At 41.2% G+C, this 57,325-nt stretch overlaps 4 protein-coding genes across 9 annotated transcripts; 3 read left to right on the forward strand and 1 right to left on the reverse strand.

The window, feature by feature from the left end:
• Positions 1-274: 274 nt before the first annotated feature.
• Positions 275-12,445, forward strand: ttll9 (tubulin tyrosine ligase-like family, member 9). Of its 2 annotated transcripts, XM_029719460.1 has the most exons (14): positions 279-717; positions 1,086-1,132; positions 1,627-1,719; positions 1,956-2,067; positions 2,793-2,978; positions 3,367-3,435; positions 3,604-3,694; positions 3,819-3,859; positions 4,058-4,145; positions 4,738-4,796; positions 4,934-5,130; positions 9,648-9,761; positions 11,310-11,434; positions 11,626-12,445. In XM_029719460.1, the coding sequence occupies exons 1-14, from the start codon at positions 703-705 to the stop codon at positions 11,694-11,696; spliced, it is 1,308 nt and encodes a 435-aa protein (XP_029575320.1). In that variant the 5' UTR covers positions 279-702; the 3' UTR covers positions 11,697-12,445. The 2 variants fall into 2 exon arrangements, with proteins under 2 accessions (XP_029575321.1, XP_029575320.1); XM_029719461.1 differs by lacking the exon at positions 1,627-1,719 and having other exon boundaries at positions 275-717.
• Positions 12,446-14,519: 2,074 nt separating this feature from the next.
• Positions 14,520-24,167, reverse strand: fam217ba (family with sequence similarity 217 member Ba). 3 transcript variants are annotated; one of them, XM_029719462.1, is made up of 4 exons: positions 21,584-22,150; positions 16,329-16,422; positions 16,153-16,202; positions 14,520-16,076 (listed from the first exon to the last, which is right to left on the reverse strand). In XM_029719462.1, exons 1-4 carry the CDS (start codon positions 21,688-21,690, stop codon positions 14,684-14,686), a joined length of 1,644 nt encoding a protein of 547 aa, XP_029575322.1. In that variant the 5' UTR covers positions 21,691-22,150; the 3' UTR covers positions 14,520-14,683. The 3 variants fall into 3 exon arrangements, with proteins under 3 accessions (XP_029575322.1, XP_029575324.1, XP_029575323.1); XM_029719464.1 differs by lacking the exon at positions 21,584-22,150 and adding an exon at positions 23,824-24,167 and having other exon boundaries at positions 14,520-16,202; XM_029719463.1 differs by lacking the exon at positions 21,584-22,150 and adding an exon at positions 23,768-23,834 and having other exon boundaries at positions 14,520-16,202.
• Positions 22,652-29,648, forward strand: ppp1r3da (protein phosphatase 1, regulatory subunit 3Da). Of its 3 annotated transcripts, XM_029719467.1 has the most exons (3): positions 22,652-22,820; positions 22,918-23,635; positions 27,636-29,648. In XM_029719467.1, the coding sequence occupies exon 3, from the start codon at positions 27,664-27,666 to the stop codon at positions 28,570-28,572; it is 909 nt and encodes a 302-aa protein (XP_029575327.1). In that variant the 5' UTR covers positions 22,652-22,820; positions 22,918-23,635; positions 27,636-27,663; the 3' UTR covers positions 28,573-29,648. The 3 variants fall into 3 exon arrangements, with proteins under 3 accessions (XP_029575327.1, XP_029575326.1, XP_029575325.1); XM_029719466.1 differs by having other exon boundaries at positions 22,652-23,635; XM_029719465.1 differs by lacking the exon at positions 22,918-23,635.
• A 5,570-nt stretch (positions 29,649-35,218) lies between these two features.
• On the forward strand, positions 35,219-45,254 carry pnck (pregnancy up-regulated nonubiquitous CaM kinase). The gene is made up of 13 exons (XM_029719468.1): positions 35,219-35,404; positions 35,721-35,870; positions 36,543-36,629; positions 36,919-37,050; positions 37,135-37,209; positions 37,322-37,460; positions 37,866-37,989; positions 38,092-38,167; positions 38,264-38,376; positions 38,594-38,672; positions 39,763-39,850; positions 41,370-41,472; positions 44,863-45,254. Exons 2-12 carry the CDS (start codon positions 35,776-35,778, stop codon positions 41,469-41,471), a joined length of 1,110 nt encoding a protein of 369 aa, XP_029575328.1. The 5' UTR covers positions 35,219-35,404; positions 35,721-35,775; the 3' UTR covers position 41,472; positions 44,863-45,254.
• Positions 45,255-57,325: the final 12,071 nt, after the last annotated feature.

Consider the following 57,325-nt stretch of genomic DNA (forward strand, 5'->3'; position numbering starts at 1 on the left):
AATAATCAAAACATAATTAAATGCGTATGAGAACCTTAAAAAGTTCGTTTGTTTAGAAGTAATAAAAACGTAAATCTAGGCTTTGTTGAATGGGCGCAGATGATGCTGATGATGATGATGATGATGATGGCTTTCTTATGGTGCGTTCAAGACAACTGAGAACTTGGGGTAAAACGAGGTAAAATGACGTCAGTAATCTTAAAGTCGTAGCTCTAGAAAGAGGCCCAAGTTCCCGAATTGGATTTTCGAGTTAAATGACCGTTGAAAACAAATTTTCCCAGTCGGAGCTTGTTTTTTCCTAGTTCCCAGTTGTCTTGAACGCACTGAAGTTGGAGGTTTCCGAGCTTCCAGTTGGTTTGAAGGCGGCATTAGTAGCGCATCTGTGCTTGACGTCAGTGTGTCTTGTACTGACTGAAAAGGGAGTCTACCAGTGCTGTACGCTTTTTCACTCTTCCTATGATTTGGGAAATATGAAAATAAATGTTCAAAGATTGTGTGTGTGTAATTCATTGGAATTCATGATTATAAATACAGTTCTTTTCATTCTTGAGGTTGCCATGACAACATGTGTTGTCAAACCAGGTAGATACTAGCTAGCTAGCTAGCTACTTCTTTCTAGTATATCTGGTCAAACTACTCGACAGCTAGCTAAACATTTAGCTGACCCCGGTAAACAGATGTGGCGAATGCTACCACGAAAACATGTCAAAGAATAAGGTAGGAAAGCCATTGAAATAAAAATGTATGCATGCTCTGTGTAGCCAACTTTAGCAACGTTAACGTTACTGTTAGAGCATTTTGACCTGTGGTTCTGATACTGGTGAAGCTGAAGTCTGGTTCTTCTAGGCAGCCGACAGTGGGCTCTAGAGCAGATCTAGCACCCATTATCAGCTGCCTAGGCTGGTCTGGTCACGACTTCATTGTGTCCGACTCAGAGGCAGATATATTTAGCTTTGTCTCTGTTGTGAACGTTAGCGAAGATAATCAACTAACGTTAAATGTCTAGCTAGCTAACGTATTAGCCTATCACTTGTTCAGGCAATTGTGAATGGCTAGCTAGCTTAAATCATTCATTGTTTCATCAGACTGCTGGATACAAGGGTCCTTATGGTTATCAAAAAAGAAGAGAGGGGTGAGTTGTTCTGTAAATATGGTTGTTAACCAGCTAACGTTAGCTAGTTAACGTTACTCACTAGCATGATTGGAAACATCTGACAGTACATAGACAATTTGACATTCATTTTGACGCCAGCTAGTTAATTGATGATAGCCACTGTAGGCTAATGCTATTAGCTGTGTGTGTGTGTGTGTTTTGTTTATTTGCATTTTACTAGCTATGTTGTGTGTACACACTTTAAGAAGAAAAGGTTTTACATGGAACCAAAAGAGGGTTCTTCAAAGTTTTCTCCTATGGGGACAGCCGAAGAACCCATTTAGGTTCTAGATATAACTTTTTTTTCTTAGTGTAGACGGACTTACATGATAAGAAGTCAAATGCACATGATTTGTGATATGTGATCACAGTAATGGCAAATGGGATTTTATCTTGTGTGATGTTGGATGGCTGATGTTTGTGACATAGTCTGGCAATGGAAGATACTAACAAACCACTTGCTGACTCCATAGGGATGGAAGAAGTTGTGTGCGTTACAAATGTGGCCTAACAAACACTATTCAGGATGTCTTGCGACAAAGACCAGGCTGGATGGAGGTCAAAGAGTGAGTTGTGTAGGCTAGACCTAATGACGTAGCCACAGTGTGCGTGTGTACGTCCACTACATTGCATTTTGATTAGGCTTTGTAGCATATTGTATCCAGAGTGTGTGTATGAATGTATGTATGTGTGAGTGCGTGTGAGCATTTTAATTAGCATATTGTATCCTGAGTGACTTAGCCTACATTGCAAGACGTCAAATGCCCATGTTTCTTACTTTTTTTAAAATCTGTGAGCACAGTGATGGAGAATGGGATTTTAACTGGTGTGATGTTGGGTGGCTGAGGGAGAATTTCGACCACTCCTACATGGAAGAACACGTGAGGATATGCCATTTCCGCAATCATTATGAGGTCAGTCAGTACCATTACAGATTAGTAAGTAACACTTACTGTGGGGCCCCCCTATCTATGTATTCATAAAGCCTTTACAACACTAGCCTACAAAAGACAATAGGCTATAACAGCCGTCATATGTATGCTTGTTAGATGACAGGCAAATCTGTTGTCATGTGCTTCTATGTCAACTTCTGCACATGACAACAGATTTGCCTGACTATAGCCTAACTAGCCTCATAGAATATTTTGCCGTGTCCATAAGGTTCATGTTTATCAATGCCTATGGGGGACATTATAATGTCTTAGCTGTTATGTAGGCTTTTATGATGCACGAGGATCCCTACAGTAGTGTTACCATGTATTGTAAAAAAAATTTGCTGTTACCATATATGGACAGCAGGTGTCATTGTAACATATTTTCAATGTGGCGCTCTTATTTATAGTCATGTGTATTATAAGGGCAATCTGCAGAAATGGAGATTGGTTGCATTTCTCCAGCACTCTCAAATTCATAGTTAGATAGACTTATGGATGAAAGTACTGGCCATCCATCCTTGAGATCAAAAATATACATTATTAGTTTAAGTAAGATCATAAGGCATTTCTTAAAGAATCAATGTGTATATAGGCTATCATTAATTTAAGAGTCAAAAAATGGATGTACCAATCGCAGATTGCCCCTCATAACATAACACTTATGTTTGTACTGTATCATAATCTTAATTTGCTTTATGATGCAGCTGACGCGCAAGAACCTAATGGTGAAAAACCTGAAGAGGTACCGCAAAACCCTTGAGAGGGAAGCTGGCCGCATTGAAGCATCCAAATGTGACTTTTTCCCCCGAACCTTTGAACTACCCAGCGAATACCACCTCTTTGTGGAAGAGTTCAAACGGAGCCCGGGCAGCACCTGGATCATGAAACCGGTGAGAGGACCTGCAGATTTGTTTTATTGTTTAATCTAGGCCTATCGAACCTTAATTTAATCCATTCCCATCAAAGATACAAAGACATATATTTTCCAAGGGAGATCTGGCAAACAAGGCAGCTCCGGTTTAAAAAAACACAGAACAATCATACAACCAGAACATACCTGTGCACTAAGTCTATAAGTCTACAAATACATTATTTTCAACAGTGAACGTGACAATTCACACAAGCTTAGTTTAGCATTAGGTTGCCATCAGTAGTAAGAAGAGTAGACAAAACAAAACTATTGCTTTTACATTATGCACTAACATAATACATTTGTATCTTTATACTATAGTTATGTTATAGTTTGAAGTTCATCTCCCTCTATCAATCTTTGTTCAGGTTGCAAGATCTCAGGGGAAGGGTATTTTCCTATTTCAAAAACTGAAAGACATCATGGACTGGAAAAAGGTAACACCATGCGGGAATATAATAAATTGAAACATTACATTATATGATTGTTGTGCAATGTAGATGTCTTATATGTTGTTGCCCTTAAACCATGTAAAAGTTATGTTCATGTTTGTAAAAAAAAAAGACAATGACAGACAAACATACTGAATGTTTGCGTTTGTACAGGATGGGAGTCGCTCAGAGGAGCAGAGAGATGAGACTCAAGTGGAGAGCTACGTTGCACAGCGCTACGTGGAAAATCCCTACCTTATCAGTGGTGCATTAAACTTAAGTTTGATAATAGGTCTAAGTTTGGAATAAATTATTACACAATGGATACTTTTGATATTTCTGTATTGCTCTTCTCTAACTTTCTCTTTTTATGACCTTTCCTTACATAGGGAGAAAATTTGACTTGAGGGTTTATGTATTGGTTACATCAGTAAGTTTAGGTCTTCTCAATCACTAAATTAATCAAAATCAATGTAATCAAATCTAAAACTGTTTTGGTAGATCATTGGATTAAAGCACTTCACTCATACGGGCTTGACACACGTCAACTGATGAAGTAAGAAACACATGCTGTAAAATATGTAAATTTAACATTGTTAACTAGAATTAATTTGTGTGTATGTCTTAGTATATCCCACTGAAGGCATGGTTATATCGAGATGGTTTTGCCCGATTCTCCAGCACCCGATTTTCTCTCACCAGCATTGATGACCAGTGTATCCTTCTCCTTACCTCATTACAGCCTTGTATGAGAGCTGAGTTATTGTCTAAAAATAGTTATCTGCACACAGTAGTCGACTGTTCTGCAGCCAAATAATAATTGTCTTTTCCTAAGAAACAAACTCCCAACGGTCGGCTCTATTTCATCTCGACTCAATTCAGGATTAAATCCGGAATCCTAATAATAAATTGTCTTTAACAATTTGAGTCTTTTGAATTGCCTGGAATTTAAATACATTTGACCCAAATTCTGTTCTACTATTTCTCCATCATCTCTTTCTCCAGCGCCAGTCTGTTTGTGCCATCATGCCAACTCCTTGTCACTCATTACCCTGTCATACAGTGCATACCAAAAGTATCCAGACCCCTTGACCTTTTCCACATTTTGTTACGTTACAGTCTTATTCTAAAATGGATTAAATCATGTTTTCCCCTCATCAATCTAAACACAATACCCCATAATGACAAAGCAAAAACGGGTTTTTAAGAAATTGTTTGGCTTGGCAATGACAGCAATGGAGTTGGCAGGAGTACAAACAGATCTGGGACTAGGCAAATAGAACATGTCTCCTTAATGCTTCTCCTAAGATGTCCATCTCACCAATGTGGCAGTGCAAAAAACAGCGCCAGATTATGATCCTGAAAAGGTGTGTAGAATTCCTTCAAAAGTCACAATGTTGGGGGTAATCTAATCCGAATGTTTAGTTAGACCACTGCTAAACACAATTTAAGAATAAATTACTTTGCTATGAATCTCTCTCTATTCTCCCTTCTGTGTGTGTAGGGCTGTAAGTGGCAGATGCAGCAGCTTCGGCGATACCTGACTGCAAGGCATGGCACAGAGACCATAGAGGCTCTGTTTAAGGACGTTGACAACATATTTGTCCGTAGCCTGCAGAGTGTGCAGAAAGTAATCATCAACGACAAACACTGCTTTGAGCTCTATGGCTATGACATCCTACTGGATCAGGACCTCAAACCGTGAGACACACACACACCTCCATCCTCATTCCCCACCAACTGACTGCATTTCTAATGCAAAACATTAACCAGTCTGAGCCCAGTATGTGACCATTGAATTGCTTTATAAATCTGACGTTTATGTAGGAAGGAACCTAATGAAGCTGGTTGAGGGAATGCAAAGCTGTCATCAAGGCAAAGGGTGGCTACTTTGAAGAATCTAAAATATATTATGATTTGTTCAACACTTTTTTGGTTACTACATGATTCCATATGTGTTATTTCATAGTTTAAATGTCTTCACTATTATTCTACAATGTACAAAATAGTAAAAATAAAGAAAAACCTTGAAAGAAAGTGAGAGGGGGATACCTAGTCAGTTGTACAACTAAATGCCTTCAACTGAAATATGTCTTCCGCATTTAACCCAACCCCTCTGAATCAGAGAGGTGCGGTGGGCTGCCTTAATCGACAATCCATGTCTTGAGTAGATGTATCCAAACTTTTGACTGGTACTGTATATATACACAGTATATATATATATATATATATATATATATATAGTGCATTCAGAAAGTTTTCAGACCCCTTAACTTTTTCTACATTTTGTTACGTTACAGCCTTATTCTAAAATTGATTAAACCGTTTTTTTTCTCCTCATCAATCTACACACAAGACCCCATAATGACAAAACAAAAAACATTTATAGATGTATTCAAAATAAAAACAGATACAATATTTACATAAGTATTCAGACCCTTTACTCAGTACTTTGGCAGCGATTATAGCCTCAAGTCTTACATTTACATTTTAGTCATTTAGCAGACGCTCTTATCCAGAGCGACTTACAGTAGTGAATGCATACATTTCATTTAATACATTTTTTTTTCTGTGCTGGCCCCCCGTGGGAATCGAACCCACAACCCTGGCGTTGCAAACACCATGCTCTACCAACTGAGCTACAGGGAAGGCTGGGTATGACGCTATAAGCTTGGCACACGTGTATTTGAGTTTTTCCCATTGTTCTCTGGAGATCCTCAAGCTCTGTCAGGTTGGATGGGGAGCATCGCTGCATAGTTATTTTCAGGTCTCTCCAGAGATGTTTGATCGGGTTCAAGTCCGGGCTCTGGCTGGGCCACTCAAGGACATTGAGACTTGTTCCAAAGCCACTCCTGTGTTGTCTTGGCTGTGTGCTTAGGGTCATTGTCCTGTTGGAAGGTGAACCTTCACCCCAGTCTGAGGTCCTGAGCACTCTGGAGCAGGTTTTCATCAAGGATCTCTCTGTACTTTGCTCCGTTAATCTTTCCCTCGATCCTGACTAGTCTCCCAGTCCCTGCCGCTGAAAAACATCCCCAGAGCATGATGCTGCCACCACCATGCTTTTCCATAGGTACCAGGTTTCCTCCAGACGTGACGCTTGACATTCAGGCCAAAGAGTTCAATCTTTGTTTCATCAGATCAGAGAATCTTGTTTCTCATGGTCTGAGAGTCCTTTAGGTGCCTTTTGACGAACTTCAAGCGGGCTGTCATGTGCCTTTTACTGATGAGTGGCTTTCATTTGGCCATTCTACCATAAAGGCCTGATTGGTGGAGTGCTGAAGAGATGGTTGTCCTTCTGGAAGGTTCTCCCATCTCTACAGAGGAACTCTGGAGATGTGTCACAGTGACCATCGGGTTCTTGGTCACCTCTCTGACCAAGGCCCTTCTCCCCCGATTGCTCAGTTTGGCCGGGCGGCCAGCTCTAGGTCGAGTCTTGGTGGTTCCAAACTTTTTCCGTTTAATAATGATGGAGGCCACTGTGTTCTTGGGGACCTTCAATGCTGCAGATATTTTTTGGTACCCTTCCCCAGATCTGTGCCTCGACGCAATCCTGTCTCGGAGCTCTACGGACAATTCCTTCGACCTCGTGGCTTAGTTTTTGCTCTGACATGAAATTTCAACTGTGGGACCTTAAATAGACAGGTGTGTGCCTTTCCAAATCATGTCCAATCAATTGAATTTACCACAGGTGGACTCCAATCAAGGTGTAGAAACATCTCAAGGATGATCAATGGAAACAGGATGCACATGAGCTCAATTTCGAGTCTCATAGCAAAGGGTCTGAATACATATGTAAATAAGGTGTGTCTGTTTTTTTAATTTTATAAATCTGTTTTCCCTTTGTCATTATAGGATGTTGTGTGTAGATTGATGAGAGAAAACAAATATTTAATACATTTTCAAATACGACTGTAATGTGGAAAAAGTCAAGGGGTGTGAATTATTTCTGAATGCACTATAGATGAGCAAACAAATAGATGAGTGATACCCCCTCCACTTATTTGCCCATCCAGAGAATTAACCAAATATACAGATGGAGATTCAGTGAAACAAAATCACATTGATTTGTTAAGACTCGTCACAGTCTTTTGGTCGGGAGTAGGCCTAGGCTACTAATTGACATAGAGTGAAGTAATCCACTTGTTAATTTTTCAATTTAACCTTTATTTAACTAGGCAAGTCAGTTAAGAACAAATTCTTATTTACAATGACGGCCTACACCGGCCAAACCTGGACGGCGCTGGTCCAATTGTGCACCGCCCTATGGGACTCCCAATCACGGCCGGTTGTGATACAGCCTGGATTCGAACTAGGGTGTCTGTAGTGACGCGTCAAGCACTGAGATGCAGTGCCTTTGACCACTGCGCCACTCGGGAGCCCCAACATGCTGGCAAAATGTTCTATCAGTCAACTAGATAAGATGATCATGAGCAGCACTCACCTCAACTTAGCTAACATTTCCACAGCCTAAATGTAGCCTAAACAATATCCAAATGGAGATATTGGTTGATTTATCAAGACCCCACGCTTGTCTCAAAGCAGCGCAAAACAGTGGTGAAATAGTTCACACGCGGGTAGGCTATTGCTTCAATCAATTGGATGACATTGGGAGTTTTAGCAAGCAACAATTTGATGCCATCAATTGTATTAGCCTACTTTATTCCAATATTTTTTTTTGTTCAGGGATATTTAGTCCCACAGTAATTCTTTATAGCTCCATCCAGTTGTGGTTAAGAAAGCAGTGCATGTGGTGAGCTATGCGAAGAGATGGGTGAGACATGCCTCGCAAAGTTTAGAACTGCCGGCATGATAGTAGTAACGGGCGCTGCCTAGCAACCATCAAGAGTTTAAGAGCGTTGGCAGAAATTTACTGCAATCATGACTAGGTCGGTTGGAGGAAATATAAGTATAGGCTTTGTCACCAGCAATACCTTTCATATATAAAGAAAAGTTGGCGGGATGCTAAAGTTGGCAGGAAAACGTCATGGTTTGAAAGGTGTATAGTATATAAGGTTCAGGGCAGGGTACTGGGCAGAGGCCAGCTAGTGGTAACTGTTTAACAGTCTGATGGCCTGGAGATACAATTGAAGCTGTTTATCAGTCTCTTGGTCCCAGCTTCGATGCACCTATACTGTCTCCACCTTCTACATGGTAGTTGAACAGGCCGTGGCTAAGGATCTTCTTGGCCTACCTGTGACACCGGGTGCTGTAAATGTCCTGGAGGGCAGGCAGTGTGCCCCCGATGATGCGTTGGGCTGACCACACCACCCTCTGGAGAGCCCTGTGGTTGCGGACAGTGCAATTGCCGTACTAGGTGGTGATACAGCCCGACAGGATGCTCTCAATGGTGCATCTGTAGAAGTTTGTGAGGGTCTTAGGGGCCAAGCCAAATTTCTTCAGCCGTCTGAGGTTGAAGAAGCACTGTTGTGCCACACTGTCTGTGTAAAAGGGACCATTTCAGGTCGTCAGTGATGTGCATGCCGAGGAACTTGAAGCTTTTGACCCTCTTCTCTGTGGCCCCATGGATGGGGGCATGCTCTCTCTGCTTTCTCCTGTAGTCCACGATCAGCTCCTTCGTTTTGTTGAGGGAGAGGTTATTTTCCTGGCACCACTCCGCCAGAGCTCCCACGTCCTCCCTGTAGGCCGACTCGTCATTGTTGGTAGTCAGGTCTACCACTGTTGTCGTCAGCAAACTTGATGATTGAGTTGGAGACCTGCATGGCCAAGCAGTCATGGATGAACAGGGAGTACAGGAGGGGGCTGAGCACGCACTTCTGTGCGGAGGTGTTGCCTAACTTGCCTACCTTCACCACTTGGGGTCGACCCATCAGGAAGTCCAGGACCCAGTTGCACAGGGAGGGGTTCAGATCCAGGGCCCTGAGCTTATTGATGTGCTTGGAGGGCACTATGGTGTTGAAGACTGAGCTGTAGTCAATGAACAGCATTCTGACATAGGTATTTAGGGGCAGTCTGCAGTACAATGGCGATTGCGTCATCCGTGGATCAGTTGGTGTGTCCACAATGTAAAGTGGTAGCTAGGTCTGTCACCATTCTTGGATCATCTTAATGTTAGATCATTGCCGTCATCCTTAATCTCTTTTGGGCAGATTCAGAACAGTAAGCGGGCGCAACTCTTCACTTAATCTTTCATTGATGTCAATGGGAGACTGGTGCGAACATTCAAGTCGGATCGCAATTCCTAATTTGTCTCTCCACAGGTGGCTGATAGAGGTAAACGCCTCTCCCTCTCTCACCGCCAGCAGCCAAGAGGACTACGAGATGAAGTGTTGTCTGCTGGAGGACACCTTACACATCGTGGACATGGAGGGCAGGTAGGGAGTGGGGAAAGGATACTCAACCCAGGGCCAACAGGCCTACTGGTTTCCTTCTTTGCTTTTGATTTAGCCACTGATTTAGACCTTGGAAATCAAGATTCTCAGGCCAATCGGTGACATTTGGGTTTTAAAGTAACTCTCCAAGGAAAATATAATTTTTAAAAGCTCATTCTGTGAACTCATAGCCAAATAATGTTGTTGACTCACAAGTCCTTTACTTGTATTTGTGGCCAAAGCATAAATTAGAGAATAACCACTGTAATACCCCTCCTCAAACCTGTATCTGAAACAGACGGTTTCAAAAAGTTGACCTCTCACACTTTGGCCGATATGTCTCATTTGCTGAACTGGCAAATCAACTGTTCAGAAGGGGGGGAGAATCTATTTCACTCATATTGTATAGGTCATATTTCCTAGAAGATCTGGACAGCTAAAATACTGGACAGTTACTGAAAAATCCGCAGACAATATGGCCCCCTAGTGATAGAGCTGAATATCTATGGATTAGGGTAGACGTCATTATGACCCTTTGTGGCAGGGTTGTGGGCAGTTCCATTTCAATTCAGTTAATACAGGAAGTACACAAATTTCGATTGGAATTTCTTTGTTATTGAATTTGAGTTTACCAATTTGAGAAACCAGTAGGCATACATTTGAGTTGTCCCTTTTAAAAGGGAACTACAGGTTCAACTCAGAATGTTTACTCTGTATTAACATTAACTGCGTTACACCTGACATAACCTATAAGCTCCAGTGCAGACTGCAATTGTCACTAGATATTGACCTAGCCTCAAAATATACAGTATCAACATTCTGAGTGACCCGCAGTGTGGTTGCCTTTAGTGATGGAATTGGATCCAAATATTGGCTTGCTCCTTTCCTATCTTCGTTACTTTCCACTGATGAAAAGACTTGATTGGTAGTCTCCCTGTGCAGATGGATTACCTCCCACATGAACAATGTTCCGACATACATGTCTGCACCGATACAAACGTCCAGTTGGTATAGTCGGAAATAGACAGGAAAGCAGGAAATCCAGCGTTCTTACTTCACCGCCTTATCCGATTGTACCCTGGTATAAATATCCCCACCGGACACAAAATTGGTAGCTAGCTAGATGGAGCTGGCAGAGAATATTTTCAATGTGTATTTTCCAAGTTAGTAGTTTACATGAGCCATGACAGCGAATGTTAGTGTTACAAGCTTTCCACCACTGACTGGCTGTGGCTACAATTAGCCTAGCTATCTGCGTTCACGTTGGGCCCACCTCTTTTATGTTTCCGAGGTGATAATATATCAAGGGCACAATTCCCGCCTGCATTTTAAGCTGAGCCTAGCCAAATTTATGATTTGTTGGGAGAGTTGTCTGTCTGAAGAGCACACTCCCTGGAAGATTTTTTTTCTCCCCTTTCGAAGTTGCCAAGAAAATCCCCTATTGTTCCTAGACCTAAGGCAACAGCACTTCCCGAGACTACTTAATAGGAGAAAGTGATTTGGTGTTATTTTTCCTATCATCTATATTCTCTCTTTGGTTGTTCTCTTTAGATTGACTGGCAGAGAGAAGAGGGTTGGTGGCTATGACCTTATGTGGAACGATGGACCCGTCTACAGAGAAGATGTCAACCTAGAGACACTGGGCAGCGCCTGTTTCACTGCAAACACACACCTCGGTAAGTCTGGCTTAAACTGTTACTCAGTCACCACACTTGGGTTCAAGTTCATCTCAAGTCAGTCAAACAAAAAAGCCTCAGAAAATGATTGGCTCTTAACCATGAATTTTTACACTTCAATACATTTGCTTCTCACCTTAGAGAGAGCATAATATCAGATTGTGTTTTGACAACTGTTTTCTCCACAACAGGCTGTGTAAACGACAGAAAGAAGCAACTCCGTCAGCTTCTAAAACCATTTCCAGGCAAGAAGAGGATATGACACACTACCCAAAAATATTTTCCAATTGAAATCAACAAGCCTACATATCACCCCCAGTATACAGTTTCCATCAATATTCCATAAATATGTATTTTCTTACTACCTCACTCATAGATGGTGAGGTCACACTCACTCAATGATATCACTCAATGATTCAGTGCAAAGCATATTTATTTCTATGCCTTACAAACAACTGCATTCAACATTGAGAAAATATGCACCACTTTCTGTGTGCGTGTGAGAATGTTTACGACAACTCTACTCCCTGATCTATGGCTTAGATACTTTACATTAATATTGAATAAATAAAGTGCAATTTAACACAGTACGACTATTACATGTATGTAGCGTTTCAATTAATAAATTCCACATAAAGTACAATACATTGATAGACGTTCTAATGTAAACAAATGGAATAACTGTTAAATAATGGCAAAAAATAAATAAATCCTACCCAATACTGTAAACATAAATGTCAATGACAAATGCGAATCAAAATGTGATTAACACACTATCTATCATAAATAGAACTATGGTATACAAAATTTGGAAAAATACGCATTTACATTCGTAGCAAACATTAGACTGTCTCTCTTGAACAAAAAAAAGAGCTTAGCCCTATGCAAATTATACTTGTAATAGACAATGTCAATTAAAGTCTATCCAAACAAGAGAAAGCCCTTACACAAGTATACCTTGAATAGAGTATATCATTCATATTGAACCAATAAACCATCATTCCAACAATATCACAAAGTGTGTGTCTCTCTGTATTCAACAACTGAACTCTTAGACACAGAAACAAATGAGGCACCAAAGAAAGATACATGATGGTCAAGCAACAAAGAAAAACATATAGTGAGAGAATAAAGGAACAAATACATTCCAACACCAAAAACAGCTCCACTTGACCGATGATGATGGCTATTTTGAGTGAACCTCAGGCTCTGTGGATCAGCCTACTTGCTGACTAAATAATGAATGGTTGACTAATAATAGGCCTACATGTTGTCTACTTTTCAACATCAATAACCTGTACTGACAAAAATGGCTGTACAGTGCAAAGTGCCTTGAGCCAAAGTCTTCAGTTTGCCTAAAAGCCTTAATTGATTACAGTCTGAAATAAACATGTCTGGAAATATTTACTCCACACATTAGATCATGATATCATGGTCCAGGCTTGCGTGTATTGCCCAAACCAAAATTGTTACAGTGCAAGATTGTTACAGTACAACATGTTGGCAATGTTTTTATTCTTTGACTTATTAAAGTATCGCTTAAAATCAAGTCTACATGAAATAGATGAGTATATATTTTTTATTTGACCTTTTGAAAGTTGCAAACAGCTAGCGTAGTGATTTAAACAGCAGTAAAACAGTTACCGAGCCTTCAGAAAGTATTCACACCCCTTGACATTTTCCACATTTTGTTGTGTTAGAGCCTGAATTTAAAATTGATTAAATTGAGATTTTGTATCACTGGCAGAGCCTGTTTCACTGTGGAATTATGTTTTTAGAACATTTTTACAAATTAATTACGGATGAAAAGCTTGAGTTAATAAGTATTCAACCCCTTTGTTATGGCAAGCCTAAATAAGTTCAGGAATTTCAAACAAAAATTCGACCACAATGACAGGGATGTTTTTCAATGCCTCGCTAAGGTCACCAATTGGTAGATACAAATTTTAAAAAGCAGACATTGAATATCCTTTTGAGCATGGTGAAGTTATTAATTACAATTTGGATGGTGTATCAATACAGTGTAGTCACAATGTAGTCACTTCAAAGATACAGGCGTCCTTCCTAACTCAGTTGCCAGAGAGGAAGGGAACCGCTCAGGGATTTCACAATGGGGCCAATGGTGACTTTAAAACAGTTACAGAGTTGAATGGCTGTGATAGGAGAAAACTGAGGATGGATCAACAACATTGTAGTTAATCCACAATACTAACCTAAATGACAGAGTGAAAAGAAGGAAACCTGAACAGAATACAAATATTGCAAAACATGCATCCTGTTTGCAACAAGGCACTAAAGTACTATTGCAAAAAAAAATGTGTCAAAGAAATTAACTTTATATTCTTAATACAAAGCGTTATGTTTGGGGCAAATCCAACACATCACTGAATACCACTCCATATTTTCAAGCATGATGGTGGTGGTTTCATCATGTTATGGGTATGCTTGTCATGGACAAGGACAATGGAGTTCTTTTTAGGATAAAAAGAAACAGAATATAGCTAAGCACAGGCAAAATCCAAAAGGAAAACCTGGTTCAGTCTGCTTTCCAACAGACACCGGGAGACAAATTCTCCTTTCAGCAGGACAATGGCCTAAAAGTTGCTTACCAAGACGACATTGAATGTTCCCAAGTGGCCTAGTTACAGTTTTGACTTATAATCGGCTTGAAAATCTAGGGCAAGACTTAGAAATGGCTGTCTAGCACTGATCAACAACCAACTTCACAGAGATTTAAAAAATAATAATAATAATGTGCAAATATTGTACAATCCAGATGTGCAAAGCTCTTAGAGACTTACCCAGAAAGACTCAACGCTGTAAATCGTTGCCAAAGGTGATTCTAACATGTATTGTTTTTAATTAACTAGGCAAGTCAGTTAAGAACAAATTCTTATTTACAATGACGGGGGACTGCAGTGACGCCCCTTGCACTGAGATGCAGTGCCTTAGACCGCTGCGCCACTTGGGAGCCCCATTGACTCAAGGGTGTGAATACTTACGTAAATGAGATGTTTCTGTATTTAACTTTCAGTACATTTGCAAACATTTCTAAAAACATGTTTCCACTTTGTCATTATGGGGCATTTTATGTAGATGGGTGAGAAAAAATCTATTTAATCCATTTTGAATTCAGGCTGTAACACGACAAAAACTAAAAGGATATGAATACTTTCTGAAGGCACTGTATATTATATAGAACTTTATCAAGCATAACTTTAAGCTCCTGTACTGAGCCAGGAAATGTGCTTACTTTGCAATAAAGTGAACATTCTTTGCTTTTCCATTCGCTTTGGCAGACAACGGTGCCTTGAAGAGAGAGAGTGGCTCTTTTACTGTTCTTTTAACCCCAATTTTAGATGCCTGACTTCCTGTTTCTGTCCTCTGACAGTCTTTCTCGACCCTCTTGATTGTGTTAGCCTCACGTTTACTTCCAGAGTGTGTGTGTTTCTCCACACCCGCCTTAGCCGTACTGGACTCCTTCCTCACCTCGGCTTCCGAATTGGCTCTGGCGCGGCCTTTCTTCACACCGGCCTGACCTTTACCGTTAGTGCCTGGCTCCTGGGCGGGTTTGCGGATGTTGCCAACTGCCTGCATGTGTCTGACGTGACTTCTTCCTGCCGAGGGGCTACCTGGAGTCTGTCCTCCTCCACTGCAGCCTGTAGCCCTACTCTCAGAGGAAGTGACCCGGCTCTCACTGCTGCTCCTCTTCGGGGGAACCCCGGGCCTGGCTCGGTGCTCCAGCAGGGGACTGAGGCGTGAGTGGCGCTGGTAGGCGTAGGAGGAGCAGCTCCCGTTGCACAGAGGGTAGCGGATGTGACAATGGGGGCAGACAGGGAGGCGGGCGAGCTGCTGTGCTGCCAGCGAGGGGGGGTTGTGAGGGGCAAACGGGAAGGCGCGCTGACACTGCCGCAGGCCTTTGGGGGAGCTGAGGCGGCTGGGTGGCGCCGTGTGGGGCCGAGGTGCGTTCGTGGTGGTGGCAGAGGGGAAGCCCAGAGCCCTAGGACGGCCCCCCGCAGGTCGGCAGGTCTCCGCCTGCACAGTCTGGATCTGGAGCCACTCCAACTGCAGCAGCCTCTCCAGGTACTTCTCCAAGGGCCCCACAGGTTTGGGGCGAGGTGCGCCTCGGCCCTCCGTGTGGAGGAACACAGCCAGTTGGCGTAGGCTCCAGGTGTTGAAGGGAGGAGGCAGGAAGTCAGGGTAGTTGTAGCTGACACTGTCGTTGTCGCTTGTGGCCCCGTGTGGTCCTGGGAAGGCTGGGGGGAAGTCGCTGGAGTTGATCACTTCAGCGCGGAGGTTGAGATGGGGTGGGGTGCAGGGGGTACAGGGGGAGGGGAGTACGGGCAATCTCTCTGAGTCTGACAGGTCACTGGCGCTGTCCGAGTCAACTTCCTTCTGCTCAAACTGCCTGAGAGACTCCAGGGTGGGGACTTGAGTGTGTGTGTGAAGCCGCATTGGCCCCTGGCGCAGCCCAGGTATAGGGGAGAGGGGCAGAGAGAGAGCTTTCCGACTTCGGCCCAGTACCCCATGGTTCTGATCTAACTCACCGCAACATAGGGACGTTCGCTGAACCTCTCGCTTCTCCTGCCTCTGTGTGGAGGAGTGTGTGTGTGGTTTAGACTTCAAGCCTCCTTCTTGAGGGCTGTGGAGAGTTAAAGTGTTGTTAAGGATTTGACTGGACTGAGTCATTTTAAGAAAGGGTTTCCCTATAAACTTACCTTGCCAGTTTGCTAGTGTTTCGAGTAGTGCCAGACTTGACTCTGCTTCCCTTTGAGAAAATGTACCATATAAGTTATTTGTCAAACACTAGTCTGGTTATTAATGGTAATTGTGCACATAACAAGACCTCATGATCTGCAAGACCTGCAAGATGAATTCACCACCAGTCACTCACCCTCTGGATTGTCGACACAGTGTCCTTATCCTGACCTGGAAGGGCATTCTTGAGCTGAGCTCCTGCCTTCTTCACCTTGTTAGCTTTCTTTGAACTGTTGAAACAAGAGAGTGGAGTGAGGAGACGGGAGAGAGATTTGTAATGATCTCTTTGCACTATATGCAATTTGGAGTGTTCCTTCATTGTGGGCATTCCTGAATTTGCAGGAACCCCTCTTTATACTTCTTTTGGTCACTTTTGAAGCTACGACTCCGGTATACAGGCGGGAGGCGGTGGCACGCCAGTACAGTTTGTGGCAGTAATGCACCATAACGTTGGATGCCAACCGCCAATAAACCCCACAGAAGATGTGCCTGTCGGGCATTGCTTTCCTCCAATTATGTTAACGATGCCTAGGGCAGGTGTTCGACAAGTGTTAGCGAAGGACACTGGATGCTAGGTAGCTAACTAGGACACCGGCGGTACATAGGAAGCAGGATGCGGGATATGTAGGTAGCTAGCACACTGTTTTCCCGCAGTTCTGTTAACCACGGTGAGGGCAGGTGTTCGGCAGGCGTTAGAAAAGGAGTAAATCCATTTGAATTCAATCACCACCCCTTTTGATTTGAACGAAACCTTCCATACATATTTGTCCATTGTAGAAGTGCTCAGAAAGTGACTTTTTTGGCCTGAATGCTAAAACATTCAAGACATAAAAGGTGCTCTAAGTTTACCTATTTTGCATACCATGTCATCATCACTGATTAAGATAAACAGTTGAGATTGATATAATTTACAAACTTACAAAACAGGGCTGTCAAACTGTTTTATCGTTTTTTTACCTTCATCGTCAATTATCTAAAACTTTTTTTCATATTTGTATATGTTGAAACTTAGACCCTATTTGACTTAATCTGAGGTTTTCGGTTGTGCCTGCCATCGATTAAGGTACAACATGCTCTTGAATACAGGTTGGGTGTCATGTTTTGGCTGATAAATGTAGTAAAATAGAATCAAATTGAAATTCCGACTTTCAAATAGTACAACAAAGATGGTTATAGGCCCACACATAGAAGAATGTTGATTTATGTTGTTTTAAATTATACTCAATCCTCCATTGGAAACTTATTGAAATCATAGAAATATAGATAATAGAAAATACATGACTGCTGGATCCTTGTGGTACTAGTTAGAAGTTACAATTTCAATTCAATTTAAATGGTGTACCAGCTAAATTGCAGTGGTCTGAAAGGAACAGGTCCATTCTATGAATTATATTTATATGATTTAAATGACACCCACCCTGTATTCAAGAGCATGTTGGGTCTCAACCGATTGGGGACACAACAGAAAAATCTAAGACGAAGACTCTAAGCTACAACATATGCGGTTCTGAAAAACTTGGAGTTTACGAGTTTTTAGATAATTGATGTTAAAAGGTTAAGGTCCTTTGATGTAGATTCAGTGTATACAAACAGTGTAATTCCTTGCACTGCTGAATTGCTGATTACCGGCACGGTGTACTTCCTGTGTGTTTTTATACAATGTATTTTACGCACCAGCGCATAATCTGTCTTTTACGCCCCGATCACACCAACAGTGTCTGCATTTTGGTACACCAGAAGTGCATTTATTTCCAATGGAAGGATGTGTTTGCCTTGCAGCGTTACGTTGCAGTGCGTTCTGTGTGGTGTATGCGTCAAACAGTATGCGTAGCTGGCTTGACAGAAATGGTAGCACAAGGTGAATGTTTAACTTTTGTTGCACACATCCACATTATGCTGCATACTATTTTACGCAACAACAGTATCTGTGTGATCAAGGTGTCCCGCACGCAACTCTGACGCTTCGATTGCGCAAAATAGTACACAGCATCATCTGGATATGTATGCAACAAAAGTTCAACATTCACCTTCTGCTACCATATCTGTCAAGCCGTCTACACATACAGTTTGACGCATACGTTCGATAAATCCAACGTATGCACCACACCGAACGCACTGCAACTGCCTCTGCAACGCAATGCTGCAAACGCAACGTTTCATTGGAAATGAATGTAATTCTGGTGTACCAAAATGCAATGATGTTGTCGGTGTGTTCGACGCGTTAATGCTTTGCAGTTGTCATCCTGATCCTGATGTATTATGCTGACTGCTCCCTTATGTACATACATTCTGTTTATAGTTCAATAAAGTTTATTGCGACGTGCTGGCCACCTACTCCTCTTCTTTCTTTTACATTAAAAGCTTCTTGCGCATACCCTGGGATAGGGGGCGCCACAGCGCATTTTGAAAAAAAATAATTCCCATTTTCAACGGCCTACTAATCAAACTCAGAAGCTAGGACATGCATATACTTATTTTATATGGATAGGAAACACCCTAAATTTTCTAAAACTGTTTGAATGGTGTCTGTGAGTATAACAGAACTCGTATGGCAGTCAAAACCCCGAGACCGATTGAACCAGGAAGTGGGAATCTGAATTGTCGACTCGACTTCACAGCCTTACCTATAATTCACAACGTGAAAAAATGATAATTGAGCACTTTCCAGTGCTTCCACTAGATGTCCCCAGTCTTTACAAAGTGTTTTGAGGGTTCTGCGGTAGAAACTCAGTGAAAGAGACGATGTGGCAATTGGTCACAGTAGTAGGGCCATCAGCATTGTGACGTCGGCGGCCGTGTCTGCCCCCACCTTTGGAAACCTTTTGAAACACAATGAAATCGTCCCACTCGAATCTGATTGGCTCTCTTGTTGAAACAGGCCCTGACGATTATTTTATACAACGTTTGACATGTTTGAACGACCCTAACTAATAGCCAACAGTCATTTTGCGTTAGCCAGGTGCCGCGCACGGATCAACATTTGATTACAGCCTTAGGACGCGCTAACAACAGGAAGCTAATGGAACATAAAGCATGGACTTTTTCGACCGAAAATACATTTGTCATGGACCTGGGATATCGGGAAGTGCTTTCTGATGAAGACAACTAAAGGTGAGGGATTATTGGCGATATTATACAAGATCAGATGTGATTTGCAATTGTTCAAAGATGGCGCCGAGCTAGGCTTTGGAGCTCATTTTCTGGGGTATCGCATCCCATTTGATCTCAAAGTGTGATTACCCTGTAAAGTTAATTTAAAATCTGTTATGACAGGTGTTTTCAAGAGATATTCATCTATACATCTTAGATTGACAATATAAAAAAAAAAAATCGTTTTCGAATAGTAATTTATAAAATTGTAGCACTGTTTCCCGGGACGCATTTTATGGGAAAATAGTTAGTCAACGTCAGGTGCCGATGTAAAATGCTGTTTTTATATAGAAATATGACCTTTATTGAACAAAAGATTGCATGCTGTGTGTAACATGATGTCCTAGGTGTGTCATCTGATGAAGTTTGTAAAAGGTTAGTGCTGCATTTAGCTGTTTTTTGGTTATATGTGATGCTTGTGCTTGGTTGGAAAATTCATATGATGCAATTTTTACAACGTACTCCTCTAACATAATCTAATATTGTGCTTTTCCTGTAAAACCTTTTTGAAATCGGACAGCGAGGGTCGATTCAAGAGAGGTGTATCTATAAAACGATATGAGACAGCCCTATATTTGAAAAAAATATATATTGAATTTCGTTATGCTAATGTCGCTAGGAGTTTTCGCTGGAAAATGATCCCGCTAACGGGATGCTATGCGCAAGAGGTTTTAAAAGGTACAACATTTTTTAGAATGTTTATTCAATTTATTTATGAAATTATAACATTTTGACAACCCTGTTTGTAAGCTTTTAAATGATATCAACCATTTACTGTATATTTTCCAGTGATGAAGACATGGATGTCTCTTCGTATGGTGGGGTATGGAAAATGGGTCAACTTCGAGCACCTCTATCTCCTGAATGATTTGGCATTCAGGTCCAAAAAGTAACTTACTGACCATTTCTTCCATGGGCAAACATGTATACAAAGTTTTGTTTAAATCAAAAGCAACGCTGTCAAAAAGTGATTGAATTCATATGGATTTACCCAAAGGACAAGTGGTGCTAGCTAGGACTCCAGCAGTACACAGTAGGCAAGAGGCGGGATAGGTAACTAGCTAGCACAGCAGTATAGTGTACTTCGCCCCCAACCTGTCAGGGCAGTTTTCCCTCAGTTCTGTTAACGACGGCAAGGGCAGGTGTTCGGCAGGCGTTAGCGAAGGACACTGGGTGCTAGCTAGCTAGGACTCCAGTACACATCAAGCGGAAGGCGGGATAGGTAGTTGGCTAGCTAGGACACTGATAAATAGTTTATTTTCCCGCAGTTCTGTTAACGACAGCGAGGGCAGGTGTTCGGCATGCAGGCGCGAAGGACGCTGTATGCTAGCTAGCTAGGACTCTGGCGGTACACAGCAGGCAGGATAGGTAGCTAGCTTGAACACCAGTAGACGGTGTCCTTTGCCCCTGAAAAACTCCAATAATACTTTTATTTCCCATTTGACCCAGATTTTAATAACATAGACAATCAGGGAAATCCAGAATATCAAAAGTGTCACACAAGCATGAAGATGTCTTGCTCTTTGGGAGGGGGCGTGCCTGCAGATGCAGGAATGCCCACATGCAGAAACAATTGTGGGCCGCAATCACACACTATTGGGAAATTGTGAGGAATGCATGAATTATCAACCCAAGAAGTGCTAGCTAGCTCTTTTACTCCTGAGATGCTGACCTGTTGCACCCTCTATACCCCCCCCCCCCCTCCCTATTTGTATGGGCACAAGCACTGTTCATGACACAAGCTGTTCATACACCTCTTGTTGGCATAGAGAACTTTGCAGGTTTAAAGCTTATGTCCTGCAATTCACACATTATAAAGTGCAGATTTACAACAACAAAAAACTTTTAAAGCTAATTTTCTTGCAATTCTATACATTTTACCACGCCTAATGTATATTCATATGAAATTTGAGTGACTCGATCATTACTACAGTTTTGGAAACCACTGCTCTATATAACCACTGTGATTATTATTTGACCCTGCTGGTCGTCTATGAACGTTTGAATATCTTGAAGAACGATCTGGCCTTAATGGCCATGTACCCTTATAATATTAACCCGTACAGCCATAAGAGGAATTGCCACCTCTCAGAGCCTGGTTCCTCTCTAGGTTTCTTCCTAGCCACTGTGCTTCTACATCTGCATTGCTTGATCTTTGGGGTTATAGGATGGGTTTCTGTATAAGCACTTTGTGACAACTACTGATGCAAAAAGGGCTTTATAATACATTTGATTGATTACCTCGTAATCGGTCCGTTGTTTTCAGAATTTTTCGTACGTATCTTCTCTTTGGAAACAACGCGTTTCAATGCCGTGGAGGCAGTGCGTTCCTGCATAATGGGGCCCATGATCCTGGAGCTCAAGGACAGCTGCTTTCAGTCCAATGCAACGGAATAATGTCCTACAGTAGCTATAGATGCCAACCTAAATCCCATATGAGGTACTCTATGTTAAGGGTAAAATCGTCCATATTATCGAAAGTGATGCAGTGCATAATGCGCATATCAGGAGTCTATTCCCGTGCGAAAACAAATACTGTAATAATATTCCAGTTTTCTCAAGGGTTTACTGCCGTGTCGTGTACGGCAGCTAACGTGAGCCCCTGATCAATATAACAACTGTATCCTAAATTCGTTTCCGCTATCACTGTGTCGAATAGGTTTGTTTACTTGCTGCGGTCCCTGTCTGGCACAGTTCGGTAGCCCACTGCTGGGATGCGTTCAGTTCATTAAACGATGTGCTACGTTGCATGACGTACACGTTTCCCCAAAACGGTGCGCACCGTTCTTCAACATTATTTGAAGTGTGTTTGCTCCCGTTTGACAGGTGTGATCAATATGTGTCTGCCCATTTCCAATCGCAAAACTCGTGCAGCACACAATCGTCCCCTATGCCACCATAGCCTATTCACAACATTCAACTGGTCGTTCAGAACAGGACCGTTTCCAACACAACGCTTAGTTCTGCTGAATGCAGCCCTGTCGCGTTAGCAGAGAAGAGCATTATGGGAATTGATGTCATTACAACTGACGCTTTAAGCACACACATGCTGTATTGTTTTCTGTATTTAATCGTTAACCATACAGACGTTTAAATATGTTTCAGGTTCAGTAGGTACATTTATGTTAACTTAAATTCACACTAAGACGCTGACAAATATTACTATCATGAGCTCAACCACTGCATTTCCCGTAAGACAACCTGATAAAATCAGGTCTGTCATTGGCATGGCAAAATGAAAGTATGTGGGCGCATCTTCGATGATCTACACATTGTGAGTTTCGCATCCGGGATAGGCCTACTGTGTGTTGGCTACATGAGTATTTACCCACATGTTGTGCGAATCAGTCCGCGTAATCACACGCACGCGAATGGCCAACTACGAAATATATAGGCTGCTAGTAAATGGAGGATCAGTCTTCGGCTTCAACCTACAAAATTAGGCTACTTGACAATCACTACATACTTCGTACAAATGGTGAGCTGTTGTGATTTGTTCATTCGTTTTTATTGAATAAGCCAACCATTTCAAGGGATCAACATAAGAATATAATATTTATTTCCTGACTCGAAAGGATACGCCATAGACTGTACAAAGATACGCCAAGTCTTCATTTCTGTCTGAAAGTGAAGTCGCACTACAAAGACCGAGGCTGTGTTCGAGAGCAACAAAACCGTGACGTATCATGGGTAGATTGTGACTGACTGACTGATCTACAAATAATAATGAGTCATTATGGTGTAAGGTGATTTGTAGATTATGTTAATAAAGTCTGATTTAACAAACAAATACGATAGCAAAGATTTTTATAACTAAACCAAGACAGACCACAGCCTCTCGTTTCCAATAGAAACAAATGAGTCAGAGTGGGCAGAACAAACAAGGAGGTGGGCGGAGCCAGCGAGATCCTATTTGCCTGTTCTAGCAGACGTCTGCATATTTCCGTTGGGGAACGCACAATCTGTGAAGGGCGCGTGTGCAATAACGCAATTCGCCTTTGCACTGAGCAACGCGGTTTACATTTTGTTTTGCAAATGTTAAAGTCTAAAATACTTAATCCACTCTGTTCAAAACAGATTCTAGTTTTGGGAACAGAAAGCTGTATTGAGATCAAATGTTTCATCGATGAGAAATCCATCTCTTTCCATCTTCTCCCACTGCTGGCTACTCTGCTTCCTCTCACTTCCAAATTTGGTAGTTCGTGGAAATTCCAAGCGGATGCTCCACATGTGTACATCCGGTGAAATGTCTGTCTCGTTGTTCTATCTGTGACAATAGTCCGTTTGAAAAAGGTAAAGGGTACAACATTTCCAAAACATCAGACTCTTCCCATGGTTAACCCAGGGATATTCAGTCTGAAAGAAGTCTGCCTAAAAAATATGCAAGACTCTACAAGCCAGAATGTTGGATAAAATGATATTTACCGTTGTCAGTGCTGTTGGTCGTTTTGACAGTAGGAGAAGGAGAAAGTGTTATTTACCTGACTTTTTGCTGCGGTGGTAGGTTCTGTCACGTGTATTTTCAATCTCCTGATGCAATGCGCGTGATGAACAATATGTAAACAATAGCCTAATGTCACCGAACGTAGTCAACCGAAGCACGTTTCCTTGCAATCAGCTGGAAGTGTTTGTCAAATTTGCCAGCTGATGGCGTGGGACAATGTTCGGTCTGTGGTTTGGTTAGGCTCGGCCATATTGTACAAGTGTTTGTCTCATGCGAAAAAACGATATACATGATAGCATACTGAAGGTTGGGTTGATAAAGCTTCCCTGTGGATATTTTGTCTCGGATTAACCAAGCGGGGAGAGGCTACCCGTTGTCACAGTTCCAAGATCAGTCAGAAGCGTTCAGTTAACTTTACGCCAATGAATCTTAAAACGGAACTTTGATCCGCATTAAGTAGTATTGATATCCTTCGCCACTGTCGTTTTACGACAGATATTTAGAACCATATTTACAACCGGACAACACTGGGCCAATTGTGAGCTGCCCCATGGGACTCCCGGTCATGGCGGGTTGTGACACAGTCTGGGATCGAACTGGGATCTGTAGTGACGCCTTGCCTTAGACCGCTGCCCTACTTGGGAGGCCCCTGTAGTAAGGATTTATGTGTTCTATTTGGTCAATTGATTCGATAGCATGTTTAATCTATGCAACTAAATTCTAGTTTTCTTTTATTCTGTAATAGGGTATATTGTAGCCATCTGTTCAAGCTAATCAAAATTGATTTATGAAACAGTGTGTAAGCTACACAAAATGCTTGCTCGCAATAAAGCTATCCTCATAAACAGTGCAGTGATAGTAAGCTATTTGTATTTAGGCTGTAGCCTACAAATAGCTGTACCATGTAGTCGTAGGCCTATTAGGCTGTAGGCCTACTGCAAATGATTGGTGTTTGTTCCTGAACTGGGCGAATGGCAGAGCTATCCTTCAGCACCACAAGTTGGTTCAACTTCTTTAACGTCATTGCGCGATTCTGGCGCTGTCCTTTCAGGACCTCCAATCGCAAAAAATGACGTCTCAAGATCTGTTGCCTACGCAATAGTCATGCTCATCACTTCTTATTACAAATAGAAAAGTATCTCTTCTCACAATGGTGCTTGTTTAGTAAAGTTAGATCAAAGCTGAATCAATCTCTTGCAAGATCACAATGATTAATTTGCATTTTAATAACAGAACCAAATAAAATAGCATAGTACGTTAGTTACACCAAAAACGCCTAATTTCAAATTATATTTTAGGATGGTTAGCTGAAGTTGACCATACAGTGCATTCGGAAAGTATTCAAACCCCTTGACTTTTTCCACATTTTGTTACGTTACAGCCTAAAATTGATTTTTAAAATGGATTACTTTTATTTTAATCCTCATCAATAATACCCCATAATGACAAAGCAAAAACCGGATCATTTTTATGTGTGCAAATGTATTAAAAATAAATACGTTGTTTACATAGGTATTCAGACCCTTTGCAATGAGACTCGAAATTGAGCTCAGGTGCATCCTGTTTCCATTGATCATCCTTGACATGTTTCAACAACTTGATCGGAGTCCACCTGTTGTAAATTCAATTGGTTGGACATGATTTGGAAAGTCACACACCTGTCTATATAAGGTCCCACAGTTGAAAGTGCATGTCAGAGCAAAAACCAAAGCCATGAGGTCGAAGGAATTGTCCGTAGAGTGCTGAGACAGGATTGTGTCGAGGGAGATGACCAAGAACTCGATGGTCACTCTGAAAGAGCTCCAGAGTTCCTCTGTGGAGATGGGAGAACCTTCCAGAAGGACAACTATCTCTGCAGCACTCCGCCAATCAGGCCTTTATGGTAGAGTGGCCAGACGGAATCCCCTCTTCAGTAAAAGTCACATGATAGCCCACTTGGAGTTTGCCAAAACAAGATTCTTTGTTCTAATGAAACCAAGATTGAACTCTTTGGTCTGAATGCCAAGCGTCACGTCTGGAGGAAACCTGGCACTATCCCTACGGTGAAGCGTGGTGGCAGCATCAGGACCTCAGACTGGGGCGAAGGTTCACCTTCCAACAGGAAGGACTGTTATAACAGACAGAACTGTTCTGAGGAGTATTTCTGGATGTAATAAAGCCCTTTTTATTCTGATTGTTGCATTTTCTATTTGTTGTTCAGTGTAGTTTAGCCGGGGAAAGCGGTCAAAACGAACTCGGGCCTAGTGCGCATTTGTGCCCAACTGGGCGCACTAGTCTAATTCAGGAGACAGATTGTAGTTTTTATGCTCTGATATCAGGAGCTGGCAGTGAAAAGTTTGATTAAACAATTCAGAGACTGAAGCTAATAAATCAGATGAATTACATTTAAGGAGAGCGAATCGATATACAATCACCTAATCAGCTGTAACTGTCAACAGTAAAACAAAACTTAAAACTTTGAGTGAACCCAGAATACAGAAAATGAATGGGGAAGTTGCTTTCCTCCTCCTCACCACTCTATGGCTGCCAGTCCACCCATTATGACATCATTGACTTGACTGGGGAAGTCAATTGTGTTCATTCTATTTCAATGCTGAATCACCCAACCCCCCCACACACACACAGGAATTTTCGGGACTGTATTTATGCTACATAAAGTCACATGTTTTGTAGCCCAGACAAGTCACACCGTGAATTGTTTGTTTTACACTGGCTCTTTTTTGTGCATGTTATACGACATGTATTTGGACAGTGAAGCTAATATTTTGTCTCGATGGGTCGATGCTACCATTTTGGATTTGAGATCAAATTATGAATATGAGGCGGCAGTGCATAATGTCACCTTCTCTTTCAGTGTATTTTCATACATTTGTTTTGCCATTTAGAAATAAAAGCACTTTAGGTTGGCCCATCTAGTCCACCCATTTTAATAGTTAAAGGGATAGTGTGAAATGTTGGCAATTAAGCCCTTTTTCTACTTACCTATAGTCAGATGAACTCATGGATAAGTCTACCATTTTAATGCCTCTGCATGCAGTTTGAGGGAAGTTGAAGGTAGTTTTGCGAGCCATTGCTAACTAGCGTTAGCTCAATGACTGGAAGTCTCTGGAAGCATATAGCCAAAGATGTTTATAACTAACCTTTCTAGAATATAATTGCGTATTTTTGTTAGGGAACACCTACTCTGTGAAGTGTGCGTGTGCAATAACTCAATTCGCCCTTACACTCCTAAACAACATTTTTCAAAACTTTGGCAAAGGGTAAAGTCTAAAAAACGTAGTCCACTCTGTTTATTACAGGTTTTAGTTTTGGAAACAGAACTGTGTTGAGATTAAATGTTTCATCTAGGAGAAAATGTGCAGATGGGCAAATGATAAATCACTATCATGTTTGCAATTTCTTTAGCTAAATGGGTATATATTGCTTTATCATTTTCATGATTGAGTATGCATAATGCCTGCCAATTTGAAAAATAAAAAGCTAGCCAAGTGTGTGGTATTTGTGCCGTGTTCACGTGCTCGTCAGAATAAGAAACTCAGAAATTACCGACTTGATAACTGGTTATACACGTATCGCATTCAACCAGTTAGCAAGTTGGATATTTCCGAGTTTCCTATTTCTGACTAGCACGTCAACGCGGCACCACATTTCCATGGTACTATCCAGTACAACATTGACACATAGAGCCAAAATGTGAAGTTTCACTGTTCAAAAGCATGTGGTGAAGAATGTAGATAACACAGGATACATTTTTATTTATTAAATGCCCTGAATGTGTTTTTACATTGCAAAACTCACCAGAGATTGAGATTATGCACCCATAACTTTTTCCTTCCCTTTTTTTATAAGGTGTGAAGGACCTCTTTTAGTAAACAGCATGGATTGGACTATTGGGAAGGAGAGAATTCCCTCATGTAATAGTGAACTGCCTAAGGCCTCAAACAATGCCTCCGGAACCAACCTCACTATCAATCTGAATGAAATGCTCAGATCAAAAGCTGACGTGGAAAGGAAGCGTGTTCCAATCCGCCCACCCAACCCAAGAGCCCCTGCACCCAGGGAACTGGAGTTTAGTCGAGGCCTTTCGTGTGAGCCCATGCCCAAACCCATTATCCGAAGACGTGCACGATCTCTGTCCTCCTCCAAAGAGTGGAAGAGGCACACTCGTAATGTTGGGGTGCGTTTTGTAGACTGCTTGGGCCTGGACCTAGAGGACGTTAAGGTTTTCAAAACCGGAGAGGATCCTTTTGTGCCACAACATGTCTCCTTCAGGCTTTTGATGGGTGCAGAGCTGGCTGGGGGGAAGAACTTGGAAATCTCACTGCCGTATCTGAAGCCGGTGTTCCCTCAGCAACCCGGTGATCGACCTGAATTCTTCAGCCGCCTGCGCCAGCAGAGAGTCTGTCTGGAGAGGGTTTTGTGCTTTGACCTGGGTATCATTGGGATCACTCAGGTCCTCAACCTCCATTTTGAGAAAGAGGTGAGCGTGCGCTATTCTTTCACAGGATGGAGGTGCAGCTCAGAAACCAAGGCCTCCTGGGTATCCACCACCTGCAAGTTCTGGGATGGTACACAGGAGCAGCTCAATTGTGACACCTTTCGTTTCCACCTGCCTGTTCCTCCCTTCCTGCTACCTGGAGCTGCTTTGGAATTTGCTGTCCGATACAAAGTGTCCGGGAAAGAGCACTGGGACAACAACGAGGGGCAAAACTATAAGTTGGTCTGCCATAGCTACAAGCTGACTGTGCCCAAGGAGTGTGAGCATAGCATGGTGCACTTTATTTGAGCTCATTTAACAAGGAGCATTTACTGGTTGCTCTCATAAGTTCCAATTAATAATTTGGCCACAAGGTCAAAAACTTCATCAGAACTGAGAGGCAGCAGAAAAAGACAGATCTGGTATATATGAATAACATGTTATTGGAGCACTCAGCTAATAGAGAATCACGTCATGGTTATCTGTGACTGTGGTGGAAGCCATGTTTATTATTAATTCATACACATTTATTTTAACAGAGCACACCTATTAGTATTGGAGTGCATGTTTTCAAATGCAAATGCACTTTATTATATACAGTGCCTTCGGAAAGTATTCAGACACCTGGACTTTTTCCACATTTTGTTACATTACAGCCTTAATCTAAAATGGACATAAATCTACACTCAATGCCGCATAATGACAAAGCAAAAACAGGTTTTTATCAATTTGAGCTGGCCTCCCGGCCAAACTGAGAAATCGTGGGAGAAGGGCCTTGGTCAGGGAGGTGACCAAGAACCCAATGGTCACTCTGATAGAGCTCCGGAGTGATATTTCAGTTCTTCAAACCAGTTTTTGCCTTGTCATTATGGGGTATTGTGTGTAGATTGATGAGGGGGAAAAAACTATTGAATATATTTTAGAATAAGGCTGTAACAAAATGTGGAAAAGTCAAGGGGTCTGAATACTTTCCGAAGGCACTGTATACAGCACTTGTTCAGATAAGACTGACAGAGAGTACACATTTCACTGTGGCAATGTGCCTCTGGATAATGCACTTACTTTATGGTTTCTACTTGTGGGATGTTTTAAAATCATTTTGACTTACTCTGGTCCTCGGAACTAGCCATGCTTGCCAGGTGGAACACATGTAACTTTATAACAGGAAATAATTTATAACAGGAAATAAAGAGTTTATCTTCAAGAGAAGATCAGCCAAGCATTTAAACTATGCAACCAAGCAGCTTTTAGTTCAAATATTACTCATGATATAAATTGAAAATATTTAGCAACTAACAAAAGAAATGTTTAACTGGTCATACTTAGAAAAGTTAATACTATTGTTTCTTGTTCTTTTTACATTAAAGCACAGTTGATGATAGAAACCTCTGTTGTGAATTATTTGCCTTTGTTGCTTACAATACAACACTAAAGCTGTCTTTACACCGCAGCTAAAATTGACCCAATTCAACAACGTAAACAGCTAAAAACCACATGGAGTCACATCTTTTCAGTTCTGATTTGGACCACATTCATATGTGCTACTATATCCAATACCTAGCCATGTGACCTGTATCTGGACACGCCAATCAGATTTGTTCAGTGCCCAAGTGATTTTTATTACACTCTCCATGCAACAGGTTAATTTTGTCACAACTGCATTGGTGGTAACAGTTGAAATGGACAGTGACAGCACGTACCAGCATAGCCTCTTCGCTCGGTCGACCAATACATATTGGTCTCCCATCACTGAACACTATATCCTGGTACCCCGCAAAATATTTACCAGCTCTATGATTTACATGTTTCCGGGAAAGAAAATTCCCATCACTGAATGCATATCTAGAATTAATCCGGAATGCCTTACCAGTCAGCATGGGTTACCCTTTTTACTTTACACCAGGGGTAAGCAACTAGATTCCGCTGCAAACCAATTTTTGTCGAAATAGATGGTCAGGGGGCCAAAACCTAATTTATAATCATTTGTCGAATTCAAATTGACAACAAGTAAGCCCAAATCCGATTTGTATTTGAAAATAGCAATCATTTTATACCTTCATTACATTGAGACACGATTACATATGTCTCTTTATTTGTGGGGATACTTGGGAACATATTTCTTAGTTTAAATACATTTTACTTTGCTGGCAGGTTAGTCTCATTGAGATTGCAAATCTATTTTGCAAGAGAGACCTGGACAAAAAAAATCAGCCAGCAAAGTTTCAAACATTTACAACATAAAACACAAGCACTATAGTTTAAAAACGTTAGTTTACACATTGAACAGGCACATTAGTTTTGGCAGAAGTGGTTCATCTAGGGGTCAAAACATTGACAGCCCCCTAAACCATTTTCCGCCATAGATTTTACCCTGGCTTTAATATCAGTTAAGGAGCTCCTGTTATTTCATGTCCTTTTGTAGCTCGTTCAAAGTAGAGGGCAGGGCACTGGAACGCTTTTTTTAACCTTGGTCTGTGCCGGCCTTAGGCACCATCAAAGAGATGTCGTCCTGTGAGCATACAGTGCTTTCATGAAGTAGTCACACCCCTTGACTTTTTCCTAATTTTGTTGTGTTACAGCCTGAATTTGAAATGGATTGAATAGAGATTTGTTTTGTCACTGGCCTACATACAATACCTCATAATGTCAAAGTGGAATTATGTTTTTCGGAATTTTTACTAATTAATAAAAAATGAAAAGATAATGTCTTGAGTCAATAAGCATTCAACCCCTTTGTTATGGCAAGCCTAAATAAGTTCAGGAGTAAACATTTGCTTAACGAGTCACATAATAAGTTGCATGGACTAACTAGTGTTTAACATGATTTTTGATTTTTGAATGACTGCATCATCTCTGTACCCCACACATACAGTTATCTGTAAGATCGGTCAGTCGAGCAGGGAATTTCAAACACTGATTCAACCACAAGTCCAGGGAGGTTTTCCAATACCTATTGGTAGATACGTAAAAAAATAAATACAAATAAAAAGCAGACATTAAATATCCCTTTGGTAGTTAGTCTTGTCCCATCGCTGCAACTGTACAGACTCGGAAGAGATGAAGGTCAAGAGCCACACATCCTCCGAAACACGACCCTCCCAAGCCGCACTACTTCTTGACACACTGCTTGCTTAACCCGGAAGCCGGCCGCACCAATGTGTTGGAGGAAACACAGTACAGCTGGCGACCGAAGTCAGCATGCATGCACCTGGCCCGCCACAAGGAATCGCTAGAGCACGATGGGACGAGGACATCCTGGCCGGCCAAACCCTGCCTTAAACCGCTGCGCCACTCGGGAGGCCCATGGTGAAGTTCTTTATTACACTTTGGATGGTGTATCAATACAAGTCACTACAAAAATACAGTTGCCAGAGAGGAAGGAAACCTCTCAGGGATTTCACAATGAGGCCAATGGTGACTTTAAAACAGTAATGGCTGTGATAGAGAAATGAGCCTGAATCAACATTGTTGTTACTCCACAATACTAACCTAATTGACAGAATGAAAAGGAAGCCTGTACAGAATAAAAATATTCCAAAACATGCATCCTGTTTGCAACAAGGCGCTAAAGTAATACTGCAAAAAATTTGGCAAAGCAATTCACTTTTGGTCCTGAATACAAAGTGTTATGTTTGGGGCAAATCCAATACATTACCGAGTTCCGCTGTCCATATTTTCAAGAATAGTGGTTGCTGCATCGTGTTATGGATATACTTGTAATCGTTTAAGGACTGGGGAGTTTTTCAGGATAAAAAAGAAATGTAATGGAGCTAACCACAAATCCTAGAGGATCCTAAAACACAAGGCCTCATCTACACTGTAGTTGCTTTCCAAGAAGTCAGTGAATGTTACTGAGTGGCTGAGCTACAGTTTTGACTTAAATCTACTTGAAAATCTATGGTAAGATTTGAAAATGGCTGTCTAACAATGATCACCAACCAATTTGACAGAGCTTGAAGACTTTTTTAAAGAATAATGTACAATCCAGGTGTGCAAAGCTCTTAGAGATTTACCCAGAAAAGCTGACAGCTGTAATCGCTGCCAAATGTGATTCTAACATGTATTGACTCAGGGGTGTGAATACTACTTCAATAAATTTGCTAAAAATTAAAAAAACATGTTTCCACTGTCATTATGCCGTATTGTGCGTAGATGGGTGACAAGAAAATATATTTAATCAATTTTGAATTCAGGCTTTAACATAAAATGTGGAGGAAGTCAAGGGGTATGAATACTATCTGAAGACACTGTAGGTAATCATTGGCGTTAGTCTGCTGACACGAATGAGAGCTGTCTCAGTATGGCCTTATAAATAAAAATGCACCAATGACTTAGTCTAATAAGAGCTATGGAAGGCCAGTTAACTAGTGTGATTACAAGTCCACTTGCTGAAGGGTATTCCACATGTGTAATTACTCATGATCTATTTCATGTTTTTGCAAACTTATGTTTTGTCATTACACATTTAAAAGTCACCTGTGAATTACCATGTTAATAACTCCAAACAAAATGTGACATTGTTACATGTAACTATAAGGGAAAGTATAAGAAAAAACCCCAGCTAGCTATGTTGTTATGTGTATCCCAATAGACTAGGACCTTTTAACAACCCTTAAACAAAGCACACCTTGCCATGTTATAACCTGTCCCAAAGGATACATTGAATCAAATGTTATGTTACTACGATGCTGTTGCAAAGGATACACTTGTAATTATAATGTATCTACCCAGGATCAAGCAATTTAATGCAAAGTGAAACATGTCTTTTTAATTGCTATGTATTTACAATGTAACAGAATTTCCAGACAATAGGCTAACCAAGAGAAATAAGGACACAGGACAACATTAGGTATAACCATGGAAAGAAGGTGTACCCAAACGTACAATTCCCCATTTCAGACTCATACCCAGGGTTGGGTAGTAACGGATTGCATGTAACAGGGATGCCTACAGACGGGGTGGTGGGTGATGCCAAGGGAGAGGGGTGATGGCGTGGCAAGGTGTGGAGGTCTGGACTTGGGCTGTGGAGGTCAGGTGGAAGTAACCTGGACTCCCAGGCCAAGGGAGAGGGCATGTTCCCTGAGCAGGGAGTATCGGCCAGGAGGTCTGGACTTAGGCTGTGAAGCAACAGTGGGACAGTGGACTCTCTTAAGGGTCGGCACGCCATTAAATCTAGTTAGAGGAAACCGATACCTTTGCATCCTGAATGAAGGATCTATGAAGTGGTGCGGGGGGACACGAATGTATTAGGGGTGGCGTCAATTCGGAATTTCTGAAATTAATCCATGAATTTGAATTGAATTTGAATTGGCCACATCCCACAGGAAGCATCATTTTAATTGAAGGAAGTAGAATTGAATTAAAAGCAATTCAACTGAGACAAAGTCTCATTAATTTGACAAATATTTTATCAAATGGATCTGCCAGTTATTAATGCCAAGAATACTCATACCATTTCAAATAATAGTTTGACTTTCATTGTCATGAAATTGACATTGTAATTGGATTGTTCCGTTTCATACTGCAGTGTTTGAGCTAATGCATTCTGAGAAATGTATTTATGTTTCTGATATTGTCACAGCGGCCAATGAAAGGGGACCAAGGCACAGCGTGTAGAGTGCTCATTTTTACTTTATTTTAAGAGAACACTTAAACAAAAGAACAAAACGACAGCCAACAGTTCCATAAGGTACTCAGACAAAACGGAAAACAACTACCCACAAACCCCAAAGGAAAACAGGCTGCCTAAGTATGGTTTCCAATCAGAGACAACGAAAGATACCTGCCTCTGATTGGAAACCATACCCGGCCAAAACATGGAAAACAAAACATAGAAATAGCATACTAGAAAAACCCCACATATAAACAGAAAACCCAAAACCACCCAACACAACCACCTGTCCCGCCCTGACCGCTCTACTATAGCAAATGACCTCTTACAAGGGTCAGGACGTGACAGATATTTAAAACATTAAAGGAAGGATGAATTATTATAGACAACACACATGTAATTATTTAAAATTGTTTTAGGAGAATGAGTTTTAAAAATGACACGTTTCAACCATATGCTACATGGCATTGGTAGCCATACATGATGTCAAAATAAACATTTGTAGAGTGATGTGTAGAATAAATAAACCATTTGAATTTCATTTAATTAAATTATACTTCCTTTAATTCAAATTTAATTCAAATTCTGCTTTCTGTTGGGTGTGGTCAATTCAAATTCAAGAATTGAATTGCAATTAAAGGGCAATTCGCAACTCAATTCAGAACTGACCCCAACCCTGGAGTGTATCAGCAGCTGGGCAGATTATGTTTGGACGTCAGAGGACAAACGTCATCAGGAATAATAGCGCCCTCTGGCGGAACTTGGCCTGAGTCCAATGTGTGATGAGGGTTTTTGCAATAAATGAAGGCCTATTTTTATATATATATATATATATATACTAGGGAATGTGGCTACAGGAGCAGTATAAATCTATGAATGGAATCTTGGGGGAACCTGTCTGCAAATCAATGTCTTTTAGTACCAGTTTAACTGATTGTGCTACAGTGAAGAGTTTACAGATGCTTTCTCAAAGGTCCTACTGGAAACATAAAGACATCATGTGTATTCAGACAATGTTTCCCTCTAGTGGCTAAAATGTCCAAACATCACAGAAAGATGATTTTGTAATAGTATTCACATTTACATTGGCAGTATTGGATGTCACAATAACAAAAATATCAACCTGCCTAAAATGTGGACAGTTATCACTCAGGACAGTTTGAATTCTACACTGCAGTTAAAAGTTTGAAATTACGGTTTCTAACAGCAGATTATAGATTACAATAGAGAGTGTAATAATATTCATATGCAAAATAATATTCATATTAGTATACAGTATATATTTGGATTTCAGATGGAGTAGGCACAGTAATTAAGCCCAATTATTTGTTTTTATTTTTGTTCTGAAGCATGATTTTGTCCTCAGGGTAAATGCACCTTCCTCTGTTTTGCAGCTCTGCTATGAAAGGCATGCAGAATGTGGGATAGACTGTTCTTCTGGCCGAGAGGATTGTTTGAGTTCTTTGTGCCAGATGGATTGGATAGATGAGATTTACTGGATAACCCTGTGCCCGTAGAAGGATAGTGCAGGTTGGTGTTGCAGAGACAAAAGCCAGGTTACATAATGTAAATACAGGGCCGGGGGTGTTCCTTTCACAGGCTTAGACAACCTGCAAGTAAACCGGTGCACATGGCTTTCTCCTTGATCAAATTGTAAACAGTGCTACCAAACCTAATGTACCAGATGCAGAGAAATGTACTATTCACTGTATGTTCTACTGAGTAGTTCCTCTTGACAGTAAGCTGTTACACATGGCTTGTTTTCTTGAAGCTGATGCGTTGAGTAACTGTGAGAGGCAGTTTTCATCTTTGCTTTCTCTATCCGCTTTTCTCTTTGTACTGTTAGTGTGTGGGTGGAGTGGACAAGGTTGCTTCAGGAAAAAAAGTGTGATTTTCAATTAATGCTGATAGAGGAGAGTGGTGACGAAGGTACAGAGAGAACTGTGAAGACCGCTAGCAGACAGTCAGGATTATTCTCTGCCACTGCAATCAACAGGTAAACTGGCATCCTATTCTTTTTTTGCCACATATAACCAAACAGCACACTTGTTTTATATTGTATAGACTTTACAGGTAGATTAAAGTTTATTTGAATAGTCATGTCCTATTTAGACTAGGAGATTAGATTTGACCAAGTCATTCTGCCGTGCTATTTGGAGTTAATATAATAGGTTATAAACACATGCATGTTATAGGCTTGAACACTATCAAAATATATATTTAAAATGCGCCTGAGGCTGTAAAGTTGAATTCTGCATTTAACATTTTGGTTACACTTTTGGAAAAATATAATAGTGAAGTCCTTGTACAGACATATTTGGCATGTAACATGACCATTCGATGGAAAGTGACGGAAACTTCAGAAACCTTCAAAACATTATAAAGATTATTCCGATTACTTCAAGACCTATCTTATGACGGCTATTTCATTTGAACACCTTTTAAAAATAAGAGTTTGGCAAGTTACACACATTAGAATATAAAATATGTGCTACTCTTAACCTAATACTAAAGATGTGCAGACCCTAGGTTTATTTTTTGCCAAATAACTAACCAGTGTAATTGGATTGGGTGAATAACCTTATTGCTTTTCATTTGAATGGTGAATTAGTTATTTCTGCTCAAATAAAGGAGACATTACGTTTTTCTCTTTTCCCATTGCGTAAAGCCTATTGAAAATGCCTCTGGGGAAGGAATTCAGGAAGAAAGCAGAGGACATCACAGCAGTGTATGATCTGAGAGAGAAGCTAGGAGAGTGAGTGTCTGTTATATTTTTGCCACATAGGATTAGATCTACATGCCGTTTCCACACAAATATAAGGCTCTTTACTTGGTGTGAGAGCCGATACCTTGATGCTTACTGAAATCATGGCACATTCTTCCCATTATGAAGTATTACAATTCTCTAGCAGAGGCCCCTGGAGTTGTCAGAGGGGGAAGCCATCCCAATTCATCGGGTGACTGAATAATTATCATCCCAAAATAAAGCAATGAGAACGAAAGCCTGTATGAACGGGTACTAATATGATGTGGGTGTGTTTCAGGGGATCATTCTCTGAGGTGCGCGTGGCTCAGCACCGCCGCACCCTGAAACTTGTAGCAGTCAAGTGTATCCGCAAGAGGGCGCTAAAGGGCAAAGAAGGCATGTTGGAGAATGAGATAGCAGTGCTACGCAGGTTAGTGTCACCTCTGCACTTTTAGCTAATACAAAATAGACAAGAAATCAATGGTTCAGAGTGTATCCATTGTTTCCCCTTCAGAATCAACCATCCCAACATTGTGGCATTGGAGGAGACCTTCGAGACATCTACAAAGCTTTATCTGGTTATGACTCTGTGGGTGGTGGAATTTGAATTTAGATTACCCTGAAATGATCTAATCCAAGATGAATTGTTGATTATTTCGTTGCTTATATTTTACAATGCAATTGAAGGCTTGTTACCACAGTGTTACAGGAGGCGAGTTGCTGGACCGTATTCTGGAGAAGGGCAGTTACACTGAGAGGGATGCCAGCCGTGTCATACAACAGGTTCTGGAGGCAGTCCAATACCTCCACCAGCTGGGCATCGTGCACAGGGACCTGAAGGTACAACTGTCCGCTAGCTGTTAGAAAAACTATCTTATCCTCCATCGGTTAGCTATTTTCAGGTGACAGTTGTCTTATCTAGAGTTTCTATAAGTATTTTTTGTCTTCTTCAGAAGGAGTACTTTCATAGTGGAAGTATGACACATACAGTTTACTTGTCTTGCTGAGAATTCTGGTATACAGCATCGTAGGATTACTGTTATATGTCCCCCAAGTAGATCAACATAAAAGAGAAAAGAATGTATCTGAGAGTTCACAGGTTAAGGTAGATTGGTCAATGTGCTCAATATAATTGGGATCAACACTCTCATGTGATTTTCTTATTGTTTGGTAGAAGTGTTCAAGTGATTGATAGATACAGCTTAATTGTCAATTATTTTAGGTCTTCTATTATTATCATTCCAGCCTGAGAACCTACTGTATCAGACTCCGTCGGAAGATTCCAAGATCGTCATCAGTGACTTTGGCCTGTCCAAGATGGAGGAGCAGGGGGTGCTCACCACAGCATGCGGAACCCCTGCGTACGTGGGTGAGGATCCCCAAATACATACATCACTTCTGAACCCTCATCATGTAGAATTAAAGCAGTTTGAGCCTCATACATTAACCTTCTCTTTCATTTTGTGTGCAGCACCAGAGCTTCTGCAGCAGAAGTCATATGGCAAAGAAGTGGACCTATGGGCTCTGGGGGTGATCACCTATATACTGTGAGTGTATGGTAATGGTTAATTCCTCACAGTTTACTTAATACAGACAAGTGAAAAGTTATGTTGTGCTAAAAGGATTTCTTTTTTGCGTTCCAGACTCTGTGGCTACCCTCCGTTTTATGACGAGAGTGAGTCACATATGTACAGGCAGATTATAAAGGCTGAATATGAGTTTGACTCCCCGTATTGGGATGAAATCTCTAGTTCAGGTAAAGTATGACCTTGGTCTATGAGAGATCATTTTAGCTAGCCTGTAATAGTTCATTACATCACATCTCACACATATTTGACACGCAACATTATCACTGTCTTGGCAATAATTACTTATTTTTCTTTCTTTCAATGTGCTTTTAATTGAACTTTCTTTTATCTTGAAATTGTATGTCCTCCTGAATGCTGCTTCTCTCTCCACATTTTTCCATTCAGCAAAAGATTTCATTCCGCACATGTTGCAGAAAGAACCAGAGAAGAGGTACAATTGTGAGCAGGCCTTGAAGCATCTTTGGTGAGTTTAAAAAATGATTAATAGCTATGTGTGTATTCTTTTCTATAACACGTTTAGTAAGAATTCTCAGTACTATCAGTGTGCATGTCTTTGGTCAGTTGAAGTAAAGAATAAGATGTTTTATACAACACAATGAATCGGTACTTTGATAAATAGGGATATTTTCAAGTATTTCTATACTTCTATTGTCACGCCCTGACCTGAGAGAGACGGTTTTTCTCTGTTTGGTTAGGTCAGGGTGTGACATGGGGTGGGCATTCTATGTGTTGTAATTCTATGTTGGTTTTTCCTTTGATTGGCCTAGTATGGTTTCCAATCAGAGGCAGCTGTCTATCGTTGTCTCTTATTGGGAATCATACTTAGGCAGCCCTTTTTCCCACAGTCAGTTGTGGGATCTTGTCTTTGTTTGGTTGCATGTATTTTGCACTACGAAGCTTTTCATCTGTTGTGTTGGTTATTGTTTTTAGGTGGTTCACCTTTAAAATAAAAGATGATGAACTCAACTCACGCTGCGCCTTGAACGACGGCCGTTACATCTATAGCCTATCGTAATGTCCATGGCCGTTGAGTTTTAAACATAGATCACTTTAATCCAAACATACAATAGATTCTTTCTGCTCAAAATATAATAATTTTCTTGATCTATATTGATTGCATATCACCTTATGTTTCCTTTAGGATTTCGATGAAAAGCATCCTGTAGGTCTGTCACTATATCACATGTAGTATACGGTACACGTAGCATCCCACTGGGCACAGATGTCAGTTCAATGTCTAGTTTTGATTTACATTTGGTTGAGTTGTGGTTGTCAACTAACGTGAAATCAACAAAACATGTCACGATGTCATTGGATTTAGGTTAAAAGTTGGGTTGAAAAAAAAACAAACTCCCCTTACGTTGATTACTTTTTTCAAATCCAATCACTTTTCCATGCTGATTCAACGTCATAACATAGAATTTTGGTTGTTTAAATGATGTGGAAACAACGTTGATTCAACCAGTTTTTGCATAGTGGGCTAATGACTCCAAAGTTATATGATAATGGTGTTGATGGCTTGTTGATTGGTGCTGTGTGTGTTGTTGAATCAGGATATCAGGAGGAGCTGCTCTGGAGAAGAACATTCATGGATCCGTCAGTAAGCAGATCCAGAAGAACTTTGCTAAGAGCCAGTGGAAGGTAAGATTAGTCCTGCCTGGTTACTGTTTAAAATGTCCAAATCATCTTCCACAATACAATATCTCCCATAAAACTAGAATCTAGATATATGCCCAGTTACATTGACTATGCAAATCAATTCTTCTGTGTACAGGAATTAAATATACACTCTTAGAAATATGGTTGGGGTACAATATTAGGGTACAATATTGTTCCCTAGGGAACAAAAATATCAAAATACACAATGTGCCTTCAGAGGTACACATATTGATCTCACATGGTACCTCTTAGAAAAATGTTAGGGTACATATTTGGATAAAGAGTCTGGTGGTACATTTTTGTACCCAATATTTTGAATATAAATGTACAGTAATTATACTCTCGTTCTCCAAAAAAGGGGTACGATGTGAAGGTACATTTCTGTTTCCCAGGATACTAACAGCTTTGTCACTGGGGTGGAACCCTAAAAAGCCACATTTGTACCATAATCATTATCATATTTGCCAACATGCTCTACTGCAGGTAGATTCTTTTTGAATAGTTTGTATTATCTTTGTTTTTGCATATACATTCATTCATTGATTAATCGTATGCTACATAAAGATAAATAACATACATTTTTCAAAACTAATCCAATCAGTTAGTTAGATTTTTTGCACCTGTTATTGAAATGTTTGTTCCAGTTTAAATGGCGTAAGTAGTCTCCACACAATGTTTTTTATTTCTTATTTTATTTCACCTTCATTTATTCAGGTAGGCCAGTTGAGAACAAGTTCTCATTTACAACTACGACCTGGCCAAGATAAAGCAAAGCAGTGCGACAAAAACAACAACACAGAGTTACACATGGGATAAACAAACGTACAGTCAATAATACAAGAGAAAATTCCAGCTGTTGGATATCCAAAATCTGGCTGGATTCTAATAGGAATTACATATCACTTTGCAAGCTAGCATAATGTGACTTGTAGGTAGGATTGCAAAATTCTGGTAATGTTCCCAAATTTTGCTGGTTTTCCAGAAATCACGGTTGGAAGATTCATGGAAAACAGAGGGAATAAGAAATAAATTATTCAACCAGGATTTCTAGTTAGCGGAATATTGCAACCCTACTTGCAGGCTTGGTGTGGCCTGTAAACCATGAGTTTCCTAATGAGATATGTAACGTATTGTCATAAAGAGCTTAATTTTAATGATAACATACACCTAAGAACTCACTTGGTGAAGGCCACAGGACTGAAAAGGAACAAATTCAACAACCATTTCACTAACAAATACAGTCATGGGTGGTAACGCTACAATTTCCTCAACAAAGCAAGCCACACTGGAAAATTATATTGGATGCATGGCTCAGCCTGTTCTTTCAGTTAGTTATTTTTGAGTGGAAGTGTTGTACCAGTTCAAGTAGTCTATGGTAGAGGTACGTTTTTGTCACTTACTAGGAACATATGACTTTGTCACTGTGGTACACTGTGGTATAATGTCAAAATGCATATTTTCTAAAAGCACACTTTTGTACCTGTGGACTATATGTTTTCAGAGGGCATTCAATGCCACGATGGTGGTGAGGCACCTCAGTAAGAAGAATCTAGTAGTAGAGGAGGAGGCTAAGGATAAGGCAGAGACCAAGGCTACACTGTAAGGTGAGGGATGAAATAATAATGGCACCGGAGAAGAAGGCAGACGTTTTACGTGTCCCCAACCGATTGTGTTTTTTGGTTACTTTATTTACGTTTTTTGTAACTTATTTTTGTACTTATTTTGTACATAATGTTGCCTCTACCATCTCTTATGACCGAAAATAACTTCTGGACATCAGGACTGCGATTACTCACCACGGACTGGCAGAATCCTTTTTTTCCTTTAACGAGTCTGATGTGCCTGATGAGAACGATATACTGCTTTCTCGGGAACAGGCCCAGATCCCCGTGATTTGTGTGAAGAGGAGGTGGAGAAAAAGGGGCCAGAGGTCGAGCTGCCTTCTGAGAATTCGTAGGCGATCGAATAAACCACTTCCTTCCATTCTGCTAGCAAACGTGCAATCTTTGGAGAATAAAATAGATGACCTATGCGCAAGATTAAACTACCAACGGGACATTAAAAACGGTAATATCTTATGCTTCACGGAGTCGTGGCTGAACAACGACACTATCAACACACAGCTGGCTGGTTATTCGCTGTACCGGCAGGATAGAACAGCGGCGTCTGGTAAGACAGGGGGTGGCGGGCTATGTATTTTTGAAAAATAACAGCTGGTGCACTATCGATATCTAAGGAAGCCTCGAGCTATTGCTCGCCTGAGGTAGAGTATCTCATGATAAGCTGTAGACGACACTATCTACCTAGACAGTTTTCATCAGTATTTTTCGTAGCTGTTTACATACCACCACAGTCAGAGCCTGGCACTAAGACAACATTGAATGAGCTGTATTACGCCATAAGCAAACAAGAAAATGCTCACCCAGAGGCAGCGCTCCTAGTAGCCAGGGACTTTAATGCAGGGAAACTTAAATCCGTTTTACCAAATTTCTATCAGCATGTTAAATGTGCAACCAGAGGAAAAAAAACTCTGGACCACCTTTACTCCACACACAGAGACACATACAAAGCTCTCCCTCGCCCTCCATTTGGCAAATCTGACCATAATTCTATCCTCCTGATTCCTGCTTACAAGCAAAAATTAAAGCAGGAAGCACCAGTAACTAGATCAATAAAAAAGTGGTCAGATGAAGCAGATGCTAAGCTACAGGACTGTTTTGCTAGCACAGACTGGAATATGTTCAGGTATTCCTCCGATGGCATTGAGGAGTACACAATATCAGTCATTGGCTTAATCAATAAGTGCATCGATGACGTCGTCCCCACAGTGACTGTACGTTCATACCCCAACCAGAAGCCATGGATTACAGGCAACATCCACACTGAGCTAAAGGCTAGAGCTGCCGCTTTCAAGGAGCGAGACTCTAACCCAGAAGCTTATAAGAAATCCCGCTATGCCCTCCGACAAACCATCAAACAGGTAAAACATCAATACAGGACTAAGATTGAATCGTACTACACCGGCTCTGATGCTCGTTGGATGTGGCAGGGCTTGCAAACCATTACAGACTACAAAGGGAAGCACAGCCGCGAGCTGCCCAGTGACACGAGCCTACCAGACGAGCTAAACTACTTCTATGCTCGCTTCGAGGCAAATTGTACTAAAACATGCATGAGAGCACCAGCTGTTCCGCAGCTTAAACAGGTCAACATTCACAAGGCCACAGGGCCAGATGGATTACCAGGACGTGTACTGCAAGTATGCGCTGACCAACTGGCAAGTGTCTTCACTGACATTTTCAACCTCTCCCTGTCCGAGTCTGTAATACCAACATGTTTTAAGCAGACCACCATAGTGTCTGTGCCCAAGAACACTAACGTTACCTGCCTAAATGACTACCGACCCGTAGCACTCACGTCTGTAGCCATGAAGTGCTTTGAAAGGCTGGTCATGGCTCACATCAACACCATTCCAGAAACCCTAGACCCACTCCAATTTGCATACAGCCCCAACAGATCCACAGATGATGCAATCTCTATTGCACTCCACACTGCCCTTTCCCAACTGAACAAAAGGAACACCTATGTGAGAATGCTGTTAATTGACTACAGCTCAGCGTTCAACACCAAAGTGCCCTCAAAGCTCATCAATAAGCTAAGGACCCTGGGACTAAACACCTCCCTCTGCAACTGGATCCTGGACTTCCTGATGGGCCGCCCCCAGGTGGTAAGGTAGGGTAACAACACATCCGCCACTCTGTACCTCAACACTGCGGCCCCTCAGTGGTGTGTGCTCAGTCCCCTCCTGTACTCCCTGTTCACTCATGACTGCACGGCCAGGCATGACTCCAATCATTAAGTTTGCCGATGACACAACAGTGGTACAGTAGGCCTGATCACCAACAACGATGAGAAAGTCTATAGGGAGGAGGTCAGAGACCTGGCAGTGTGGTGCCAGGACAACAACTTCTCCCTCAACGTGATCAAGACAAAGGAGATTATTGTGGACTACAGGAAAAAGAGGACCGAGCACGCCTCCATTCTCCTCGACGAGGCTGTAGTGGAGCAGGTTGAGAGTTTCAAGTTCCTTGGTGTCCACATCACCAACAAACTAACATGGTCCAAGCACACCAAGACAGTCGTGAAGAGGGCACGACAAAACCTATTCCCCCTCAGGAGACTGAAAAGATTTGGCATGGGTCTTCAGATCCTCAAAAGGTTCTACAGCTGCACCATCGCGAGCATCCTGACTGGTTGCATCACTGCCTGGTATGGCAACTGCTCGGCCTCCGACCGCAAGGCACTACAGAGGGTAGTGCGAATGGCCCAGTACATCACTGGGGCCAAGCTCCCTGCCATCCAGGACCTCTATACCAGGCGGAGTCAGAGGAAGGCCCTAAAAATTGTCAAAGACTCCAGCCACCCTAGTCATAGACTGTTCTCTCTGCTACCGCACGGCAAGCGGTACCGGAGTGCCAAGTCTAGGTCCAAGAGGCTTCTAAACAGCTTCTACCCCCAAGCCATAAGACTCCTGAACAGCTAATCAAATGGCTACCCAGACTATTTGCATTGCCCCCCTCCTCCCCCCTCCCCCTCTTTTACATCGCTGCTACTTTCTGTTGTTATCATCTATGCATAGTCACATTAATAACTCTACTCACATGTGCATATTACCTCAATTAACCGGTGCCCCCGCACATTGACTCTGTACCTGTACCCCCCTGTATATACTGTAGTCTCACTATTGTTATTTTACTGCTGCTCTTTAATTACTTGTTATTTTTTTTATTTTTTTTAAATGTTTTAACTGCATTGTTGGTTAGGGGCTCATAAGTAAGCATTTCACTGGAAGGTCTGCACCTGTTGTATTCGGGAACATGTGACTAATACAATTTGATTTGAATGGCATAAATAGCTCAGTATCACAATCCCGCAGCTAACAGACAATGGTCACAGTAGCTAGAGTAACCTGTGTTTCTTTTCTCTTGGTTTAGGTTGTGACCTTTAATCCATGGGTAGAAGAGAAATTGCCCAGAAGAATCCTGTGACAGACCAGTCTGAGTGGTCATTTCTGCTCTCAAGCGTCTCTGTATGTGATAAAAAGCAAATACAGTGTGAAACTTTCTTTCTGCCAGCAGAGAGCACTCTTAATCAGGCTTAAGTTCTTATTTTTGTTGTCTGTCATCTAAACATTGCTCAGACTCTGGTTGGGCCCCATACACTTCAGCAATAAGACTCATTTGACTCATCAAGTGTAATTTTGTTGATAAATCCATGTAGGCTTAGTATCTGTTGACCATGCATGGATGTAAACACGTTTTCTTGAACGTCATGTCTCTATAGACCCTTGTATTCTTCACCAATAAAAATGTTAGAAAACACTGTATTTTTTACTCCTAGTTTGATCTATAATCATCCTCTTGTTGAGTTTGACACAGTCATTAGCATTATTGATTGTCTTGGGAAGAATAAGAACAAATTAAATTGACTAAATCTGCAGCATTGAAAATGACAAAGCTCAAATTAAAGGTTCAATGCAGCTGTTTTTATCTCAATATCAAATCATTTCTGATTAACAATTAAGTACCTTACTGTGATTGTTTCAATTAAAATGGTCAAAAATAAACAAAAATAGCTTCTTAGCAAAGAGCAATTTCTCAAGCAGGAATTTTGCTAGGACTGTCTGGGAGTGGTCTAAGTGGGGAGAGGAAAACTGAAAACTAGCTGTTATTGGCAGAGAAGTTTGGAATTCTCGTTCTTAGTGGTCTATTAACACATTTTCCACCCGGTGATGTCACCATGCAGGCCAAAACTCCATCCCGCTGAAAGTTCAGGCGGTCTTTTCAAACAGCTCTTACACTAAAAGGGCATTATCATACTTTTCACAATTTCACAGTATTATTCCAACCTCATAGTGTGGAAATGTATATAAAACACGTTTGTTTGACTGCACTGGGCCTTTAAAGCAACAATGTGGGATAGGGGCAGAATACATATTGCCTTTGACAGGAGAAACAAACCATGCTTACCCTAAACTAATGAGACAGCTCATAGAAAGCACTCCGCTGTATGTATGTGTGTGAGAGAGGCAGCCTAAGAACCTATAATATCTTACATTTGGGTCAGAATGCATCAGAGTGCTCTTGAACATGGAGCAGTTCTCTTTTCATTAGATCAATGCCTGGAAAGAGTTTTAAAGGGGAATTTCACCCTGGCTCTGTCACTGAATATAGTCATTACTATACTAACAACATTACATTTTTATCATAAACGTCACAATTATCCAAACCACAAGCTAAAACTAGCACATTTTCATTTCACTGCTAGAATGGTGAAGTTTCAAATACCTGTGTATTCGTCTGCTCATAGTGAACCACAAAGTCCGGCATTCAAAGCAAATGCTGAAACCGCTCGCTAGGTAGAGGGGGCATGCCCACAAACTTGAATAATGACGTTGTTTACCTCAAACAACCACACACAGAAATCTCAGAACCTTTCTAGGCAAGATTGTTTTGAAAACATTTGTTTTTCAGTGTTTGTCATCATGCCCGTGTTGTGTTCGGTGCCTGGCTGTGCTAATTACAAACAAGTGTGAAAATCTTTCACCATTTTACATTTACATTTAAGTCATTTAGCAGACGCTCTTATCCAGAGCGACTTACAAATTGGTGCATTCACCTTATGATATCCAGTGGAACAACCACTTTACAATAGTACATCTAAATATTTTAGGGGGGGTTAGAAGGATTACTTTGTCCTATCCCAGGTATTCCTTAAAGAGGTGGGGTTTCAGGTGTCTCCGGAAGGTGGTGATTGACTCCGCTGTCCTGGCGTCGTGAGGGAGCTTGTTCCACCATAGGGGTGCCAGAGCAGCGAACAGTTTTGACTGGGCTGAGCGGGAACTGTGCTTCCTCAGAGGTAGGGGGGCCAGCAGGCCAGAGGTGGATGAGCGCAGTGCCCTCGTTTGGGTGTAGGACTGATCAGAGCCTGAAGGTACGGAGGTGCCGTTCCCCTCACGGCTCCGTAGGCAACCAGAGATTCTGCCAGTGGCTTGCGGCTATCAAGAATGATGCAGTGACAAAAGATTATCTGAGGGAATTTCAGGCTGAACTGATTAGGAATCCATTTCGATGACAGCTGAGAAGTGATGTGATACCATCTATTTTTTAACCCTTCACAACAAAACAGAAGATTCTCAATTAGAGGTAGCCTAACGTTAGCTAGCCTCTTAAGGATCCAACCCTTTTTTGCATTTTTTAAAATGACATACCCAAATCGACTGCCTGTAGCTCAGGACCTGAAGCAAGGATATGCATATTCTTGATACCAAAAGTAAAATAATTTAACACATTAGATCTGGTAAAAGATAATACAAAGAAAAAAATGTGTTTTTTTTGTATTTTTTTCTTTGTACCATCATTTTGAAATGCAAGGGAAAGGTCATCATGTATTATTCCAGCCCAGGCACAATTTAGATTTTGGCCACTAGATGGCAGCAGTGCATGTGCAAAGTTTTAGACTGATCCAATGAACCAGTGCATATATATTCAAGATGTTGTGTCAAGACTGCCCAAAAGTGCGTAATTGGTTCATTAATACATAATTGTGTATTCTCCTCAAACAATAACAGGGTATTCTTTCACTATAATAGATACTGTTAATTGGACAGTGCAGTTAGATTAACAAGAATTTAAGCTTTCTTCCCATATGTCTATGTCCTGGGAAATGTTCATGTTACTTACAACCGCATGCTAATCACATTAGCCTACGTTAGATTGACCATCCCGTGGGGGGGGGGGACCGATCCTGTAGAGGTTAACTTGCTAGCCTAGTTGGGTACGTTAGCTAGCTAACTAACGTTACAGTCCTGTACAGCTAAATCATGTATCTATCGTTTGGGATACACACTGTCAATCAGTTTCGCCTATGCCATGGCAGTCACTGCTAGACTGGTAGCTACCTTCAGCAGAGTAAACAAATTTGTTAGCTAAAGTCAGTCAAAGATAGAACATGTTACCAAATAAAGAGTATCTCAATTTGATGGCCATCTATTCCACCCTTGTCTAGAAAACACTCCCTTAGTAAAAATGGAATTGTCGATATAGCTAACTAACTCTCTGTTTGTGAATGTGTATAAATCGTTTATGGTTGGTTAGTTGGTTCTCAGCCAGCTAGCAATCTTGCTGCCAATTTTGTGATGCTAGTTAGCTAACAGCAAGCTGACAATGTTGAAATGTCCATGTAAGGTATGCTTAGCTAGCCAGTCTACTAGAGATCAATACAATTAGTGGGGAGGTTAAATTGTGTATTTTTCTGGTACAGAATCTGATTCCACCAACATGCGCTTGCCACCCCTTGCTCTGCACAAGGTGAAGGTAAATTGGCCAAAATATTTACAAGCTGAGATAGCTCAATTTAAAGTAAGCATGGTATAAACATGAATTGGGTAGTGTTTGGATGGTTTGTGTTTGCGTTTGCGTTATGGGGTTTCAGGTGGTTAGAGGTAGCCTGAGGACCACAGAGTACCTTCCAGACCATGTAATCAATTTAGTCTACCCCTCTTCCCTTTTTATCTTTTACTTTTGTAAAACTCAGGTTATCTGGAGTCATTCCACAGTGCCCTGCAGAAAAATACCCCAAAGCGGGGTCCTTTTGGATACACGAGCATGAGGGAGCGGGCACACCTTGCAGTTATGGAGCACAACAAGATTGTGGGACAGAAACCAGCAAGGGACACTGAAAGGTCTAAAATCAAGGCTACAACAGTAATGACACAACCACCTCATTATTCTCTCTGCAGATTCTCAAAACCCAATACAAAGACATTAACTCTTTAGTCATATCCCAGATTACCTATTTTCTTATGGTCTTGCCTACACCAAGAGACCTGTTTAAAAAAAGTATTTGAGCAAAACATATTCCATTTTATTTAGGCAAAATTATTTAGACAAAATGAAATGAGCCTATTTATTTAATGAATATTAATTCTGAGGGCAGAAATTATGAAAAATTAAAGCATTAGACCTCGCACTAAAGGCATCAGTCATACAAAAGTTATGCTTAACTCCAAACTGGTTCTCTAGCAGATTAGTAAGAATTTCTCACCCCATGTTCAAGAATGGACTTTTTCCCTTTATTCAGATTACAACCTCTCACTTTCGGTTATTTGAAATCATCTCCAAAATATTGCTATTTTTAAAACAAACCATAGAAAGTTGGTTGCAACTTCAGTTAAATCCACCAGAAAAGTCAGAACAAATAATTTAACAAAAAAATTGTGGTTAAACTCAAATATACTAATTGATAAAAAACAACAACATTATATAAAGGTATCATCTTTGTAAATTATATCATAAATAGGACTGGTGGAGTTGTCACACATGCAGCTAACAAAAATAATATGGAAATGTCTGCTCTACCCAAAATTACAACCAACTAAATGCAGTATTACCGCAAAAATGGAAGAGGCAAGAGGAAGGAGGAGAAAGTAAGGAGCTTGTCTGTCGGCCCCACATTAAATACCAAAATTGGTTACACAAAATTGTGATAAATAAAAAAGTATACCAGTTTAATTTAAGGACAAAAAAATTGACAGCTGTACCATATAGATTGTAAAATAGTTGCAAAGAGATTTTCGATGTAGCGATTCCATGGAACATGGTTTATGAAGTAATACACAAAACGACACCAGGTTCAAACTTAAGAATGTTTCTATTTAAAATATTATATAAAATTCTTGCAACCAATAGAATGTTATATAGATGGGGGATACAACCATCCCAGCTTTGCAGATTTTGCTGACAGAGTCATTGGATCATTTGTTGTGGTACTGTCCATATGTAGCTTGTTTATGGTCGCAGGTCCAGGAATGGCTGAAGAATTGCAACATTTACCTGGAGCTAACTCTGCAAATAGCACTGCTGGGTGATTTGAAAAGTCATAATCAATCGATCAATAATATACTAATACTTTTAGCAAAATGTTTTATATTTAATTTACAATCTGTAGAAACTATGAGAATAGAAAGGTTCAGAACTTTTGTGAAACATCCCAGCACAGTTGAAAAAGATATGTCAAATAGCAATCCAAAGGATGGTGTTATAGATGGGAGGGATTGAGTGGAGTTGAAGGGCGGGACTAATAACAACAAGATAACTAATGTAAAATATACTGTGTCCGTAAAATGTTGTTGTGAAACAGCACAGTTAAAAATATATTGCAAATGGATATCAAACTGGATGGTCTTCAGAAATAGATGGGAGGGGGCGAGGGTAGCGGAATGATATGAGTAAAAACAAACAAAAGATAATTATTGTAAAATAAATTGTGTCTGTAAAATGTATATAGTATGTGTAAGCTGGAAGTAGAAGCCTAAGTGTTGTTGTTCATTAGTTTACTCCAATTAGGGGAGGGGTGGTAGAGTTAGTGGAAAATAATAAAGGAAAATACTTAAAAAATGTGTGTGTGTATATATATATATATATATATATATATCAATGAGTAGGTGTTCTAAAACTTTTGACCGGTAGTGTGTATACATATATCTATATATTATTCATTATACACATATTCATTATACACACTACCGGTCAAAAGGTTTAGAACACCTACTCATTGCTTTTACTTTTTATATACACACACTGCCTATCAAAAGTTTGAGAACACCTACTCATTCAGGGGTTTTTCTTTATTTGTACTATTTTCTACATTGTAGAATAATAGTGAAGACATCAAAACTATGAAATAACACATTTGGAATCATGTAGGATCAAGTACGGAAAAAAATGTATGAATTGTATGAAATGAATTGAAATGTATGCATGCATTCACTACCATAAGTCGCTCTGGATAAGAGCGTCTGCTAAATGACTAAAATTTAAATGTAAAAAAATGTAGTAACTAAGAATATTTTATATTTGAGATTCTTCAAATAGCCACCCTTTGCCTTGATGACAGCTTTGCACACTCTTGGCTTTCTCTCAACCAGCTTCACCTGGAATACTTTTCCAACAGTCTTGAAGGAGTTCCCACATATGCTGAGCACTTGTTGGCTGCTTTTCCTTCACTCTGCGGTCCGACTCATTCCAAACCATCTCAATTTGGTTGAGGTCAGAGGATTATGGAGGCCAGGTCATCTGATGCAGCACTCCATCACTCACCTTATTGGTAAAATAGCCCTTACAGAGCCTGGAGGTGTGTTGGGTCATTGTCCTGTTGAAAAACAAATGATAGTCCCACTAAGCCCAAACCAGATGGGATGGCGTATCGCTGCAGAATGCTGTGGTAGCCATGTTGGTTAAGTGTGCCTTGAATTCTAAATAAATCACAGATAGTGTCACCAGCAAAGCACCCCCACACCATAACACCTCCTCCTCCATGCTTTACAGTGGGAAATACAGATGCAGAGATTATCCATTCACCCACACCGTGTCTCACAAAGACATGGCGGTTGGTACCAAAAATCTCCAATTTGGACTCCAGACCAAAGGACAGATTTCCACCGGTCTAATGTCCATTGCACGTGTTTCTTGGCCCAAACAAGTCTCTTCTTCTTATTGGTGTCCTTTAGTAGTGGTTTCTTTGCAGCAATTCCGACCATGAAGGCCTGATTCACACAGTCTCCTCTGAACAGTTGATGTTGAGTTGTGTCTGTTACTTGAACTCTGTGAAGCATTTATTTGGGCTGCAATTTCTGAGGCTGGTAACTCTAATGAACTTATCCTCTGCAGCAGAGGTAACTCTGGGTCTTCCATTCCTGTGGCGGTCCTCATGAGAGCCAGTTTCCTCATAGCGCTGAGAGTTAGACTCGGGCGACGTCATGTGGCCCGAGTCTGGGCCACCTTTGGCAGTATTACTTATGGCTAGGATGCGGGGATTGAGCTCGGGCCGATTCCGGTGTGAGTTATCTGGCCCAAATGTATTACTTGGAGCTCGGGCCGATTCTGGTGAGAGTTATCTGGTCCAAATTTATTACTTGGGGTTCGGGCCGATTGGGCCTACTCTCTGGCAGATGATTACACGGGCTGCTTTATATAATTAACATTTCATTACTTATTTTTCCATATTTTCTCAATGTTTCTGTGATCAAAAAATACAATTAACTTCCCAAGTGGCGCAGCGGTCTAAGACACTGAGTTTCTACAGATGCTGGTTCGAGACCCGTGCCGGCCGTGAATGGGAGACCCATGAGGCAACGCGCAATTGGCCCAGCGTCGTCAGAGTTCGGGGAGGGTTTGGCTGGTCGGGATGTGCAGTACCAGTACATTTTCTGCAAGTGGACCAAACAGTTGGTGGCTAAGAAGCCCTACGGCACTTTCGGCAGAGTCTTATACAGCTGGCCCTTCACTGCAGACAGGACAAGCCCATCGCCATAAGCACAAAGAGTCTCAGCTTCCCCAGCCCACCATTGCCAGTGTAGCCGAAGCCGGTTAATGGCTGCATTTACACAGGCAGCGCAATTCTGATATATTTTTCACTAATTGGTCTTTTGGCCAATCAGATCAGTTCTGATAAAGATCTGATGTGATTAAGACCAATTAATGGAAAAAAATATCAGAATTGGGCTGCCTGTATAAACACAGCCAGTGTGGCTCAGCATAAGACCATGTAGAACAGGGGTCTCCAATCATAGTTCCTGGAGTTCTACCCTCCTGTAGGTTTTCGGTTTAGCCCCAGTTGTAACTAACCTGGTACTGTTTTTCAACCAGCGAATTATTAGAATCAGGTGTGCTAGATTAGGGTTGGCGTGAAAACCTACAGGACGGTAGCTCTCCAGGAACAGGGTTGGAGAGGCCTGATGTAGAACCACCATAAAATAAATATGGATCTTTTCTATCAATCTTCGAAATTGTCTGATCTTATGGATTCACAGAAGATATTTATATAAGCTGTACAGGGCTCTGTAGCATCAAACAGACGCTAGAAATTCAGATATCCAAAGAATGTTTGTTTATTTATCAAAATCTGAAATAAAGGAGAGTGTACACTATTTAATGCTAACTCAAGAGAACTGGGTATTCAACAATGCTATATGGTAAAAATAACATACAAAAAACAGTGTAGTACAGTTCAGTATGTCCGAGTGTGTCTCAGGTGTAGAGACAAACAAGTGCAGAGAACTGTAGTTACAGATTGTTACACCAGATAATGTGATTTGCCCAAAGATTTTTGCCGTCATCTTGTCTATTTCAAATCTTCTCTCATTGATTGAGACAGGTGGGTGTCCACCCCAAAGTGCTGCATGTCATGATGACAGCGACCTGTCTCGATCAATGAGTGAGAAGGCTTGAAACGATGGCGGTACACGTATTGTTGGATTACTTTATGGAGCAAAAATAGTATTTATTTTAATAACGGAGCATATTCTGAATTCAAACTGACCCCCTGCAACTGGTAACAGACATTTTATGAGACTCCTGTTTCCCCGTATCAAGGACGAAGATAGCACCGCTGAGGTTGGTCCAATATTCTCTGTGCTTCACCAAACAGTACCTATCTTGTAATGCCCAGTAATGGATATCAAAAATCTTTGGTTAAATCACATTATCTGGTGTAATAATCTGTAGCTAAGAGAACTGGTGATCAGCAGATGATGGGAGAGGTGGTCATGATGAAATTGCCATTCCAAAGAAACATACAGTATGTTCAGGGAATACTTGTAAAGCTGTGGGAGGACTGTTGTTATGATCAAACTGCCATTCAGCTCCTCATGAGTCATCTGCTTGAGATCCAGCATAATGTCTAATCCCTCGAGAGGAATACAGTTCTGTTACATTGACCCCCCCCCTCATTTGTTTTGTATACTGCTGCTACTCGCTGTTTATTATCTATGCATACTCACTTCACCCCTACCTACATGTACAAATTACCTCAACTAACCTGTACCCCTGCACACTGACTCTAGTTTATTTGGTAAATGTATTCTTAACTCTTCTTGAACTGCACTGTTGGTTAAGGGCTTGTAAGTAAGCATTTCACGGTAAGGTCTACACTTGTTGTATTCGGCGCATGTGACAAATAAAGTTTGATTTGATTTGACACGCACAGGCAAAGGAATTCTGTTTCTGTGTCTAGAATCCACTCCAGGAAGACGACCAGGCGCCACACGATATTGTATGTAAGACTAAAAACAAATAAAATGACAATGTACAACAGTTGAACCGTGCCAGCATAACATCAACATCAGGGTAGACTAGTTGAACATGCATACATGTGCACAGAGATTAGATTTACAACAATATCTAGCCTAATAGAAAGAAATATGGTATAACCCTCAACCTTTGAACAGTGACCAAACTGTTCAAATGAGCCTAGGTAGGTAGGCAGACAGTATCCGGAGACACCTGAACCCCCACCTCTTTAAGGAATACCTGGGATAGGATAAAGTAATCCTTCTAACCCCCCCCCCTAAAAGATTTAGATGCACTATTGTAAAGTGGTTGTTCCACTGGATATCATAAGGTGAATGCACCAATTTGTAAGTCGCTCTGGATAAGAGCGTCTGCTAAATGACTTAAATGTAAATGTTAAATGTACCTACAGCCATGTCTATCAGACATGCTTAAGCAAATCTTTTTTATAATAAAACCAGCTTCAGTTTTAGAGATTTACAACAGTAAATTGTTGTATTACTGTTTCTCCTCACTTTCTGCTAGTAAACGTTTACATCTGTTTGGAATCCTATCTTGCATCATGCATATAATTTTGTGAGATCGAAATGAATCCAAAGTCATAATCATAACCAATGTCAACCCTCGTCAATTATGTTACATAGCTCGCTTATTATTTACAGTTGCTGATGTTTGTTAACAGCTTACAAATGCAAGGCGTGCCACATAAGTTATCAGGCGCCAGGCGAACTAGTTAGCCAACTCCAGGCTAGCCAACTCCAGTCATGTGCTAACGTTTGCTGGTAATCCTAGGTGCCTGGTTGCAGCGTTGTAGCTCGCTGTTAAGAAGTTAGCCTTATCGACATATTTTACAATCGAAATACAAAAGATCTCAGATTGTTAAACCTCTTCTATTTTTTGTCATAGATATGGCTACCGGTTGTTGTTTAGCTAACTATCTACCTAGCTAGCTACATAACATAATTTTTTTGAATTTACCTCCCACTGTAACACAGTATTACACTATATACCAAAGTATGTGGACACCCCTTCAAATATTTCTGCCACACTGTTGTTGACAGGTGTATAAAATTGAGCACACAGCCATGCAATCTCCATAGACAAACATTGACAGTAGAATGGCCTTACTGAAGAGCTCAGAGACTTTCACGTGGCACCATCATAGGATGCCACCTTTCCAACAAGTCAGTTCATCAAATTTCTGCCCTGTAAGAGCTGCCCCGGTCAACTGTAAGTGCTGTTATTGTGAAGTGGAAACATCTAGGAGGAACAACGGCTCAGCCACGACGTGGTAGGCCACATAAACTCAGAGAACAGGAGCGCCAAGTGCTGAAGCGTGTATCGTGCAAAAATCGGTTGCAACACTTGCTAGCGAGTTCCAAACTGCCTCTGGAAGCAGCATCAGCACAATAGCTGTTCATTGGGAGCTTCATAAATGGGTTTCCATGCCCGAGCAGCCGCAAACAAGCCTAAGATCAACATGCGCAATGCCAATAGTTGGCTGGAGTGGTGTAAAGCTCACCGCCATTGGACTCTGGAGCAGTGGAAGCGCGTTCTCTGGAGTGATGAATCACGCTTTACTATCTGGCAGTCCAACGAATGAACCCGAGTTTGGCGGATGCCAGGAGAATGCTACCTGCGCAATTGCATAGTGCCAACTGTAAAGTTTGGTGGAGGAATAATGGTCTGGGGCTGTTTTTCATGGTTCAGGCTCGGCCCCTTATTAACGCTACAGTATGCAATGACCTTCTAGATGATTCTGTGCTTCCAACTTTGTCGCAACAGTTTGGGGAAGGCCCTTTCTTGTTTCAACATGACAATGCCCCAGTGCACAAAGCGAGGTCTATACAAAAGTGGTTTGTCGAGATCCGTGTAGAAGAACTTGACTGGCCTGCACAGAGCCCTGACCTCAACCCCATCGAACACATTTGAGATGAATTGGAACGCCAACTGCGAGCCAGGCCTAATCACCCAACATTAGTGCCGACCTCACTAAAGCTCTTCTGGCTGAATGGAAGCAAGTCCCCGCAGCAATGTTCCAACATCTAGTGTAAGCCTTCCCAAAAGAGTGGAGGCTGTTATAGCAGCGAAGGAGGACCAAATCCATATTAATGCCCATGATTTTGGAATGAGATGTGATGATCAGGTGTCTAAATACTTATGGTCATGTAGTGTATGTTAGCCAGCAATACACAATATGGGTTTCGGTAGATAAATTAAGTTAGCTAACTAGCTAGGTAGCATCCAGGAAAAATAACAGCTAGGCACCGTATTTGTCATCTGCCCTCTTGATGCTGGCGTCGGCTGTAGCTGAGCTTCTAACGTTAACTGAATCCAACTCTTTGTTTCGAATTCTCTTCCCTCTATTCCGGTTGAAATATGTATGGTTGAATGTCTGCATGTAGCTAATAGATGCTCCATGGTCGAATTCGTGCTGATGAGAGAAATCACTTGAAACCATTGTGTCTGGTCAGTTCTTTCAGTTTTGCCCAAAGGATTATTGTTAGTGTCTGCCTCCTTTTCAAAAAAACGTCTAATGGCTCTATCGAACAAGGACAACCATATCTACACCCACAAAAACGTATAGAGTGATCAGTATAACATAGAGCTTTCGCCAAATGCCACAAAACAGGGCTATATCAATACCCCCCCTTCCCCCGCACCACCATCAATACACCGGAAGACGTCATAGGGTGTATCATTCAGCACGCGAAGCCCTGACCTGCCTTCCTCCTGGGCAATTACGTGTGAAACACAGCTCACTGTCCTAGAAATGCCTCAGATATGATGACAACAAGCCCAGATTCCCCCAGGGTGAAATTCCACTTTAAAGGGACAAATATAAGGCTGTGTAAAGCTCACTCCTCTCTGGTCTGTCTGGTGTTGCCCATATAAAACATCAATGGGCATAAAGCAATAAAGCAGCTCTTGCCTTTCCATCACCCTATGAAATCATGGTTAGGAGCACTCATGTGGAAGCTGTTTAGTGTGCACCAAAGCAATTATATATTAAACCATTTTAAATGGGCTTTAAAGGGCACTTTACTGTGTTGTCAAGATGTTCCAAGGCAGAGAAATTGAGGTAGAACCCTGATTGGTGTCTCGCTGACCAATAACAGAGTAACTGTCGGAAAGATTATTTTAAATGTGCACACACTTCTGTATGAGAGCCATAGCTAATGCAGTGAATAAATAACTAATGGAGGAGGTTTTAATCAACTGACATGGGAATGATGGAGATCTGGGATGGCAGGTCCTTGGGAACACAGGTTGACCTGGATTATAGTGCTGCTAACAAGGGAGAAGCCAGACGGGTAGCACCTTGACA

The sequence above is a fragment of the Salmo trutta genome, chromosome 28, assembly GCF_901001165.1.
Source record: "Salmo trutta chromosome 28, fSalTru1.1, whole genome shotgun sequence".
Classification (NCBI taxonomy): domain Eukaryota; kingdom Metazoa; phylum Chordata; class Actinopteri; order Salmoniformes; family Salmonidae; genus Salmo; species Salmo trutta.

Coding starts and splice junctions, on each gene's coding strand:
- ttll9 (XM_029719460.1), top strand. Junction 2,979..3,366: donor GCACCTGGATCATGAAACCG/GTGAGAGGACCT, acceptor ATCTTTGTTCAG/GTTGCAAGATCTCAGGGGAA. Junction 11,435..11,625: donor CACTGCAAACACACACCTCG/GTAAGTCTGGCT, acceptor TCTCCACAACAG/GCTGTGTAAACGACAGAAAG.
- fam217ba (XM_029719462.1), bottom strand. CDS start 21,690: ATGGGCCCCATTATGCAGGAACGCACTGCCTCCACGGCATTGAAACGC. Junction 16,423..21,583: donor AACAACGGACCGATTACGAG/GTAATCAATCAA, acceptor TTGTTTCAACAG/TTCAAAGAAAGCTAACAAGG. Junction 16,077..16,152: donor AACACTAGCAAACTGGCAAG/GTAAGTTTATAG, acceptor AACTCTCCACAG/CCCTCAAGAAGGAGGCTTGA.
- ppp1r3da (XM_029719466.1), top strand. CDS start 27,664: ATGGATTGGACTATTGGGAAGGAGAGAATTCCCTCATGTAATAGTGAA.
- pnck (XM_029719468.1), top strand. CDS start 35,776: ATGCTGATAGAGGAGAGTGGTGACGAAGGTACAGAGAGAACTGTGAAG. Junction 37,210..37,321: donor CTTTATCTGGTTATGACTCT/GTGGGTGGTGGA, acceptor TTGTTACCACAG/TGTTACAGGAGGCGAGTTGC. Junction 37,461..37,865: donor TCGTGCACAGGGACCTGAAG/GTACAACTGTCC, acceptor TTATCATTCCAG/CCTGAGAACCTACTGTATCA.